Genomic DNA, 72,089 nt, shown 5'->3' on the forward strand with positions numbered 1-72,089 from the left:
ACTGTGTCCTCTTGTTCTGTCAGTTGTTGCCTGGAGAAAGAGACCAACCCCCACCTGGCTACAGCCACCTTTCAGGAGGTTGTAGAGAGTGATAAGGTCACCTCTGAGTCTCCTTTTCTCCAGGCTAAACAACCCCAGCTCCCTCAGCCGTTCCTCACAGGGTTTGTGTTCCAAGCCCCTCACCAGCCTTGTTGCCTCCTCTGGACATGCTCAAGTGTCTCAATGTCCTCCCTAAACTGAGGGGCCAGAACTGAACACAGCACTCAAGGTGTGGCCTCGCCAGTGCCCAGTACAGGGGAGGAATGAGCTCCCTGGACCTGCTGGTCACACTATTCCTTATCCAGGCCAGGATGCCATTGGCCCTCTTGGCCACCAGGGCACACTGCTGGCTCATGCTCAGCTGCTGTCACCAGAACCCCCAGATCCCTTTCTGCCTGGGCACTGTCCAGCCACACCATCCCCAGCCTATAGCATTGCAGAGGGTTATTGTGGCCAAAATGCAGGACTCGGCACCTGGACTTGTTAAACTTCTCCTTATTAGACTCTGCCCACTCATCCAACCATAACCCAAACCTCCCCTGACACAACTTCATACAATTCCCTTGGGTCAGGTCACCAGTGAGATTTCTTGGATCTTCTTAGACTTTACAACTCTCAAAAAAATTGGAGCTTACAATCACAATCCTCTGGAATTCAGAAGTTTGGGACTCAGCACCAAAGGATGGTATTTTCATGTTGATATAGAAGAGTAAAAAGAATACTTGAATGTATAGTTTTCTAATAGCATATAGGCAATTTGTGCATCTAATTTAATTTATCTGGTACTACTTAGCCTTTGGTTTAAACAAATAAGTTTGTATTATTGTATTTCTTTCACTGAACAACTGTCCAGTCTATTAATCCAGGTTTAATTAGCAGAATTAGTACAGTTTGTACATGTCTGAAAGTCATAAGCAAATGAGAAGATATTATATCTATATATATATATTATTATTTTTTTTTTTTTTTGTATCATCAATGCTTCACAGTTCATTGTTAACAGATTCTTATTCTTAGCAATTATACAGCTGTAACCTGACGGGTCTCCTAATTTCATTCTTTTTGACAAGTGTATTTAAAATTTGCATTTAGTTTGTTTAACATTTGAGTATTCTTCCAGGGAAAGAAATGCTTTAAAACTGTGTATATGACAAAAAACTTTTGGAAGTCTTTAGAAAACTCAGATGTGAATTTATGAAATTTGAAGAGAATGTGGTATCAGAGTCAAAAAGTATATAATTTATAAAAAAAGACAGAGATTAGATAAGATGTGGTAACATTTGCTTACTACGAAGCAATAAAAATATTGTCAGTCAGTATTGCTTTGTATTGCTTTGTATTGCTCTGCTTTGTTAAAATCATTTCTGATAAAGCAGCTTATAAGGATTAAAAAGAATCCCAGACAACAAAGAAAAGTTTGAGATGAACACTTAAGAATGAAAAGTCAACTAAATGCTCCTTATTAATTCCTGTATTAATTCAGACTTCTATTGAATTTTTAAGAAGCATCCCCATTGGGATAAACATTCAATGCAAGTAATTAAAACAATTATTGAGCTAAAGGAGCTTTCTTGGGAAGACTTAGGAAGCACAGGACTCCTTGTGACATGCTTGGGAGTATGCTTGTTGTACAGGACTTGAGAAGGGCACATATTCAGTTGGCATTTTTTTCTTTGAATACCCAGACATATGATCTATTATTTTTATAACAAACCTGTCTTACTATTTATTAAAGGAATAATCACAGGAATAATCATAAGATTCAAAGAAACAGGCATAAGCTCTCTATCAATATCAACTTTTTTACATTTTCTTCCTGAAGGTACACAAAAGCAAGATGATTAAAGCAAAACCAAGGATTCACAGAGTAACTTGATTGTATCACCAGCAGCAGAACTCAAAACACAGCCAGCCTGGTTTATACTGCTTAAACAGAATTGAGATTAATATAGATAACAATGGGAAGCTGGTCTGTAAACATACAAATAAATTTGGAAGAAATTATAACACTCTATATGTCAGGAAACAAACTGCTATTAATCATATAAAAAAGTGCATTCAAGAGAAGAAGTGCTAAAGTGCTTCTTACAGGTAAGAAGGTTAGAGTTGAAATAGTCAGAGAAGAAAAAAGAAATAGTGATTAATTAAAAATAAAACCTTCATCCAAAAGCTATAATAGCTGGAAAATAATTGCCTTTTTTTAGTTGAGCAGAATGAAATTTCTTGAAAATCTGTACATTGTACAAACTAAATTTCTTCTCCTATAAAAAAAAAATCATTCTATTAAAATTTTTGTAACATTTATTCCATGAGGATTAAAAAATATATTCCCTTGACATTTTATAATTTATAATATAATTTTCTGTGGAAACCTTTGAATTTACACTTGAATTAGAAACTTAAAAATAAAATTTTGTTGGGGTTTTTTTTTCAAGAGAAATATTTTTTGTTTCTTTTATTTTTTCAGTGAGCAGCTACTTCTCATTAAACTAAATTGAGAAAAGAGAAGGAAATTTCCTATTTTGAAAAAAAATGCATTTTAAACAAAATTAAAGCATAAGCAGGCAAAGACATTTATGACATTAAAGTGATTAATAAAAGTTCAGTATTAAAAAAATAGCTTAATAGAAGCTAAATGGAGATTTGTTGTATCCATGCTAATTTTTATCTGTAATAGTGTAGCTTTTTGAAATCAGAAGAACCTGAATCAGTCTTCCAAAAAAGTAGTAGATGACTGTATGGAATTTATTTGAATGAAATTTCTACCAAGCATTTTAAAAATAATTTCTCCACATACAATACTTTTTGTCTTGTGGAGTGAGGAATGATCCTTTAACAGAATTGCAGAAAAGAATAAGACCATAACTTACCATACAACAGTCTTTTTGAAGGGCATTGTAGCTCTTGACTTAACAGCCCTTTATATGGTGGGATTGAATGTGCAGGTACCAGCATTATTAGGGATGATCATTCTTTTGGTCAAGAAAAGAATGTTAAAAATAAGACAAATTGAAAAAAAAAAAAAAAAAGAGAAAAGGTCATTAGAGAAAATGAAATGGTGAAATAATGAACAGTGAGGTAAAGCTTCCTGTGGTCAGGAATAGCATAACAACTGTGCATTCAGGCTGGATTTTGAAAGTCATGTGCACATGGAAGGTTATAACTGCAGCTGGTGTAAGTTTTTGGCTACTGAGCCACCACTTCTCTGAAAAAAAAACCCAAAACTTCTCCAATCCAAAAGGGGCTGCAAACACTGTAACACAGCAGCAGCAGTGTAACTAAACAGTCCCAGGACTTTACTTCACTGAGTTTCAACCTTTGATGAGATTTTCCGTCTAAATATTTCTGCAGAACACTAAGTAGAAATGAGTGTTGCTTTCTGGCCCTTTCTCTCTTAATGGCCTATCGCTGTCAAGAGTATATGTCTTCTTGTCATAAGATGGGTACTAGGTGACACTTAGACACAGCTCCTTAAGGCAAATTTAAAGATCAGAGTTATGGTCTCACCTGACCTTAGTCTAGAATCAAGGCCAAAACACTCCCCTGTAATAAGCAATTCTTTAAATTTAATAGGTATCCATGACTGAGATAATTACAATTTTAATCCTCACCATAACATAAATTTTCAATTAAAAGTCCATTATGTGTTTAAAATGGTCTTCAGCAACACATTCAAATTAAAGTGAAATTCTCATTTTTCAGACTTTCACATGCTGATTGTGGAAAAAGGAAAAAACCATCAGTTTTCATTTTACTGAGTGAATTTATTACCTTTGGCAGATATTTTAATTTTCGTATATGTATTCTACATATTTTCCTATAAACATAATTCTACTAAATTTCTCCCATTTTATTTACCCTGTAGATGCCAGGGCAGCAAGGAGCTAATGCATTACTTTGTCTCAAAGCACCAATGAGCATTCAACTGTGCAAGTTAGAACAGGATGTGTTCACAAATGGAGGCAGCATGAAAGTTGGACAGCACTTTTCTGGAGCTAGTTTTCCTGTTCAGGTCCATGATGACAGCAAACATCCAGCAGAAACACAGAAGTGGGGTCAAGGAGCAGGCACAACTTGTTGGAGGGGGAAGGGAAACTGAGATGACCTTAAGACCCTCAAAGTCCCCCAGCTCATTTCTGGAAAGCTCCAGAACAGACTTGGCATGCTAACTCATTTCCCTGAAGAACTAGAGATCTCCTTCTCCTTCTCCTTCTCCTTCTCCTTCTCCTTCTCCTTCTCCTTCTCCTTCTCCTTCTCCTTCTCCTTTTCCTTCTTCTCCTTCTCCTTCTCCTTCATCATCATCACCACCATAATGCCAAGTGTGTAATGTGCTAATAAATTTAGTGAGTTTTTATTTTTTAAATCCTTTTGACTTTTACTATTGTTTTCCAAACCTGGGTATTTGCAAATCTTGGCTGCTTTCTGCTATGTAGGAGTGGGCCACTGCATACATCTAACACAATTTTTCTGGCTTTATTGGATTTTTGGCTATCTTAATTGAGCTTCTCAAAACTAGCTGAACCATTTTCATCATATGTATCAGAAATATAGCTGAAATTAAATATACAGAAGTGCAGAATGATTGACAGGTTTAATATGGACTGCTTTCTCCAGGATTTAACAACAGCCCCTTATAGTTTGAAACGTAAATGCTAGTCCAACTTTTGCATCCAAAGATTGGTTTGATCTGACAGATTTTCTGAGATAGCTAAAAGTCTAGAAAAGGAATGAGACATAAATTCACATATCCTGTCTCCTTTAAAACCCTTTTTTTTCCTTGAGTATATAAGAAAGTAAAGAGTACCAGTACATGTAAATAATCTAGAGTTTTGGGAGCAAGGACTACACTCCAGTTCCTGTTACACTGAGGTGTTACTGATTCAGTTTGGTGATAGGTACCTGAGTACGTAGGAAAAGATAAGGAAGGATTACATCATAAGGATCAATTCTCATGGCTGCCATCAGCCTAGGATTTGAAGGTGATGCTAACAGTAAAACGGAGGCTGAACATATTAGAAAAATAATGCATTTGGAAGAAAAAAGATCCAGTGCATTCTTGGCAGTCCACTGCTGGCTAAAACAATGTGGTGATTTGGATGCAGGTTCTGGAAGTCCTAAGTGGCTGAATGAAGAAAACTAGGTGTCACAAAGTCTCATTTCTTATTTCACTAAATATCTGTCATTGATTGCTATAGTCTCCTGAACTGGATAGAAAGAGTCAGGCTGATGAACAAGTTGGGAACAATTTGTTCTGTTTTCATGTGCATCTTCTGTCTGATGTAAATCACCCTTAGTCTTTCTGATCCAGATATGCAGGAGACACTTGCTAACTCTCCTGTGTGGTAGAGGATTGGGCACCATAGATAATAAAAGCAGATAACCTGGAATCTTCTCCATAGTATGTCCATGCAGTTACTCTTTTTAGGATTATCCAATATTATTAAAAAAAAAAAAAATCAAACCAACCTCTTATCCAACTCCTCCTGAAATTACAAGGATATTTAGTTACTTTAGAAACAAAAAAATATTAACAACTAATTTTTCTTATGAAACCTTTCTATGATCTCAAGATTTTCAAGTTGTTATATTGACCCATAGCTTCTTCTGCAGAAAACTGGTAACTTTAAAGCACCTTGTGCCAAATATAGTAGGATTGTGAAGAAACATTTGATAGTTAAATTTTAATGCATTATTTTAATATTAGTCATTTGATGTCGGTATAAAAAATAATGGTAATATAAATAAAACTGGTCTGCTTTGGAAATCCGTGCATATGTCTGTTTGGTTTGAGATAAATGTTACTACTATAGCACTCTTCACCCAGTTTTATATTTACTTTTTATTCATATTTAAATTTATATTTAATTTTTAAGTCCCTATCTAAACAGGGAGGATCTGACTAATAATGTTCTTTTGCTTACTTTCTTCTTCTTTTTTTTTTTTTTTTTTTTCCCTCTCCTCCCATGTTTTAATGAGAAATACCTGAAATTAATTCAGAAGATTCTAACTGTAGTGTATTTTGCTGTGGGAAGGTTAATATTAGGAGGATATTCTGTCTTGCTCAGTTAAGAAAACATCACTTGGCATGAGGGATTAGAAAATTTCATCAAAATAGTCTAAAGAAAAGGGCCATTGTACGTCAGTGATGGATTACTCTTCTGAAGCCAGGCAGAGTTCATTAGTCCTTGTGCCTTCAGGGCCCTGTTCCAGGTTTTAGCTCTCACGTGGCACTACAAATTCGGCATACACAGTGTGCCATATTGTAATGACATATTTAGTCCTTGCTGTGCACAACAGCCATGCATCTGCAGCAAGTGGCAGAACGTTTGTCATTTAGAGGAGGCTTTGTGATGCACAGAAGGCATCCTGTAGCCAAGCCATTTGGCTGAACTAACAGCTACTGGTGACTGTAGTGCTCTAATGCATGTTTGATCCATCCAAACAAACTCTCCCATTAAGATACAAGGCAGTTTTAATTTTTCATTGAAGTGTTTATTAAATACACTTGGCCAAATTCACTGATGATTTACCTGTGCTTTTGCTGCTGCAGTTTATTTATTTGTTGTGTGTTTTTTTCCTGTGGGGTGGGATTTTTTGGGGAGGTTGTTTGTTTTTCTTCTTGGCTTATTTATGCGTGAAGGGAGTTCAGCTTTTTTTGCAGCTTTATTTAAGAAAATCTAAGATACTTGGAAGTCTAATGGTATGTAATATACTTGCTTTTGCTAGGCTTTTTGAGGTTTATGTACGTATTTCCATTAAAGGATTGATTGTAGAGTCACTTTTAACAACCTTTTCATAGGTTATAGCGAGGCGACCTTATAAAAGTAATGCACTGACCCCATTAATTCTTAAAATGCAGCTGGAATACATCGTTGCATTCACTCTATCTTTGTGAGATAGATCTTAAATAATATTTTTTTTTCTCAGATATGCTAATTTAATCCACTGTGGACTTTTATCTCATTTGTAGAAAAATGCAATTTCTTGTTCTGCAACTATGATTCTTCCGAGCTGTATTCATTCAAATATATAAAAAACAAACAAACATAAAACAAGAACCCCAACAACTTTAAAAATAATAAAACCATATTCCAGGACTACTTGCTTTTGAACAACAACTTCATTTTAAAGAATTTAAAAATGTGGTTGATGGAGTTAACTAACATATGAACTATTTCTTAAATCTCCAATACCAACACATTGATTTTGAGGTGAATTGGTACCTATATCATCTCATGAAAGCAAAGTTATTTGGCTCAGAAGTATTTAATCAAATAAATTTACTGTTGCAAAAGTCCATCAAAACCAAATACAAAAATTAGTTATCAGAACTAGGAAGGAAAAACATCAGTTTTCACTGCTCACTGCTCACTTTCATCTATCTTCAAAAAAACCAAAACAACTATAAAAGACTCTTCCTAATTTATATTCCCTGCTTTCAGTCTTGGAGTAAAGTTATATTCCCATGGCTTCCTTTGATATTGTGAAAACTAGAAATATTTCCAAATGAAAAATTATATTTGAAGTTAAAGCACTGGGAAATATATATTTTAGCTGAAAATTTTGAGATTATGTAACAGAAAGGGTAGAATTTTTAAAATAAAGAGCACTGGGCAAAAATTATTGTATAGATGCTAGTAGTAAAATAAGAAACAAATAAATAAAAAAGAGAAACTGTGAAAAGGTGTTATTTTTAAAGAAAATTGCATACTATGTACATATATTATTATGACATGTCTGTCAGAGTATAAAGAATTCAATTGCTTAAAACGTCACTTTCATAATATTAATAATTGGTGTCTCAGTTTATTTGTTGTTTAAACAGTTCATTATTTTTCCTGCATTCCTGGTCATTATATTGTGTAAAAGTACAATTTTCTAAAATCTAAATAATTTCTGTGCTTCAGGGGCTATCCATACGTCTATAAGCAAACTTTTAACATCAACAAATACTAAATCTTCTGTTGTGAGAGTCAAATAATAATCCAAAGCCAACATCAGTGCTTTATAAAAATTAAAAAAAAAAAAAAAAAAAGTCAGGAACACTGCTTCCCTATGATCTTCCTAGATAATTTTTGGTGTGGTCCTAGCCGTTCTCCTTGAAACACTACATTTTAAACAGATATTCTTGTATAAGTTTTCTTCTGGCCCTCATCAATCAAAAACTATCTACAACTTGGAGGTACTGAGTTCCTAAACTTAGCCCTCCAACTCCCATTTCTTACATTAAACTTTAAAAGTTCTTTGTAAATCAACCTCACAGTCTCTGAATGAAGCACTGAAAATGGATATATAAAACTGCAGTTAATGTTGTAGCTGCAACCAATATAATCATTCTGAAACTTTAGCCAGCTGAAAATGATCCCAGCAAAGTATGCAGGAAAATTACCCAGCTACTTAATTGGATTCTTAACTCTGTTTTCAATCACCCAATAGCTTTGATACTGATACAGTTGTAATGAAAAATAAATCGATAAATAAAAGAAATCATTATATCTGCATTAGATACTTTTATTTTTCCTACATTTGTTGGTATAAATTTGAAATCCAAACTTAAAACAGGAAAGAAAGAAAGAAAGAAAGAAAGAAAGAAAGAAAGAAAGAAAGAAAGAAAGAAAGAAAGAAAGAAAGAAAGAAAGAAAGAAAGAAAGAAAGAAAGAAAGAAAGAAAGAAAGAAAGAAAGAAAGGAGAGAAAATCAAGGTGTGTTAGGAAAAGTGCAGTTTGTACCAGAAGAGTGTGACAATGATTCTCTCAGATCGAATTCCATGATTCTTACAGGATATCTATGGCAAAATGTCCTTGCTGCACAAATTGCTAGTTTAACAAAGCCTACTGAGCCAATCTGGCCGACTGTGAACACAAGGGAATATTAGTACTTTCACCGTGTTTCTCTGTGGTGTTGTATTTGTGCTACCTCTTACTGACAGGTTTTTATTGAGTGACAGAAGATTATAAGTAGGATTGCAATAATCGTTTCTTTCTTCCTTACACTTCACCTTTTTTTTTACCTTGAATCTTACTTCATTCTGACTTTGTCTGCCATGACCCATACTTGCTTGAATACAGCATCTGGGACATTCTTACTTCTCACAGGAAAGACACATTCTCTTGTCTTTTATGCTTCTGATGTCTTTTTGAACATTTATTTTTGTATGAATAAAGTGGTGGTGGGGACAGTTAAGAACTTTATTTAAGTTTTCTCAATTACATTTAGTTTTTACCCAGTTCTAAGTAGCTAAAATATTGAACTCTTCTTTTTTTATTTCTTTTTTCTTTTTTTTCTGAAATGAAAAATGAATGGGTTGATTAAAATTCTCATGATCAGGATATTCATCTAGATGAAAATTATAATTACTTTTAATTGTATCTTATTTATGCACAACCAATGTAGTGAAAATATGGACTTGCTTTAAAATCAGGAATATGCCATGATTTCTGCTGCAACTGATGAAAGAAGCAAAATTTCTTAGATGCATGTTCTATATATAAGAGTTATATCCTTAATTACACATACTTCAAAATGAATTAATTTAAAGGGTCTCATTCACACTTCAATCTATTAATTTTTTTGTGCATCACTTCCTAGCCCAGCATCTCTCACTCTACTATCACTTGCTACCATGATAGTATTTCCACCCACAACTTGGGGCTGTAAATGGGCTTGTCTTTTGTGATGTCTCCTAGATACACTGCTGGGAAGAAAAAAAACAGGTTTAAGTTTGTGCTGCTTCATGAAAAATACCAAATCCCATACTACATAGTAAACCATTCTGTAGTGGAATAACTTTGCTTCTGAAATAGTGGCATTTACTTCATTGTTTAGTTCCTGATTTAGCAGATCTCTGAACTCTATGTCTTGCTGGAATTGTCTTGCCAGTGGGAACAGGCAGGAAATTTTACAGACAATCCAAATTTAAGAGTGGGGACATCCGAAAAGAACTATCTCGGACCCTTGATTCCACAGGACCAGAGGTTTTCTTCAAATATTTGCTCTTCAAATTGCACTAGACAGAAACTAACAGGAAGCAAAAGATGATCTTAAACACTTAGTAGTGCTGAGTAAGACTTAAGAACCTAATGTTTGTAGGGGATATTTAATGCTGTGTTTAACCTTACACCCTTTTGTGCCTTTTGATATTCGGCAAATATCACTGGAAAAATAATTTTGTTAAGTAGTATCCTTTCCTGTCTTAAAAGTCAGAAGAGAGAAACTAGTGGCAGAAGATTTTTTTCACTTTGTCTGTTAAGGGTTGTTCCTGCGTCATTGTCAACGTAAAGAAGAATCTGAGCTTCTGTGATCAGCATGCAAGTTTATGAGAATTTCAAGAAAGATCAGGCAGTATTCCTTCAAATTCTTAAAGGCAGTTCTATTTTTCCTTTAAAAAGACAGTATATATTTAAGATAGCACTTCACAGTAGTAGTAGTAGTATTTTCAAGTGATGGAAAACATTTTTCATCTTGCAGAGAATAGCAATATTTTCTCCCATATAAACTGCTGCAATCATAATGGTGCCATGGTGACTCAGCTACAGTAGTATTTCTGCAAGATGGGACTTTCAGGGAATTTTCCTTCATGCCAAGCATTATAAGGTGTGAGAGATGCAGAAGTATCATGCACTGAAGAGCACCACACTGAAGTGCATGCACATACATATATGTGTATATATAAAGGAAAAACAACATAAGAGCGGAGTATGAATTTTGACCGAGAAATTAAAATATGTATTGCTCTAGGGGAAATAAAAGGGAAAATAACATCTTGAACAAAACAGACTTTTAGAAACCAGAAAATGCAAACATGTATACAGGAGGAAAAAAATCTCTTAGAGGAAAATGCAAACTCTTTTGCCCTTACCACTTTAAAATATTTTACTGTTTGATTTGGGAGAAAACTAAGGATTTTTTTTTTAAATTCAATGAATAATATGATAAGGAAATATCTCTGCTGCTACAAAATCATACATGACTGATAAGTTACTGTATTATTAATTCAATGAGTCCTTTTCAAAAAGCCCTACTGTAATAGAAATTGAACTTTTATCTATGATACCCCAAGTGAGTAACCAACAATCGTGTATTATGAACACACAGACTTGAACTGCTGGAACTTTCACAGTTAGTACCAAATGATTAAACTATACATTGGAATAGATAATCACTACAAGGAACATAATTTAGTCTTGAAGTTCTGATATTCAAGAGAATAAAAGAAACTGACTGTTGAGTTGCCCATCAGGCTGTGAGATTAAGACACAGACACTCCACAAAAATGTTGACATTATAGTCAGAGCATAAGGGAAATTCCACTTTAAATTTCTATTTCAAATTTAGTGTCAAAGACAATTTTTAAAGTTACATATTTCTCTTTTTGGGTGAAATTATGGATATATCAAATGGATATTTGAACAGAATATTTTCACAGAAGTTCACGTTGACCCTATATGCTAAGGAAAATGTTTTGCAGTAAGTAGAGTCCCTGTCTGTCTGTACTTTTCCTTACATGTATATATGTACAGAAAACCAGTCCATGAGTGAGATATTGTCCTTAGCAAAGCAGAGAAAGGGCTGTCAGAATAACACAGTATGAAAATATATGAAGGTCCATACATATTTTCTCTAGATTGTCTTTATTCTCTAATGTTGCAGATAAAAGGACAGCAAGCTCACTCTTTACAATAATATGGGTATGACTCCGCCTCTTCTTTTCTGAGAAAAAGAGCAGGTAGTATTCTGATTAATTTTTTTCACTTCAGTGCTCCCCTTTGACTGAGGAAAAAATCCCACAGTCAAGAAAAACTTTTATATGAGCATTGTTTCCACAGATAAGCACAGGACTCCACAAAGGTGAGGTCTGGGACACTGTATTATCTATTGTTGCTCCTTTTTTGATGGTTACAAATTATATTATTTTTGCAGTTCTGACATTGTGTCAAAGAAAATTCCTAAGTAGGTTTTGTGAATTTCTTTGTTTAAAGCTATTAAAAATTATGAGGATTTTTACTTCTATGGTAAAAAAGGGGAGATTAACTTTTAACTACTACTTTCTTGTTCTTTCTTTTGATTTTTCTGGCAGACATTGAAAAAGGAAAATAAAGTTCTGACCATGGGCATAATTTTTTTAAAATAATATTCTATAATAAAATCATCATCATCATTACCATCATCATCACATAATATGCATTATTATTAGAATAATTATTATTACTACTATTGGTGAGAGGAAAAAGGTTGTAATTTCCTACCTGCTTATCCCATTATAAAGCAAACTTTTGTTTTTTAAAACAAAATTATTAGCCCCTTGGTATTTGTATTCACAGCACACATGCTTCCAAGTAAATATAAAGCCATCATTAGCTGTATGATTTAAAATATAATAACAGGAAAACACTGGAACTCAGAGTGTTTTCTGCATGTGTTGCAGAGAAGCAAATGACATTGGATATAGCCCTCAGAATATCACCCTCACAATAATGGAATTGACTGATTGCTTATTGTCACGCTCTTGACTGCACATAGAACGTAATTATCTACACAAAGCTTTTGGAATTTGAAAGTGCAAGCAGAATAAACAATATTTTTATTAGGAACAAGCCATAGAACTGGGTGACAAAAAGTTTTAGCGCTCAGGCTTAACATTCACTTTCTAAAAGAAATGACGTACGATTAACCAAATAACTACACCTTGCTCTCTCACCTGAATAACAGGATAAGAGGAAAGGAAAAGTTTCTGCAAGGAAACCCACCAGACATCTGCTAGCAATACATTACAGCAGAGAGGAAAATATCTATGAGTTTCTTGAAGTGTGTGGAAAATAATTTCATCACACAGCTGGTGAAGAAGCCCACTAGGCAAAATTCCCCTCTGGACCTACTGTTTGTGATCAGAGAAGGAATGATGGGTGATATGAAGGGTTGGAAGCCATCTTGGGCACAGCAGTTATGAAATTATAGTTTTTGATTCTTGTGGCAGCAAGCAGGGATGTCAGCAGAACTGTCACCTTGGACTTGCAGAGGGTGGTCCTTAGGCAAACTGATTGAGAGAGTCCCTTGGGAGGCAGTCCTGAAAGGGAAAGGAGGAACAGAGAGGCTGGATGTGCCTTAAATAAAACTTATTTACAGGGACAGGCCACCTCCTATGCCTGAAGACAAGCCAGTGGAGAAGAAGACAAGCCTGGCTAAACAGATATAAGGTTGGAACAGACTGGTTTAGGTTATAGTGCAGATTATTTTGAAATTATCTTGGAGAAATTGCTAAATATTGAAAACACACATTTGAGGTGCATCCTAAAAGACTCAAATATTGTGATATTCTGAATACTCTTTGAGAAAGCCAACCATTGCCTTCTTTTAGTATTCTACAAATAACTTTTGCTTTTGTTGAGAGATGACTGCTCACTTTTGGGTTTATATCTGAGCAACCTGAAGTCCAAGACACGTTAAACCATATGTTTTTTACTGTCTTTAATAGGATATTCCAAGTAATCAGTATGGCAATATAATAGATGTACACTCATGGCCATATACACAGTGTGGCTGAGATGGCTTGGTCAGTTCCATAAGTTTGGAAAACCATTTTAAAAGCAAAATTTAATTCAAAAATAATTGCATCATACAGACATAACAAAAATATTTATTTCAGCCAATAATCATAATGGAGTTATAGAACAGTTTGGGCAGGAGGAGATGCTAAAGATCACTTAGTTCCAATCACCTGCCATGGGCATGGAAACCTTCCATCAGACCTCATTGCTCAGTGCCCCATTCATGCTGGCCTTGAACACTTCCAGGGAAGGGGGCATCTACAACTTTTCTGGGCAACCTGTTTTTGTGCTTCATCATCCTCACAGAAGACAATTCCTAATATCTAATCTAAGTCTGCTCTCTTTTAGTTTGAAGCCATTCCCCCTTGTCCTGTCATTGCAGTCCCTCTGCAGCTTTCTGTAACCCCCTTTATGTACTGGAAAGCTCTTCTAAGTTCTTCTGGAGCCTTCTCTCCTCCAGACTGAACAACTCCATCTCTATCAGCCTGCGTATGTCAGAACAGTGCTTCAGCCCTCTGATCATCTTTGTGGTCCTCATCTGGACTCACTTCAATAGGTCTGTGTCCTATGCTGAGACCCTCAAAGCTGGAAGCAGCACTCAGGGTGGGATCTCATGAGGGCAGCAAAGAAGGGCAGAGTCACTCCCCCAAACCTGCTGGTTATGCTGCTTTTTATGCAGCCCAAGATACAGCTGGCCTTCTGGGCTGCAAGTATGCACTAATCTCCATGCAAAATAATAATAATAATAATAATAAAAGAACCTCCTGCCTTTTTTTTTCTTTTTAATGAAAAAATATGGGTTTTGCAAAATGTCCTAAAGATGCAGAAATTGAGGAGGCTAATGATTAAGAAAAAAGCAACTCTGAAAAGGAGATTATATGACACAAGCAATATAACAAAAATGGTGATAATTTTAATACTGTATCTTGTGAAAGAGTAATTTCTTTTTAAAAATCATGTTCAATTATTGAAGAAGATATTTCAGAAGGGTCAAGGAACAGACACCTATTTTCTATTGAAAGGTGACAGGTTTGCTAACTCATTTTCATGAATTCAAAAATCTACACTTCTGGGAGAACTGGGTCAAAACCAATTAACTTGTAAAAACTCTGTAGAAACAAAGTTAAATAAGTGTGGATGAAAGATCACAACTATAATCCCCTTAATAAATTACAGCAGCTAATAACTAACTTTTCTGAATTTGAAGATATATATTTTCTAAAAAGCATTTAAATCCACCCTACGTAGATCATTAATCCAGAAATAATGTAGGCAAACACAACTGTAGCTAGACCTATATCATAGAGTAATTTTCATTTCAGATTGGTAAATGAAGGGAAGAATAGAGAGGAAAGGAAAGTAAAAGGGGAGAACACTTGACTATCACCTCTATACAATTTCCCAAACACTAGATGGGAATTTAACCAGTTATCTACATTTAATTTTTAAGCAGATTTGCACATCCTGATTCAGCCATGAGGCCAAAGCATTGATTCTCTTAATATTTTTTTCTCTTCTACTCCCTGTTAGACAACTCTCAAAGAGCTCTAACTATATCAACTTACTAAGCAATGAGTGAGAAGATCAACACCACCAAATAAACCTGATGAAAGACCGAGGCAGTCAATGTTCAACCTTCTCTTTGGAAATGTAATGAAGATGTTGTGACCTAGAACCAAATGAAAGAGGAACAAAGACATGAAGGATTGTTATGGTGGCCATGCAGGACATTTCTGAGTGAAGAAAACCAGCCACCAATTCACATGTCATGGAAACATCTAGCTTTTAAAGTTAATTAGAGCACAATCAAACTTCTGACTAGCGCTTTATGCAGAAATTTAATAAATGAAAATTATTTCCATTGTAATAGGTATTTCTGAATTATCTTGATTGTCAGTTGTAACCTACATGAAAAATAAAAGAATTTTTCTCCATTGGCCAAAACTTCTGACATCTGAGTAGTCATCTGCCATGAATTGTAACAATTCCTGATGTCAGAAGACCAAAATTCAAATGATCATTTAATGTTGTTTGACTTGAAAGAAAACATAATTGAATTTTAAACAAGCAATGTCATATTCTGTGAAATGATTGCTGCCTGGATGACAGCAATAACCCCCCAAAGAGCTGCTTCATTTCACACAGAAAAAAGAGATGGCAAATAGAGTAAATGTATTTTTTGTTTAAATATTGCATTAAAAGAACTCAAAACAACAATTTTATCAAAATTCGCTCACTTTTTTTTTTCTTTCTTTTTCTTTCTTTCCCTTTCCCTTTCCCTTTCCCTTTCCCTTTCCCTTTCCCTTTCCCTTTCCCTTTCCCTTTCCCTTTCCCTTTCCCTTTCCCTTTCCCTTTCCCTTTCCCTTTCCCTTTCCCTTTCCCTTTCCCTTTCCCTTTCCCTTTCCCTTTCCTTTCCTTTCCTTTCCTTTCCTTTCCTTTCCTTTCCTTTCCTTTCCTTTCCTTTCCTTTCCTTTCCTTTCTTTTCCTTCTTTTTTCTTTACCAGACCAAAGCAAAAAAAAAAAGAAAAAAATACAACACAATTAAACTTATGGATTGAAAAACACCCAATTAAATATCTGTACTTACTACCAATTTCCTTGTTAATTGAACTTTGCCACTCCTTCCATATCTCTCCTTGATTTTGTTTTTGTTATCATGGGCAGAAAGGTATTATTCAGGGTTAATGTGATGCAATTATTTAAAGGGTTATGCTTACATTTTTAAACAGATTCTGTAACAGCTTGCATGACAGATTATCCTAAAACCAGAAATTGTTGCGTCATTGTCATGACTTTTCGACCATTGTGGTTCCGTATCAGGATTTCAGTTCAATACATCTTAGTAATGACTTCAGTTAAAATTAATATGTCCTCATTATGCTTAGAACAAAACCATCAGAGACAGTTTCTGTTGTATTGAGACCAAATTAATTTAAGAATTTTTCTTGATCTGAAAACTACTATGTTTGCAAAAAAAAAAAAAAAAAAAAAAAAAAAAAAAAAAAAAAAAAAAAAAAGGATTAGGATTTAGAACCAAATATCACACATTTAAATGGATCATCTTTCTCAGAACATAAAATATTATTGCTGTTACCCCGAAAAGAATCTGGAAAACACATAAATTCATGTGCACTCAAACCAGTTGTAGGAATAAAGAAGTCAAATGCTAAATATAGGTTTTACACCTTGTATCTACTGAGGTGCCCAATCCAAAAGATCATTTGCAGTGCATTATTGCTAAATATGGATTCATGTTGCACTGCATAAGAAGGAAATGTTCCTTTTATATAGCTGTCTATTTATTGAAATATGATGGTGTGGTTTCCACAGAAAAAGAGAAAATATGATGATCTACTCTCTGCTTTCCTGGGTTCTGTCAGGTAAGCAATGGCATAAAATTCCCTCTTGGGAGATTTATCTACTGACCAAATTATACATATAAAAAATTACATGATAATAATTTTACTTAGGAAAACAAGTAAACAGGAAAAAATCCAGAAGAAAATCACAAACTGTGTTACTTTCATGTCTTCAAAACACAGTCTGCAGGTGACTGGGATACATTCAACACATTATTCAAGGTTATAGATCTTCCTCAGCCTAGAGAGCTCATGTATTGATCCACACAGAGTACCCAGTATTTTGCACACGCCCTGCTCCAAATTCTGTGCTGTAGCTGGGTTCAAGCCTGCCTAGGAGTCTGACAAACTCATGGACTATGCTCCGGGATGAAGCTATGTGGGATAATTCTGAAGCATCAATATCACTAATTGACTAATATTAGGGAGATATTTTTGTCCTATATCGAATCCAGATGTTTTCCTAAACCAGGAAAATATTAATATAATAAGATTAATATATTAGGGAATATTGAAATGTCATAAGAAGCCTCCACAGGTAAGCAAAAACATAATGATCTTGCATACTATAGTCATCTTCCTTGACTTAGGCACAACTATTCACTTGTATAAAATTGATCACATTTATAAATGCCTTCAGAGTTTAGCATAGAAATGGTCATACCCTTTCTAAACAAGTTACTAGTGAATATGCCATGGAATATATAACTCAAAGAGCCTCTTCTTTGTAACTCACACTTTCCTTCCTTGAAATATCTATGTCCTCAGATTTTAATAATTTCTCTCTGAGTATTTGCTTAGGATTCATTTCTTTGGAAGTTAATTTTTCATATATATATATATATATATATCCCAACATATTTTTCTCAAAATCCCAGTGTGATATACAAAAAGACTCTCTCCTATATCAAATTCTCCATAAATCAAAGACCAAAGGTACATTTTTATAGAAATGATTTATGCAAAGCAGCTATTTGATCTATAATAATAGTCACATGAGAAAGAAACAATGGAGAAAGAGGCCTGAGAACACATGGCAGGAACACAAATGTAATTACAATCAACTCTTATTTGTCAGACTTAGAAATACAAAATGTGCGTTCACTAAAATAATCATAAAACAAAATGTCCCAGAGTTCTCCTCAATTTTGTTCTATTTGTTTCTGAGGAACACATAGATATGAAGAAAAAACTAATTCAAACCCAGAAAAAAAAAGAAAAATTGTGTAAAATATAATTCATGTATTTGAAACATTCAATTGCTGACCCAGTCAGATTTATTTAAAGCAAAATACCACCTCCTGCATATCCAATTAATGGTTGCCATGGCAAATAAGAGTTCCCACTGCACTTTCTTGTTGCAATATGCATGACAATTGCAAGTATATCACTCAGAATTTCCATAATGATATTAACTGATCTATCCAGCGTCAGACAATTAATTTTGTAAAGCATCAGGCGTTCAATATTTATCCTCATAAAAATTAAATGCAAACATTCACATATCATATGGAAATGGATTCCTTTATAATCACTGTCATGCCTTCTCTCATTAAATATTTTTCTTAAAATTTAGATTAGGATGGGAGACAGATTTTGGTAAGTTTTCTGTATGAAATGGCCATGGTCAGTACAATATTTTAAGCTTTGAATAACAGCAAGTTTTAAAATGAGTTCAGATAAAGAATAGATTTTGTAAAAAATGTTTTGTCAATGAGTCTATACTAGCTTGTAAACATGTTTCTTGGTGAAATACAAGTTCATTCCATCTATTTTCGTAAACATTTTCTTGGATGATAAGGGCTGGATGAGACAGATCCAGCATTTAGCACTGCCAGATTTGTAAGGTCATCCTAGCACTGCCAGATTTTGTAAGAAATGAAACAGAAAGAGTTTGTTGTACCCCAAAATTACATGTTTATAAGGAATACATGAAGCAGAAAAGTAAAGACAAGCCTAAATTCCCTCTACTTGAATATGGGTATCTTTAAACTGTTGTGACCCAGTGCTCAGATCTTCCTTTTCAGAAATTTTGTAATGATTTTATTTTAAGGGACTCCTGGTTTTTTATATAATCGTCATCTGGCTTGTTGTGCAGTCCAGGCTGGAGAGAGATAGCTGCCCCCAGGACATTGCTCTCTTCTCTAGGCTAAAATCTCATATTTTAATGGGACTCATTTTCTATTCCTCTGAAGGTGAGTTTTGTTCTGAAATTAATGCCAGAAGTAATCTACCCCAAAGAGACCCAAAAAATAAGAGCAGTCAAGAAACCCTCCAGTTCAGAGAATTTGGGATGAGGGAGCTCTGGGTTACATCCTTAGGACAGTTTCTGAGTTTCTACACAGTCAGAGTTTGAATCTCTCAGTAATTCTGAGAGAAGGTACTGAATATTTAGGCAATACCTTCTCTTTGAAGAGAGAAGCTTTCCTATGACTTTATGCCTAATAGCATATATAACATAGTGATGCTCCTTCAACGTAACCTTTTGCTAAAAATGTCTCTTCACAAAAAAACCTTCATCTTTGAATGTTCAGCCTCTAACAGGTGAATAAGGAATGTAATTAGAGGGGAAAATATAGAGTGGTGTTGATAAAGAACTAAGCATAGGAATGAATTCTTGCTAAAGGACCAATAATGAAAGTGAAGGACTGGTAAAGCTAGAGTTGACTAAATTATTATTATTATTATTATTATTATTATTATTATTATTATTACCACTGCTGGTAGTAATATTAATACTGCTATTTTGGCAGTTTGTTTTTGACAAATTTCAGGAAACAGCTGTGTGTACCAAACAAACCATGTGGTCTATAAAAATAAACTTCAGGGCTCCTCATTTTTACTCCTTTGACAATGTTTTTTATGTCTAGATTCTGGTTTGGCTTGATTGTTGGCTTTTGTTGTTGTTGTTGTTGTTGTTGTTGTTGTTGTTTTTCCTAATGTGTTGTTGTTGCTGTTGTTTTGGTTTTCTCCCCCTCCTCATCCACAGTATCACTTTGGTAGACAACTTGATGTGTAGTTTTATGTGAGGAAATATGTCCAGAATCTTTTTGGCATATTTAAGGCCATGCTATGAAAATTAAGACAGAAACTTTGAAACAGTTCCCTTGGGTATGAAATGATTATTAATAGTACAAAAACTCTAGAAATAATCATGATTTCTTTTCAGGGAACAAACAAAATGTTAATTAAAGACAGAATATATTGTTTGATTTTTAGATAGGTTTTTGACTACATTTGGCATGTGTAAAAATAAAACAAGTCAGAGAGCAAAATTAAGCTTAATTCCACATATTCAGATTCATAGCACTGACCCCCAACCCCAAAGTCTGAAGCTGGCTATAGGCAACAGAAGTAGCTGGAGTCCTCAGCATTTTTAACACAGAATTTTGCAATGCTTTTGTTTTTAGTCTTTTGGCACACACTGTAACCAATAGTTTCATTTAGTGAATTCAGCAGCTGAATGGATCATATTATTTTTTAAAATGAATTGCATTAATTTTGCTTGCAGTAACTTCTACCACACCAGCTGTTACTGTTATCACTGCTGCCATCGTCATCATCATCATCATCACCATCATTATCAACATAACAATAATTACTTTTAGAAAGATAAATCAAGGAAATGAAGCAATAGAAATACAAAGTGCCAGGACATAGGGTTTCCCTTTGTCTGTGAGTATTAACAGTATTACCTTATTGCAGTCTGCGTTGTGGCAAGTTTACTGCAAGAGATTATTTACTGTCTTTTCATTAGATTTGTTAGAATTAATGGTGATTTCTTCTGTTTCTCTTATGAAAGGTGTAAATAAAAGAAATTTTATTATCAGTTGACATTTACTACATAAAGCAGAAAATCAGTCTTGATTATATGATAAGTAATCTAATTGAATTTGCTTCTTTCATTAAATAGGGAACACCCACAACTCAGCAGATCCTCCTATTATTTCCATCTAATTTATCTAGGTAAATACGTATTAAAAACCAAGCCTAGAAATAGAAAGAGACACACTATTCCACTGAATATTAACCAGGTACCTCTAAATTAATAATATGGTCAGATGTCTATTAGAGTTCAGGTATCAATATAATATGACTAAATTGCATTGGCTTGAGGTGAAACTATAGAAAGGGAAAGGAAGGGAAAAATGTAGTTTGTACCATATTCTGCTGTTTATCTCACATTCAATAACTCTATGCATATAATCAGCTGTCCATTTATAGCTGGGTAATGTGAGAATAGCTGCAAAACAAAAACATCATTAAAATTTACTTTTCTGAACTCCTAGCTTTAAATGTCACTGCAAATATGAATTTAACAGCACTTAAAGTCTGATTCCCTGATTCTTAATATCTCCACAGGTAACACAGACATAAACAAGAGGTTTTGGGTCTGAAAAGGAAAGATCACAAGGCATAAAAACCAGTATCTTGGATTACTTCAAATCTCCCTGCCATTTTATATAATTTAAAAATTAACTTAAAATTAATTTTTAAAAATCAAATCTAATATTCAACTAGTACTTCATAAACACAATGGCCATAGTAGTGTCCGGTCAAACCACCCAAACACTATGGAAGTAAATGTTTTTTAGAGAAAGGACTAAATTTCTCTTTTATGACACCTAAAGATTTAGTGTGCAGTCTTTCATGAGTGTGAAGACCTGATCACCTATTCACACTCATATTGTTTAGACCTCAGGGATAAGAAGGTTGTAAAGAGGCATTCTATATTCTAATGCTTTAATCTTCCCAGATTCAGATAACTAAGACAACTATTTTGAGTAAGTTGTTTTGAGCCTAGAACAATCGATCATTTCCTTCATGATCTCCTAGAGCAATACTTAGGTTGAAGATAAACTTTTTTCCTGGTAAGTGGAGGTATTCTCAAATCTAAACATCCCTCATTACCCTCATTAGTCTTCTCTTTGTGCTAGAATTTTCAGACCAAATACTTTCATTACCTAGCATTCTCTAATTCTATAAAGTGAAACTTGGATGTAAAATTTTTAAGTTTTTTCCCTCTTACATTGCTCTTTAATGCTTACTCACATTTTTCTTAAAAAAGGGCTAAATTTAAAAAGCCTTAATATTACGAGAAGCTCATTTCACTTCATTTAAAATGTAAAATTAATTTCTGTGGGAACAGAATTTGATGATAAACACTGACAGCTATAAATATGCAGAAAGGTTGCCAAAATTATACCAAAGAACATTAATTAGAATCTGAATAGCTTTTAATCTGGTGAATGCTCTGTTTCTACAGATTGACAAAGATGCTGTTTGAATGTTAAACAGTACAATTCCTGATAAAGGACATGCACATCTGATCTTCGTCTGGGGAACAGAAAATATTTCTGAATTAAAGCTGAAAATATTCTGAAATAAAACTTTTATTCAGTAATGCATTTCATATAGATTTAACATATAAAGTCCTCAAGCACTGAGGAGTTTGAATTATATGTTTACATATCTTGTCCAAGAGGAATTAATGTAAGAAGCCATTATGAAATACTTTATTCTTGGCCCTAGTTTTCCAGAAATCATAGATAACAAATGACCTGGTACACTTATTTTTTTTCTCACTTGCAAAAATACCAGCACTAAAAGCTGTCCTAAGTCTGTTCACAATAGGATAGTGAATACAGTGCAAGAGTACATTTGGATCATGGGCCATTGCAGTATGAAAGCAGCAAATTAGAACGATCTATTACTGTAATAATGAAGCAAAAAATGAAAAATGCACAAGGTCTCCCTCATTGACTGGAAGTCCTTCTATTCTTTTAAATTTTTTACTTGCTCTTTTTTTAAATTCTCTTTATAGTCTTTAGGGCTTTTCCCACCATCAAATATTAAAATATACTATTATTTATAGCATGGGAGGGGAAGAAAATGTGAAAGCAACTCCTAGACATAGAAATGTTTTTTTTTTTCCTTTTTCATTTGAGCCTTTACAAGCCATTCCCTAAAATCAAATTTAGCCACATGAGTTAATTAAACTTTATTAATATGAGGCATGTCTTCTACATCACTACAGTGCTTTCACTTTGTGAATTGTCTGGTCTACTGAGAATCTCCTGTCCTACTGTTCTGAGGATCCCTTTTTATTCTGTTAATACGCAGTAGAGAATCACTTAAACATAAATTTTTAAAAAAACCTAGTAAATCTACTGAAAAGAATCAAAAGGTTTCCTTTAAAATTAAAAAAAATAAAATTGATATGAAGGTGACTGGCCTGAGTGGATCATCCATCTATTATCATCTGGATAATACTCCAAATGGGTCCACAAATTGATTTGCCAGCAATGACTTCCCAAAGTAATCTGATGGAATTCAAAGAGGGAAAAATTAAAATGAATGAAGGAAGAAGTGAACTATCTGTGTTTAATCTTCAGTTTCATCAGAAATCGATTAACTAGCTGACTTTGGGTCCAAAAGAATTAATTATGCTCAGTCTCCAGTATAATTAACAACACTATGGCCATGTCCCAAAATATTCATTAAAGAGTCAGGAACAATATGAAATTCAAATTAAAATTGGAAAAGAGATTAAATAGAAGTAGTCATCTCTAAAAAGAATCATACTACATCTGAGATGAAATCATTTAAGCAATACAAAATATGGAAATACATTTTGTGTTACATTCGATTATCATTAATTCCAGCACTGCAAGCTGGCAGCTATTTCAGGCTCATTACAAAGACTAAAATGGGCTGGAATTTTAATAGAAATCAATCCTCATTGGAATAATGGGAATATGATTCAAAGTTACAGGAAGTTAAGTTCTAAAATTCAAGTTTTCTTTTTAATTCTAAGTTCAACTGAGAAAATTTGCATTCTGATGTACGTCAACCACTAATATGAAACACTAAGGAATATGCACATAGAGGGGAATGGAAGGAGAGAGAAGAGAAAGGAGAAAAGATGGAGCTTAAATATATGTTTTGGAATCCCTATTTTTCAAATTTGCCAAACTTAGTGTCAGTAGCCTGTGGATCTGAATAATGCCGCTATGTGCAATATGGAATTTACTTTCAGTTTTCTACATCTGAATTTTTTTCACCCACCATAATTTTACTTTGCCTAATTTGGTACATTATTCTTCTAAAGTTCAATAATTTTTAGCCAGTAAAATCCAGGCTTTTTCACTTTGGGTTTTTTCTTTTTAAATTCAGGTATCACAAATCCTGTTTTTTTAACAATTTCTGTAGAAAGTAATTGCAGCAGAGCAAAAGTAGCTTCATTTAAAGTAAGCCATATTGAGGGGTTTTTATGTTTTACACCAAAGATTCTATAGACAAAAATATTCAGGAGCAAATCAGAAACCAAAAGATCTCTTATTTTTGTCATTACTTATCAAAATTAAATCTTCTATTATTTTATAATTTTATTTTTAGGGGTTTTTTAATCAAAGGCATAGAAAGCACCTGTTTTTTAATTATTGATTGCTTATTCTGATCTCATTTTTGCTTATGACTGACACCTTTACTAAGGCAGTTTAATAAGGCTGTATCAAGAGATTTGCATTTAGAATAAAAAGCTGTTGGATTATTTAATAGTTTGGTATAATGTCATCATTTTGCATGTCAGTTTTTCTCTTCTTCAGTCTTCTAGCTGGCTTGACTAAGGACTGACTGACAGAATTTTGACATTGCATGCAACTTTGATCTTTGTTTCTGTGGTTTGTTGATGCTGGCTGGACATCATATGCCACCAAAGCTGCTCCATCACCCCCCTCCTCAGCTGGACAGGGAGAGAAAATATAATGAAAGGCTCATGGGTCAACATCAGGATAGGGAGAGATCGGTCTACAATCACAGACAAAACAGACCTGAGGAGAAATAACTTAATATATTACCAATCAAGTGAGTGTAAGATGAGAAATAGAACTGAATCTTAAATAGACACCTTCCCTCATGCTCCCCTTCTTCCCAGGCTCAACTTCATTCCTGAATTCGTGACCTTCTTCCTTCCAACAGTGTAGGGAGCTGGGGAATGGAGGTTGCAGTCACGTTTACTCTGCTGCTCCTTCCTCCTCAGTGGGAGGACTAGTCACACTCTTTCCCTGCCCCGGCGTGGGGTCCCTTCCAAGAAGGACAGTCCTTCACATCTTTCCTTCCCATCCTTTCCATGGGCTGCAGTTTTTAACAAGCTTCTTCAGCAGGGTCCTTTTCAAGGAGTGCAGTCCCTCAGGAAAAAAATGTTCCACCTAACTGGAAAAGGTGGAACAACTGGAATGTCTGCTTGAAAAGCAATACAGCTGGTTGGATTGAAAAGCAATCCCAGAGAGTTCGTGGAATGCATCAAGTATAACTTCCTGATCCAAATATTACAAAAGACAACTGAAGAACCTGGTGCTCACTAGTTCACTTGAGCTCATTAAAGAGGTTTAGACAGTGGCAGCCTGGGCTGTAGAAATTGTGCCCTGGTTGAGTTCCTCATGATCTTGCAGAACAGGAACCTGGCAAATAGTAAAGTCAGAGCCCAGAACTTTAGGCCACTTCTTTTGGAGCACAGGAGCTCTTCTTATACATGTTTAGAAAGTAAGACAAGTCAGGCCAGAACTCGGTATAGCTGAGCGAGGACCTACTCCTCACACAGAGAAGCAAGAAGGAAATGCACAGCCAGTGGAAGTGTGGATATGTGACCCGGGAAAAGAACAGGAATACAGTTTGAATGTGTAGGTATGGGATCAGGAAGGCTAAGGCAACATTTGAAAAGGACTTGTTAAGGGATATGAAGAATAATAAGGGATTCTCTAAATGCATAGGTCAGAAACAAAAAGCCCAAGGAAAATCCAAGTAGAATGAAAGAGTGAACATGAACAATGAATGAGAAGGGAGAACCAGAACCAGATATGGAGAAGGCTGAGGTACTTATTGAGCTCTTCACCTCAGTCTTCTCTGGCAGTCGGTTTTCCCCTGTCTCTCAAGTACCTGAACCTTAAGGTGGGAGTTGGGGGGGCAAAGTTCCACTCACTGTAAGCTAACAACAGGTTTGGGATCCCTTGATGAAAGTAACTAGTCACAAATCTATGGGATCTGATGAGATGCATCCCAGGGTTCTGAGGGAGCTGGCTGATGTTGCCATGAAAAGTCGCAGCAGTCAGGAAAAGTCCCATGGCGGTCAGGAAAAATGAAACATCAGTCTGATTCTTAAAAGGGGATAAAGGAAGACCCAGGGAACTACAGAGCAGTAAGTCTCATCTTTTTGCCTGGGAAGTTCATTGAGCAGATCCTCATAGAAAAAGTGTTAAGCCTCACACAAGACAAGGAGATAACCTGAAGCAGCCAGCATGGCTTCGCTAAGGGCAAATTGTTCCTGACTAAACTGGTGGCCTTCTATGACTGACTGCAATGGTCAAAAAGTGAAAACTGACTGATATAATCTACCTGGATTTCTGTAAGGCTTTTGACACAGTCCCACATGACCCAAAGGTGGAAGGAGCAGCAGAGACAATGTGTGACACACAGCCCCCATTTCTGTCCATTGGTGTCACTGATGGGGAGCAGACAGAGAAATTGGGAGTGAAGCTGAACCCTGGAAGAAGGGAGGGCTGCAGGGAAGATATTTATTTAAGATTCTGTTTTATTTCTCATTACCTACCTCTGATTTGATTGGTAATATATTAAATTATCTTGCCCCAAGTTGAGTCTTTTTTTCCCATGACTGTAGATAACTGATGACTGATGTCTTCCTGCTTTTATCTCAACCCATGAGACTGTCCTTATATTTTCTTTCTTCTCTTCCAGCTGAGGAGGGAAGGAATAGAATGACTTACATAAGCACCTGGTATCCAGGCAGGGTCAACGCATCACAAGGCATCAGGAAATTACATCAACAAATCTGCTCTCAAAAAGAAAGTATTCTCACTGCCATTGCAGTGGTTTCGTGCAAGGATTTTCCGTTCAAATCTAATGCATTATTCATTGCAATATTTGAGAAATCTTCCCTGATTAAAGATGGAGCCTGAAACACTAAAGAATAAGACAAACTTACCAGACCTCTGGAAATCTTTTAAAAATGCTTATTTCACAGAAATTTAATTAGATTGATTAGGATTATTGAGCTGTGCATGTGATATCTCCCCAGAGGCCATTCCTTCTTTTGAGTTTTCTGAAATAATTAAGCTATAGTAGGACACTCAAATGTAACTTTTAATGGTTGCCTTTCCAAGTAACTACTAGGAAGGGAAAGTGGAAGAGGTACTTTCTGAAAGCTACACAAGCAGAGAAATGCATTCTTTGAAACAAAGAGATGACCCAGGAAAAGATAAAGGATGCACTGAGTTTTCAAATATCATAATCTTCTTTAACAAACAAGTATGCTCTACAGATGTTAATTAATTATCCAGAATGTCCTCAAGGAAGACTTATTTGAACTTTTTAATAAAAGTAACCAAAAATCCCCCAAATAAACACAGAACTAATCCTTTCTTCATTATGTTTCTCTGTTTTAGTAACTTTAAAAAATTCAAAATCAAATAAAATCATACACAAATCCAGAGGTCTAAAAATGCATCAAGAAATATTTCTGGGATGTCTCAAGACAACTTCAAACCACAAATTTTTAAAAGTTATTTCTGGTTTAGGATTTACAAAGACTGTTGTCTCTTTCATTCAACATTCAACTGTGCTCAGGCCTATATGATTCTAAGAATATACAGCTCTCTTCAGGTATGGTATGGGGTTCACTATTATGCAGTCTTAGACTAACAATTCTTTTCTAAGTGTAAGCTAGATATGCATGTGCTGTGTATAGTTGTTAAAATGACACAACTACCAGATGATTAGTACACTCCATTATTACTGGTCCTATCAGAATTGGTTGCATGGTTTAGGTAATAGTTCCTTCTAATTTCCAAAGGGCATCTTTTCAAGGGAAGTCTAAATAGTGAAAACCTGGCCCCATTCAGTGCGTTAGCAAAACCGACAAGGTAGTTGGTCAGTCTACACTTAGAACTCCTAAATTGGAAGCATTAACCAGTGTTGGGCTTCTTTGCTTTTATATTCTAAAAAGCAAGAAGTATTGCCTAAGTTTACTTACACTGAGATATACAGATTCCGATTAATATTCTTAGAATATTCCTTTGCCTTGACACAAATAGATTTCCCTTTCTTTTTGCAAACATACTTTAACATTAACACATTCTCTCATTATTCTAATTTTACTTTGATATTATTTAAAGAATTGAATAGAATGAAAGAATTATTTTCATTACTTTCTTATTAATCACATTAAATAAATCTATCAATAGAATAAGAAAATTCATTGTTGTCTAATCAACAGTCTAAAGCAGTAAGGCACTAATTTCTTACGTCCTACATATAGATGTTTCAGCAGTGTACATCCCTTTTAATACATGACACTTAATATGCGGCACTTAACCTTCCCATTTTCAGGATTCTTTCAACACTAGGTAAAAGTAGTCATGTTTTCATAGACCTGATTCTTGATGAAGAGAAAATCAAGACATCTCAGATTCTTACTGTGGGGCAGATAGTCACGTATAAGCCAATATGGCCCAGAAAATTATTTTCTAACATTAGATGTAATATTTCCCAAATCCTATTTAACTACAGATTGACTACATTGAATTGTCTTTAAGGCAATGTAACAGAATTTTCAGTGGGTTGTCATTCTGATGCAACAGAGGACTTACAAATGTAGTATGCAGCTCCAGGGTCTGAAGTAATCATGACAAAAATGCTTTGCTGGCTTATTTTCTGTTCATATTGAACAGAAAAGCAGAGATGTTAAATACATTTCAAATACTTTATTTTCACCCCTAATATATTATTTGAGTGGTCATGTTAAAAAGTAAATTGTCAGGTAGATTGAATTTGAAGTATGGTCAGCTTTGTACATTGCAAAGCACATAAGACAATAACAAAGGAAGCATGTAGAAAATATTTTAATTGTACTTGCTTTCTTTCTTTTGAGGAGATAGGTGAATATTTGCTTAATTTCTTTTTCTTTCTCTTTAATAATGTATTTCTATATTTTACAAAATAGTATGTCCACAAGTTCATGTTAATATTGTGGCTATAATCTATAATCGTACCAGCCACATTTACTAGAAGTAGAGATGGAGGCTGAGGAAAATTTCAAGCAGCCTAGATATTAGGAGCCCAGTAGAGTTTTTCACAGTGCAATAGTTGACTGTTTATCCAATGTCAGCCAATTTTTAAAGTCATTTTTAATACTCATAGAACTTGTGTGGACAAGTGTGAACAAGTTTGTTGAAGGGGTATTCAGGTGCTTCAAAGGCTTTAAAATAGGATTCTCTCTGGACCACACCCATATGTAGTTGGGAGAACTTGTAGGTTATGTTCCTGTCCAGCTGGGTAGTGCTATGCACCATTAAAAATTAACTTTTAACATATATGGTGCTTTGAAATAATCTGGTTGTTTTAAAGGGTGAGAAACAGGGAAAGATTGACAAGGAGCCCTACTAGATATGAATCTTGGAGTTCTATACATCCCTGGTAATATCATACCTTCCTTGATGATCCCAGGTGTGCCAATATCCCCAGAGTTTAGCAAGACATTGACTTCCGCATGTGCTGCGTTACGTTTTTCCTGACTATTTATGTGTATTCTGAAATCCTACTATGTTATTATAATTTTCAAAATACATATTGTTAAATTCTACTTGGTGTGGGAGCCAGAGGCATTCTACAACCTCACATTTTCCCTCAATAGGCAATGGGCCCTCCATTTCAAAGGCAGTTTACCTTTTATCCACCAGGGGAAAATGACAAAGGTACAAGGTAATTTCCAAAGCTGGGGTTCACATAAATTAATTGACTGATCTGTGGAAGTTGCAAAAAATCTTAGGCCCTGCTCTGCTGATATAGGGAGAGCCACACAGATCCCCTGATATTTCTGATTCCAAAGATGTGTAAAGCCCAAAACTAATTCCCCTGCAAGGCTTGTAGAATTATGAGTTGCATTCCCTAAAGCTGGCTTTCTGCCCTTGGCAGTGAGCCTACATAGCTGCATGTATAAAAACACACACATACCAAAGCTATGATTATTCCTACAAAAGAAACAATAAAATAATATCATATTAATTATGTGAGCAGTTTCCTCTTCTTCCTTTTTGTTTGAGATTTCCACCTTTAGAAGGTCAGAATAGAAACTATTGAGTGTTTTTACTATTCACTGGCCAGCAACTGTTCAATGGTTTGTTCAATTCAAATGACTCAACAACCTTTGTCTTAATCATGAATATGAGGAATTACACTGCTTCTAAGTTGTTATGGTTGGCCATAATTATCTACAATATACTCACATTAACAAAGATTTCTTGGATTCTTGCTGTTGTTCTCTGTGATTGTCTTAATCCCATAAAGTAACAGTTCCTTCTGCAATTTGATAGTAATTATCTTTATCTTACTGCTGGATTCTGACATTTAAAAGCCCATAGCCTCCTCCCCTCTCACCTCATACTGATTGAACTCAGCAGAGTTCAGTGGAACCTGTCCTTTTCTCCACAAATTCCACTTGATCTATTCACCATCTTTTCAAACTAACACAATACCCTTTTGCCAAAAAATGGGAAAAAAAGACAAAGTTGGCATCCACTGGATCCTGTAGCAATGAGTTTCACATTTAATTAAACAAAAATCCCTTCTGCTTGTTCTGAACCTGTGATCTAACTTTACTAGGTGTCTCTGAGTTTATTATGAGTAAAAGAGTGAAGTGATTGTTTCTTAATAATTTTCATTAAGCTTGTCAAGATTTTTGGATCTCTTTCATATCTCCCCTAAAATCATATCATTTCTATCATATACAGAAACTATTCTGGGTGTTTATTATCTACATTGTCCTTGCCTGTGCTTTGGCATTAAGGGGAAAGTAAAAAGGAAGGAGTTTAGAACTGCATTCATATTCAAGGTGTGAAGGCACGGATTAAACACAAATGAGAGAGAAATAAATTATAATGGCTGATAATTAGGCATACAGTATGCAAAAAAAAATTTTTGTGGGGAAAACCATCAAGGAGCATTTATCTTTTGGACTACTCAAGCATCAAACGTTCTATCCTTAATGCTATGAAAATTCAAATGAATAAACATTTGGAAAATGCAACACATTCTAAAATGAGAATACAATTGCATAAGTAATCATTTCTGGTTTTAGGACATCATCCCCACTTATTTAGATAGCTTAGTTTCCTACCTGCTGTTTGTCTTAACTCTTTTCTTCTTTCTTTTCTCTTCTTTTTATAGAATGAAAAAACCCTCAAAAACTAAATTTAAAAAAAAACAGCAAAAAACTTACATTTTTAACCAGAAACATCCCAGATTTTGCATTTAGTATTATAATACTTTATATCAACATCTGTTTAATGTAAGATGACCTCAGGCATTTATTTTTCCTACTCAGGTTATATCTGAGATGAATTATATGGTTAATCCTTTCTTATATCCAGAATGGTATTCAGTTTTTTGAATGAGAGCAGAGCCAGGTACTGTAAACTATAACCATGAGCTTCGTGATGTGGATTTTGTTATTCTACAGGGCTCAGGACCAAAATTTTTCATTCAACTGTTCTGAATCAACTGCATTTCAATTGAGCTCCGCATATTGTCACTCCCACTGCAACGTTTATGGCCAGACTTAGAAAAAAAACAGCAGCTACTGAAGTGAGGTCTTTCAAAAATCTGGCAAATAGTGACATCCTGAAAAGCTAAAAATTAAAGCTGATGACTTTGCAGTTGTTTTGTTTTAGTTTTTTTATATTTTTTATTTGCGATGAAATGAAAAATATTATTTTCTCCTACATTCTCTTTTTGTTTAGCAAAAGAGGAACTTCTCGTATTGCCCCTTGTTTCTAAAAGGAAGTGATAAGTAGGAGCATACATATGTGTATGTGTGAATAATATCATCAGATCCAGAACTGGTTAGCCTATAAATTTATATTAATAAAGAATAAATGTTCAGATGTATTGTGTGTAAAGCTGTTAATATACATTGTAAATGCTTCCAAGTGCTCCTTTTTGAAGAGTATTTAATTTATGAAATAATTTGCTCAGATTTCATATTTCTTTGATGGTTAAATACTGGGATAAACAGACAGTGATAGACACTCATTCTTCTCTATCCACACTGCAGGAAAAGAAGAGTTATCAGTACTTGGGTTTATAGACCAAGCATGTGATACCTTTAGCAGATATTCTCACAATGAGGATTTCTCTATATACTGATTGTAAACATAGGATAATAATACCTCCATATCTAAAAGTATGATGCTGGGGAAGGGTGTATTAAAGATGTGTTGATGCTCAGACACAGGGTAAATCACTGTCAGAGTCCTTCCATTTCAGGTGGCCACATACTAGGTTTTATATGGAGGTATGTATGGGTTTGGTTATTTACATCTATATACAAAATAAATTAAATGTATCCAAGCTCAATACCAAGTATTAATGCTAACTGAGCACAGAATGGCCCACACTTCTGCCAGCAAATTGTCTTGGGTTTCAATTTCAGGCAGCTGAAGGAACACAGACTATCAGAAATGGTCCATGGACTGCCTCTTGGTACTATCTAAACACAAGCTGTAAATTCAAAAACTTTTGAAAAATTCAAAGATATATCAGATAATTATACAATCTTCAAAAATTAAAGTTATTTAATAACAACAGGATTGTTTAAATGTTGAAGGCTTCACTTACAATTAAAGTGCTCCTACATTATATACACTCCTGATTTGATGCAAAAGAACAAGTAAAATGGCCTGATCTAGGAAAACTTTGTCTGAAGAAAGGAAGATTTACAGAAGGCTTGAAGGCATAATACAAAAAGAGATGAGATCTTATTTATGTCTTGAATTCTCAGCTGTCACTTAGGACATAAGCATTTTTTTTTTTTTTTTAAGTTATATATCCTTCAAACATGGCTTTCATTTCACCTTCCTTCAGATATAAAAATCTGATCATTTTGTACTTCAGCTTTGGCTCTTCGGAGAGCATACATACAGGTTGTGTAATACATATTCCTTATTTCCAATGAGAGCAGTTAGAATTCATAGAGTTAAGGAAGGAGATGTAAATATACACAAGAAAATGAAAGTTTGGCTAAAAAATGACATGTGAATTTACATTCCCATTATATTCATAGTATTTTTGTTATACATACTTTTCTTTCTTTTATACATATTTTTCTTTATTTTCTTTTAAATTAAAAAGAGTTTTAAAAACCCATACAAAACAAAGATGTATTTTATTTTTAATTTTCATTCTTTGGAATTAAAAAAAAGTTATAAATATTCACAAAAACTTGGAATAAATTTTCCAGTCACCAGTATTTCTCAGGATCATGCTGGGGTGTTTTTAAAGCTGTTTTTGATTCCTGCCTGTAGATGATTCAAATATCTGATTCTCCCATACTTTGTCTTTGTAATACTAATATAAATAATATTTTTTAAAAAATATATTTTCAGAACTTTCCACAACAAAAATTATATAATTGTCTTGTAGAGTAATAAAGTTTTGTTCCTCTTTCATATACTTTTTTTTTCTAAATTGGAAATAGTAAATAATTTAGTCTGATCAGCATATCACTGGTCAATAATTACTTCTAGCTGTGTATTAGTAACTTGTTTATTGATACAATTTTTTAAAATAGTTTTTCTAAGCAATTTTTTCCTTTAAAAAAGATTAAGCCTTGTTTTCCTGTTTGTGTGTGTTCACCACAGAGCAAATACAGCTGCAAGCATTGCAACCCTTTATAATCTTCAAAGTTAAATACTTAGGCAGGTGCACAGAAAACACTTTTTTGTGAGATGATTCCATCCCCAATTTCCCATACTTTCCTGTCCCACCATTCATTAAAGCTATTTAGCCTGCTACACATCACTAAACTTCAAATGATCAGAAAATGGCTTAAATCTTCAGGTGTTATAAACATGAAATTCTTTCCTTTATTAGAAAAAAAAGCATCTTATGTTTTACCACAGAAACTTAGAGGAATCCATAATCACATGGATGTTTTCGTTTTCTGAACAGTGGGAGATCAGACTCAAAATCCTTTTTCCAATATTTTTAAACAAATATGGAAATAAGTATTCCATCAGCAACCTCAAGAGGAAAACTTATTTCATGACAGCCTGAAATAAGACAAAGAAAAGGGAAGCTTTCGTTTTGTACTTTACTTTTCCTACTACTACCTGGCCCCTACCTTCTATCAATAGCAGATTGATGATTTCTTTTTCCCAGTCACAAGTATTTCTCACCAGCTTAATTTATTCAACATATCAATTATATTTTTGATTTTTTTTAACGTCTCCAGTGCAAATGCAGAGCTCTGATATATGCTGGTGGCTGGGGGTATTGATTTGCTCTTTTTTAATTTAATCTTTCTAACTATACACCGAAAAACATTCTATGTGAAACAGAAATCTCAAAGAAAATACTTTTGAAGATTCATATCTCGTTTAAATGGTTATTTTTTCTAACAAATATCTGCTGCCAGGACTTAAAACTTTGCCAGCAGAGATATACTCCAAAAACTATAATTAGATTATATTTTTTGTGGGGGTAAGAGAATTCAGAAAGCACCAACTGTTTGAGCTAGACTTTTGTCATCCGTGTTGCCCTTAAATTGAAAAACAAACATGAATACATTTTGATTTTGATGAACCAAGTATTTATCTGTGCTGACAGGCATTGTTACATTCCATCCATAAACCAATAGAATTTACCTTATATGGGCTGAGATGTTAAATATAAATACAAAAAACTCTAGAGTGTTCATAGCAGAAAGCTTGACTGATTGTTAAATACAGAGATTATCAGGCATCGCCATGAAGGAACGGTTCCTATTTTCAAGTCTCAGGATGCATTTCCTTACATTTAATAGATTTATTCATTGTCATTTTGGAACATCTTGAAAATGATTCCATCAACATGATTTTCATGCAGTTATGATCAAAAAATGTATATCAAGGCATGAAATTGCTTCTGACAAAGAAACTTCCACCATCTCATAACATATTATAATACAAGTTCAATATTTGACAAATAAAAGAAGATTGAAGCAACAGCTGTGTTTGAAAATCCAAGTTTCTTTCTTTCCTTCTGCTTATACAGTAAAATAGTAAAGAATTAGAGTTTTGAAAAAACCTGTTTCTTTCTCTTCATTAATTCTAGTAATTCAAAACAAATTAGTAAGGTACCATTGTGCAGAGCCAAATTTAAATAAAAGGTCTAAGATGTTTGGCAAAGTATCTCCCTGGAAAAAGAAGCTACTCTGATATGCTAATATTGTAATGAACTATACACAAGACCTTTGTCACTCAGGACACTAACATAAACACTTGCTGAGTAAATGATTTTTAGCAATTGCAATTTCTTTTTATTTGTTTTTCTTACTAAATTGGGAGTGTGAAAGCAGAGTTCATTATTATGTTTCTTTTTGGCAAGCAAAGACAAAATTTGCATTATCCCAGGTGGACTCTCTATTACTTTAAATTGTTTACTAAAGCAAAAATTGAACTCGTGTTGCAGAAATACTAAGTAGAAGAAATATAACTCTTTTCTGAACCTTGCTTACTACTCCACAGCTTATCCAGTAATACTGAAACTGTATCAATAGATACTGGAAGTAGCTTAATTAAACTTGTCAGTGCACTCTCCTACAACAACAGTACTGCTGTATATCACTGCACTTTTCTTCTATTAGTTATGGTAAGTTTACAGATAAACTATTTTTCCCTGATTTGAGTCTCAATTTGGTATGACGATTCCTAGTGCAAAAGTCTGCTGAGATTGTGTATACTGACTGAACCATAAGGGTGCAAAAGCGGCAAGAAGAACAGATTACAAATTACAGCCTGATAACAGGGAATTCCAGAGGCAAACTATCACCTTACCTATCAAGAATAATGACGTTGCATATCCAAAATACAGCTGTCCTATACCATGTCGAGAGGTGCAGAAGAAATATCAGAAGAATCAGATGTGACTGGAGTAGACAGCTATTCCAGCAAACTTCAGATCTGATGGAGTAACACTGACAAGGAAAATTTATGTAGGATATCCTCCTGCTCCTAATCAGAATTAAACTTGAGCCCAACCGTAGTCTAACATAGGAACTTTTGCATATCTAAGATATGAGCACAGCCAAATGATCCTTATGAACTGGTTGCAAACATAGCTTGGCCACTGTTTTTATTTTTTTTTATTCCAGCCCTTATCCACATATATCAACCCTCATTGTACTGAATCCCAATTCATCTCTGTTCAGAACCACGGTTAACACCAACTCCTTTGTAGGAAGTGCTGCTTAAACCAAATCTGAACATGGACACATGTTATGTGCTGACACCAGACCTGTAGTTGGGGAAATATCATCTTTTGAAGCCTAAAATTGGCTTGCATCACAGATTTCTCACAGTACACCTTTTCAATTATGCAGAGCTTCCTGATTGGTGTAATCTTTGGTGTAATCAAGACATACTAATAAATCATATATGCAGTTCTCATTCTATTAAGGTAAGACATGAGTATCAGCATATTCCTGAATCATTAAGGTTCTAATTGTCCCACTCTAGAAAGATAATCACGAAAGCCTACATCCCCAGGTATAACAGTGAAGATGGCTGTCATGTTAGCTTTATCTAGCTATCATATCTGCATAAAGCAATATCATTTCTAACACACTAACAGAAAACCAAAAATTTTTAAACTATTTTCAAAACATTCTTTTTGTACAAGTTCACCCATAGAAGCAATAAAAGCATATTTTTTTTGATAAGTATATCTTCCAAGGAAAAAAGAGATTTAATCCATGAAGTGGACAGAAGCTAACAAGCAAACTGCCAGTCATGTCTGCCTCAAATTAAAGGTTAGGGCTTGGCATGCTTCAGTGACCTCAGACCTGGGGGAGGAAGTTTACATACCTTGGGAAAAAGGATGTGCCACTGATTAAGGGTAGAATTTATGGACCACAAGGACATCTGGCAGGACTCCCAAGATAAAGAAGAAATTAATAAAAAACAACTCAGCAATTGTGCTGAAATCAGTTCCAGGTGGGTAAAAGACAATTTTGACAGGGGCATCTCTGACCATTGATCTGCAGACCACTGACCCAAGAAACCCACTGACCCAAAAAGAAGGGATAAATTGAGCATGTAGACCAATTAGGATGAGAAGTGAGAGAATCATCAATGACCAGAAGACAGAATACAGATTAGGAGAACTATGTCATTTGTAGCCAATGAACACTAACCTTTATGATTGCTAAAATGTATAAATAGTTAAGAGCTTTATAATTGATGTACACGATAGGTGAAGAGTTCTGCCATGTACCTCAGCACTGAAAAAAAGTAATATTGGCTTTCTAACCTAAGGAACTGCTTGGATAGTATATTTCCTGGGTTTTCAGTGACAGACCTTGGGGAGGGAAGGAAGGAAGGAAGGAAGAGCTGCAGCACATCAGGTTGGGCACTGCTAGCAGTCACCCCATCAACATCTGCCTGGGGCAGACAGAGCTCTCTCACGTGGGACAGACAGACTGCACACATCTCCTGGGCCTCTGGCATGGGAAGACCTGCCCCAGGAATCTTACAGGGTCACAGGGAGCAGGATGGGTCCAGTCAGAGCCACAGCAGCACACATCCTACAGGGGGATCTGCAGGCAGATGTCCAAGCAAAGCCCAATGAGAATGTGCCCATCTGCAACCCACACAGCCTGTGTCTGTGTGCACTTTACTGTGCAGCATTATACCTTTGAGGAAGTAGTTATAAAAGGCTGTTTAGGAATTTGCGGGCATTTATTAACATTTCATAATGACTGGTCTTGTGATTTATCCATTCTGCTAGTGATATTGATCCTGGATGAATCATTCAATGTTTGCAAGTTAATTGTGTGTCATTAGCAAGCCAATAAACCATTTCAGATATGATTTGGTTAAAACTATATGAACTGAGCAGTTTTGCTTTGTGTAGCAGCTGTCTTCATTACCATAAGGCATTCTGAGACAATATCAGAAAAGATTGTGTCTCTAAAATACTGAGTGTTTCTGATGGAGCATTTTAAATCCTCAAGGACAAAAATGAGATTTGCAGCAAAATGACATGTGGATATCTGGGTAGATCTGTAGACACAGTAAACACCACAGTACTCACACCGTCTTGCATAACTTAATCAATCAGTACTTTATTCAGGAGGAGCATATTTATGAAATGCTTTGTTAAAAAAAATATCCTCATAAATATTCTGTGCCATCCTTCATTTTATTTCTACAGCACTGATACTACTTCGGTTACATTACTGCCAAATTAATACGTGACAATACTTTAAATTGATTTCTTCTTGATTGCAAGATTATCCATTATTTACAGTAGGATATCTGAAATTACGGACTCCAAACTGCACCATCTAATGACCTATCTGGTTTAGCATTAAATATTTTTACACTAAGGGTTTGGTTTTTCTTGTTTTTTAAATGGCAGCAGGACAGAAACCTTATTATATTCATTGCAAACAAGGACCCTGGAGCTGTATCCTTTTCCCCCTGGGAGGTAGTTGGCATTTTATTGCAGCAAATAGTTAAAGATACCTTCTATAACATGCATGAATTATATATGGATTTGTGTTTCATATTTTATAAATGTGACTAGGCTTTAAAATTGCTTTACAGGAGTAATCTTCTTTTGGTTGTACCCAAAAATCCTCCTGATAACTTCCTTTGAGTGCTGAGAACAGAGCTATGTTAAATTAGTTACATTCAGAGTAACTGTTCCATGTAAGTAGAAATGTTCCACACAAAAAACTCCACGACGACTGTAAAATAAAGGATTAGTCTACCACTAATGCTGAACTTGTCAGTTTGTTTTTCTTCATAATTCATGATTTCTCATATTTAACTTCTTTTTTTGTACATTTTGTGCCATGGCAAGAAAATAAAAAATAAGACTTTTTCTAATAACCCCAGAGAGAAAAGAAAAAAAACCCAAAAAATTTACTGGCCATATAATAATCAGTGTCTCTCTTGGCATGATATTTCTTTCATCTTCCAGTAAGACAAGCATGATTTTAAATAATTTAAACTGAAAAGATGTCATCTGGAAACCACTACAGGTGGAAAAAGAACCCTTGCAGCAAACATCAAAGAGGTAAAATGGCAGTCAATAGCTAAGTTAGTTTCTAATTCATTCTTTTCTGATAAAGATAGTTAAGACCAAAAATTAAAAAACAAACACCATTTTTATAACATAATATGACACATGTCTAGTATCTTTGGCCAACCAGTGGAAATAATGGATTTTTCAGAAGAAAAAAATTTAAATGCTGTTTTAAATCAGATTTTCACCTAAAAAAAAAAAAAAAAAAGGAGAGAGAGGGAAAGAAAAATACATTATTACAATATCAGAAATCCAAAATTTTAGACAGAAGTTAATTAAAAATATACATTTTAAACTAAGAGCCTCATAATTGCTTTCTCTTTTATTCATTTTCAGACTTTAAAACCGTTTCTCATTTTAAACTGCATTTTTTTTAGTGCACTGAGTGCCAAAAAAGTTCCATTCAATTCTGATTTTTTTGTTTGGATATTCTGTTATAGGAAAAAAAAAAAAAAATGTAGATCCCTGAGAGTGGAGTCAATCAATTAGATTTTACCAATCAGGTAATTCAGAAGGCTGAACAATTTTCAGCTAACAAAATTGTAAAAGTTCATGCTGAACAAAGTGTTAACTGAAAAACAACAGTATTTTTAGTCAACTTTTATCTAACTTGACTCAGGAGGTGCTTTGTTAGGAAAAAGCCCTATTTAACCAGCATAAGAGCAGTTTCAAGTGGTAAGAACTAAAATTCCAACAAAGCCAGCAACCTGTCTCCAGCAATAGCTACAAAGAGATAAAGAAGATGCAAGATATGTAAGAAATTGAAGAGATAGATTACTTTGTTTTTAAGAACTTGCCTATATTTTAAGATTTGTAGCTCTGAAAATTCTTAAGCCTGTCATAATTTCTATGTAATCTTCAGTGGATTCTATTTAATAAGTACATTTCATCTTCTTTTGCCAGCACATGACACTCTAGCAGCTTTGCTCTCTGAGGACAAAGGATTCAAAAAAGTGGCCACAGTTCCTTGTTTTAACAGATTGTGGGTACTAACACTTACAATGAAGTTACTAGTATTAAATTCAAATCAGATGAATATGGTTTTTCAAAACCAAAAGGATCCAGAGTATGGGTACAAATTGAAAGAAGGGGAAATTTAGGCTGAATATTAGAAAGAATTTCTTTACTCTGGGGGTGGTGAGACAGTAGAACGGGTCATCCAGGGAAGTTGTAGATCTCCCATCCCTGGCAGTGTTCAAAACAGGTTGAATGAGGCCTTGAGCAACCTGATCTAATAGGAAGTATCTCTGTTCATATCAGGATGGATTGGGACTAAATGACCTTTAAGGTCTATTCCAACCTCTTAACATTCTATAATTCTGATAATTCACATTCACTCAGACCCACTATAATATTATATATTATAACTATATATATATATATATAAAATAACTATTATATACTGTGACTACATTTATGTGATTTTGCTGTGTATTAAGTTGGTCTCTTGTTACTTTAAACCTACACAGTGTTTCTGTGGTCAGATTTTATCCTTGAATAATCCTACAAATTAGGAAAATGCAAATGGTGAATTAAGCTCAAGAAATTCTGTGATTTGTCCAAATTCTCCTAGTAAGTGGTGGTTACAGTTAGCGATGGGTTTCCTAGGGCTTATCTAATGTTCTTGTTATTGAAATACATTTTTCTGTAAAAGGAAAACAAGAACTTCCATGGCTTTTATTTATTCCAGACTTTTTTAGGATCCTACTATGATGTATTTTTTTTTCTTCAACTCATAAGAGCTATCAGATTTTTGTTGTCCTCATAGGTTTTCTGGCTGAGATTAGGACAGGTTGATGCCTTGAGGATGTTGTCTCTCTGTTTGCAGAGGTACATTCACTCATGTCCTCCCAATTTGTCTTCATAAAGTTATCTTCTCCCAGACATCTTATTCTCTTTCCTATTTTCTAATATTTTATCTCTCCAAAGAATTCTAAAGAAGACAGCATTTGTTCTACCTTTTACCAAAGTCCTCACAATCTGAGTATTTTTCAAATCCATGTCATTTCTCCTCTTGCAGACCGACATAGCACAAGCCATTTGTCTCCTTTGATACTATTTTTTAAAATTAAAAACAAACAAAAGCCCCCATGGTTGCAGTATGAAAAACAAAAGTTACTTGCATGAATGAATAGGCTCCAAGGAACAATTTCACAGCTAAATAAGTCACTTAATTAGGACTTCAGTGGTTATGGCTTTCCTTTTACACAGTTTTATTTGTAAATATCAGAGCTAAGAAAAAGATACCAGTAGACTGAGTCTCTCTCTTATCTCCTTTATGAATGGTTTGATATCTGAGCCCCACTATAGCAGATATTCCTCAAGAATGAACTCCTCTGAGACAGTATAAAGGGTTCCCTTATTCAGCCATTCCTTTGCACAGCATATGCACAGATGCACTTGACACAGGCACTTACAGGGCATGGCACAGATCTAGTAACCATTAGAGTACACACCCTTCACTACAGTTTACCAATACTGGGCCACCTTCTAGGTGTAGCTGCCAGCCTGGGAGAAACTGTAGCACTATTTTGAAAGAGACATTTAAAATATTCATAATGGATGCTACCATTATGGGAGGTGGCTCAAAGAATATAATACAACTGAGAAAAAAGTTTAATTGATCCTAAAGAGAAAGAAAGACAAAAACAAATAATTGCTTTCTCCTGTTGCCAAAGAAGATGTCAATAAAAGATCTCTAAATAGACAATGAAAAAAAAATTTACAGATTTTCTATTTTATGTTCTAAGGAATGTCAAAAGGAACACTGTTGCAGTGTGCATTTTGAGTTTTCTAAAGTTCTGTATGTTTTTGTTCTCAGTTCTGTAATGGTTCATCCCTACCACCCCCCTTTCCCAAATGTCTGTTGTATCCCCTTACAATAGCCTCTCCCAGTTCTTTGTAATCCTTTCCTGATAAAACCCATTGCCACACCCTTAGGCTTGAGTGCTCTGGCAAAAGCTGATGACTCAGCCAGGCTTCAGCTTTCTCCAGTCCCCTTTTGCCCCAAAATAGCCATGCCAATGCCCCCTGTTCCTAAGTCACTCCCCTTCATTCCTAAAGGTAACGCCCTCTGCACTTAAGGGCAGGTAAGCCCCAAAAAACTTCACTTGCACCTGGGCTTCGACCTGAATGAAACCTCCTATATGCCTCAAGTGTGAGTCTGCTCCTTCTTCCAGCTGGGAACATGTCTCTGTCTGGGGTTTGGACCCACAGATAAAACTCATTTATATGGTTATCTAACAGCAGGACTGGCCGGAAGAACAGCTTGGAAGTAACCATAAAGCACATTGTTTTAAGAAATAAATTTAAAATGATGGGGCACAAAGGTAAGCTCAGTTGAAGCAATCATGGCATCAAAATCAGCAGTTTCCAAGAATTGTTTGGGCAAAACTGTCAGGCATATGAAGTGATTCTTGGGGTTGCCCTGGCTTTCAGACTTTGATGATCCTTGTGGTTTCTTCCAATTCAACATGTGTAGTGAATCTATGACTTTCAAAGGGAATTATTGTTGTAGGGTAACTTTATGATGCTTGTATCCCCAGTCGTCTGCTCTGTTTATGTTGGATATCGTGTTCTGTACCTTTAAGACTTGTTCTGAGAGCAAAAGAAGAGAAAGAAGAAGCCCAGTTTGTTTTCAGAAACTGCACTCACTCCTCCACATTTTAGTCTTACACTGTGTTGTCTACGGGCAGACAGCAGGACTGAGATCTCCTTTGCTTTTAGCTAGTTTTTAGCTAGCTGAGGTGAAGTTCCCTAGACTGGCTTTTTTTCATTTTCTTAGAACTGTTCGAACCTGCTCTGCACTAAAAACCCAGGAGAGCACCAGGGGCGCTCACACCTCCAGCCCACCAGATCCCAGGATGTTATTTTCCAGTGCCAGATGGGCTTTTAAGAGACTGAACGAGCTAAGAAACACCCACAGCAAGAGCTTTCTCAATTTTGCAACCTCTCTTCAAAGCAGCAAGAGGTTTTGTTGTTTAATGCTATTCATTTTTTATGCTCGTGGGCACTTTATTTGTTAAATAAATAGTTTTTTCCACTTTTCGCCAAGGAAATTCTTTCCCAGACCAGTTGGGAGAAGAGCTGTTGGGTTTACTTTTCCAGAGAGACTCCATTTAGAAGTTTTCTCCCAAATGTACCCTTAACCAAGACAATTATACAACCACTTGCATATAGGAATTAAAATTTCTGAGTTTATGTACAATACACAGAGGTTTTAAAACTCTTTGGGAAAGTCAAAATTTTGATAAGACTTGAGAATCCTAAAGGTATTAAGCCTACTGAATTTGAATATTGCATAGCTATTCACCTGAGATGATTATATACTTAATATTGGCATTGATTAAAGTCAGTGTCTTAATATATGCAGTTGCAAAAATAAATTTCTTCTTGCCCTTCCACTTTCTGGAGTCCAGTTCTAGTCTAAAAAGGGGTTATATTTTTTTTTCTTTCTTTTATTTTAAAACATGATAAAGGGGACAACTGAAGAGATCTTGTTCACCCACAGTTTTTTGAAGACACATAGGAGTTAACTTGCGGGTTTTCCTCATAAAAGGAATATATCACTACAGATTTATACGAAGTCAGCTTGATTTACTTTCAGAATAACTACACGAAAGTGATAGCTTTAAAATAGATTTTATCATAATGGTTTTCTATTTTCAAAAAAAAAATGCCATTTATCACTATTCATATTGTAGACTTTTGAGGTCAATATTAAGATGCTGGAGGTAATCTAATTAAAAATCATCTTGCATAGCCTTCTTTGCAAATTGGCAGCACCTTCCCTACTGTAAGGCCTGTTATTCTTTTATTGATTTAATAAAGTAGCATGCTTTATTTATACAACCCACTTCCTAAATGTGTGCTCATCTGTAATGGTAATTTGAGGTTAATAGAATCTGTACGTTAGCATTGGTTCAACTCAGCCAATTGCTATTACTCTTTTGAGGCAATAATTTGTTCAGACAAGCAATACCCAGCTCTCCCACTTGAGGAGCTAAAGTACCTCTTCAGACATTGATCCAGGGAATTTTCAAATTTAGCCATTCTAATTTAGAGGGCAGGAAGAACAAATTAGAATTTGAAAGGCTGGCATTGCAAATTTTAGTAAGAGTATAATTTAGACTGAAAAAGGTCTTACTAGAGGACACACATACAGATGTGTGGTATATACTTGCAAGGACTGGAAAAGCAAAGCAAAGTTTGAGATATCATGAGTAAAATACAAAAGATAACAAGAGTTTTCTCTACAATTTCAATCAGTTAACAAGAGACTGGGTAAAGGATAAGTCTGTTGCCCAACAAGAAAAGAATGAAAAAGGGATGGTATCAGGCAATATAGTCATTAGTGCCTTTTCTGTTTCAGTCCCCAGGAACAGATCAGCTGAGACTAAATGACTGCTAGAAAGTTTGTAACTTCAAGTGCTGAGGAAACAAAAAATACTTCTTTGTGACCTTATTTTTTTAGATAAAATTGCAGAGTCAACAAATTACTTATCTCAGCTTTCTCAAAGCTTACAAAGGGAATTCATGACAATCTGATAAACATGGAAAAGAGAAAACTAAAACAGCGTGGATGGAAAACTGGTTTGAAAAGATAATCCCAAAGAGTAATTACCAATAAGTTCTGGTTATAATGGAATGATTTATTGATTGCTATTCCTCATGGCATAGAGGACGAATAAGAATGCATATTTTTGAATTTACTTATAAAAAAGAAAATCTAGGAGGGACTACAGGGACACCAGAGGACAAGATCCAAGTTTTCAATAAGCCCAAATTTGCAAAAGATTTGATAAAGAAAATAAGTAAGGGGGAAAAAAAGTGCTCTGCCTGTGCAACAACTACAGAAATACAAGAGAAGGATGGGCAGAAAAGCAGAATAAGAATGATGGTTTATAATGGATCACTAACTAAATTTATTTAATGATAAATTCACATAGTTACTAAAGAAGGCACGTGCCATATTGGGATATATTAATACCAATTCATGCAACTCTGTTCAGTCTTGGCCATTGTACTTCAGAAAATGTGCAAGTCAGTGTGAGAAAGTCTAGAAGAGAGGAGCAATGTTAAACATAAAGTCTAAAAATATGACTGACCTAAGAAGAAAAGATGAAATAATTAGGTTTGGATTGCCTTTCATTTAGACTTAGAATTACCTGGCAATTCTTGGAGGAATGTCTGTTCTGATGAAATGATGATAAATGGGCCTATATTGCAGGGTAGATGCCAGTTATATTTTAAATATTTTTATGGCAAGGAGCCTGAAACACTTTTTACACCTCTCTTGTGGATAACATATTCATCAAAGCTTTATTGTAGTTGAATTTGATCTCTTTCATTCTGGAAAATTAAATGTTATTTTTTAAATCTCTTCAAGATTATATTTAGCTTTAGTTTAGTCCTGGAAATGGAGCTTGTTATTGAGAAGCTGGAGTCAGCAGCAAAGAAGAGAGACATAAATGCTTGTATCAGGTTGCCACATGAGATGATGAGTGAAAAAAAAGGGGTGAAAACAAAAGATTTACAATTTTAGTGAAACTGGTAAACAGCAATTAAAGAGCTTGAAGAGGTATCAGCAAAAGAGTCAGTGTAGTGGGTTTGCTACTCACAGCTCCTTGAGTTTGGTACTACTGACATGCAAATTATGTCATAGAGATGCCAACTATACTTAGAGGATACAAGACTAAAATATTGAATTTACTGCTCACACACATTACTGGCAAATGAAATGGAAATATAGAAGTACACCAACTTCATATTGTCATGCACAAACAAGGTAGGCAGAAGAACAGGGCCATAATAAATATGCTATATGACTTTGTGTTAATCCAAATATCGGATTATCCTGAAAATTTTAGATCACAGCATAAACCTGGATGTTCAACTTGGGTGGTTTAGATTTGCATCAGACAAAACAGTATTAAAGAAACTCTATTTTCAGATTCTGCTTATTAAGCCTCAGTTTTAAAATGTCTAAGCATCTAAACAATTTAGAAAGGCCTGCATTTTGTCTAAAAAATGTAATGATACTTCTCTTAGGTTACAACAAGAGCGGGGCTTGTAACATCTTCAGAACAATAGATATTTCAGCTTTACCTGAAAAGAGCTGGATTTTATTCTTTACAACTACAGTACATCTTAGAAGGATGTTAACAAAAAAAAAAAAAAAAAAAAAAAAAAAAAAAAAAAAAAAAAAAAAAAAGTGAGAGTTTTTACATGTCAGAAAAAAGATTGTAGAACTGTATATGCCAGACCAGAAAATTGTTTCATTCAGACATCATTCAATAGATGGTTTGAGTTCCCTTTACCTCTCCCCTTCTTTATAAGGGCTGGACAGCTACATTTCAAGCAAAGTGCCTGAAGAATAATTCCAAGGGTGAACCTCAAATCAGAGTGCAATTCTAACTGTGACGCATTTCCTTGCTGCTCTCAGGAATGTGTACATTGTCAGATGTGCATTTAAGTGAAAAAGTAGTCTTGTTCTCTTCAATCTTGATCTATTGATCTCAAAGGACTTTATTCTTTATAAATATTTCTCATTTTTTAGAGTAGCACTACACATGAAAAAGGAAATGGGAATGAAATAAATTTGTTCCACTTACAGTCACCCAATTTCCTGAGATATTATTCCACCTTGGGAAATTCATTCTCAAAATTTAAATAAGTACCTGTAGTACAGGACACAGAACTAGAAGGTTAGTTTTGTATGTTTTCCATAGCCTCATATTTCAAAAGTATTTTTAAAAGATCCTAGACATTTCTGAAAAAAAATTGTGGTTTTTTTTTTTTTTTTAAAAAGGGATAATATCGAACAGCTGGTAGGGACAATAGCGCTCTTTATAAAATCAATCAATCAAACAAACAAACAAACAATGTATCAGTATAGAACGTACTGAACCAGACCTTTTCTTCCTCTGAAGAATAGGTCAGTTTTGTTTTAAAAATGGAAAATTAGGAAATTTCAAATCCTTGTTTTCTTTTCAGAATCATCTTCTCTCATGTATGTCTAATAAACTTAGCCAGTATAAAGACAAGAATCATAAATATATTGTGTTTAAATTTCCTTGTATGTGGGGGTTTAGCCTCTGGTCCTGGACCTTATTAAAGTGGTTGTGATATTTTTGTGTTTGACTTGGATGATACATCTCACCCCATCAGATTCTCTTTTTGGAAATGAAGTTCCTGTTGAAATTGCATTTTTTTTTTACATTCATCATTAATGATAATTGCAGCTTCTGTTACTAAATCAGTCTCCAAAGAGATCAAGTTGTCCTTATTCAGCTTCTTGGAGTTGAGAAAACATTATTTGTTATTAACTCTATCTTGAACCCTTCTATCTTATCCTCCTCTATGGGCAAACTAAATCAGCTTTTATCATGGAACATTTTATGATACAAGCCATTAAATGAAAATATGGCCTTTTTGCTTTATAAATCTGTTAGAGCAAGCACGATATCATGATTCATCGACAATATTTTCTGATTTTACGTGTGGAAAATATGCAGTATCCTAATTTATCAGCCTATGTGATTAGTTTCTTTCTTGAGTTTCTTGGTTAGACCTGACATCACATTAAATTTGGAAGGTATTATGTACTAAATAAATAAATTCCTATAAAAGCTTAGATCTAAGACTTACACGTAAAATCTCTAGTATTTTGTTACAACAGTTTGACTACATTAATTTATCAATATATTTTAATTTTAGTCTGCTCTTATTTAAAATCACACATTGAATATTAATCACAAAATTGAACGCTAAAACCAGAAGTATAGATTTTGCTGGTAAACGTTTGAGAAAAATCCTGTGAAAAAATATTCATACAGAGAATATCAGAAGTTTAACATTCAGGGCAAAAGCAGGGTATAGTTATGGAATCAATTAGGAGGAAATTGCAAAAACTACCTCCAGATTTACAATATTGTATTTTGCTTATTTTGGAATTAGAGAAATTTGAATTCTCATCTGTTTATTTCTTACCATAGTTGTGAAATTCGGTGGTTTCTGGTTTGGGTAGGAAGGGGATTTGACTATTGTTTTATGTAGATGCAGAGCAATCATGGAAATTCCCCATCTCAAGTTCAAGAAAAACTATTTGGAAGGCAAGAGAATTTCCTGCTCTGTGTTGACATACCATGAGCATACTCTGCAAACCCTCCCTTCAGGTTAGTATACCATTTTTCCATGAAAATGTTCAAATATTGAACCAGACATGTTTTGTTCCAGAAATCTTTGTTTCAGTTAGTATTCACTGAAGCTTAAAAGAACTCCAAGAAAGACCATATGGATAGATCTATTTCCTTATTTCCAGAAAGAAAAAAAGAAAGCCCCATGCTGACTTGCAACATGTCCCGCCTCAGGCTTTTGATTCCAGAGCCTCTGTTACCTGCTCCGCATTTTCTCAGTGCTATATGGTACTTCATATAAGCTAGGTTATTCTGCTTATTTCTCAATTTCTCACTATTTGATCTTTGACAATTACTGGATCACAGCCTTTCATTCTCTCTGCCCATTTTCACGGAAACACAAAAAGAGTGAGTGCAAAGGCACAGGAAAAGGATTCCTGCTTTTTGTCCTCATTTTCCAGTGAAACTGTTTAATGTCATAACGCTGCGGAAGAAAATGAAATTTCATCCCTAGAAACCCACAAATTACCAGGATATCTGAAAGTAAAGGATGCAAAAAAGATAAGGGAAGGGGAAGGGTCTCTGTTCCTTTTCCTCACTATAAAAATACCTGCAGAAATGAAGATATCAATAATATTTGCATGTTTATTTAAGTCTTGTGCCTCAAAGTCTGATCACGGAAGTGACCCCTGGATGGCAGATATTATACATGTACCTATTTAATTTCTAGGTATAAAATGAGAGTTTAGAGAAGGTGAATATTTTAAACAGAAAGCACAACATCAACACATCTGCAGAAAAATGGCTACTAGACTGTTCTTTTGACTTCCCAAGAAAAAGAGGTGAAGATTATTATCCACAGGTATAAAAATACCAGAACTCCTTCTTCCATGAGCCAAGAATCATCTGGTTCATTATCAGAACACCAAAAATACTGTTCAAATTACTGTGAGAAAGAAGACATAAAGTCATTGCCCCTTACAGAAAACTGAAGGGATGTTTGTTCATTGGAAAAATATAATTGCCTTAAAAAGATTTAGTACTTTGGGGAAATAATAAAACCCTCTTAGAAAGGATACCACATAGAGTACATTCCTTCCAATTAACACTAAATTAGCCCAAAGCATACCAGAAGTCAGTCTAAGAAGGTGGTGAAACACAAAGGACAACAGTAAGGGAGGAAGAGACAAAACCACCCAAAGAAATTAAGATATTAAAATGCAAGGCAAGTTAAAAAATCCAAACCACCACCAACAAAATCCCAAATGATCAAAACCCCAAAACTCCCAAAGAAAACCACAATGCAGACAAGAAATTCAAAGGATTCATCTCATCCTGTCAACAGAAGATTTTTTTTTTTAAATGTGAATGAGAGAAAGTCCAGGAGTACTTGGTACTTTTATACAAAGAAAGAAAGCATAAATGAAAGGGCAGCTTCTGGGTTCTGATATAATCTGAAGGCTTGCAATGTGGTATCATGCTTTAGGAAAGAATTCTGTAAATAAGCACCAAATATTAATCTGAAATTTAGTTGAAAACCCCCTGTTGAACACCTATACTACCATGTCTGTGGTCTTTTCAATAGATTTCTTAGTATTCTCACAAGCTTCTGTAGTTTCTTGGATGATGACACTGAACTATTCAACCCATTACCATGTGCTTCACTTTTTGCATTTCAGACATGGCAGTCTCTTCCCTCTCTTGATAAATGGGTTAACTGCTTTTGAGCGCAGTGTTATAATAAGTAAAAGCACTTGTCTGACACCCCACTTCAGAAAAGCATTATCCCTCCATCAGAATGGGCTTCCTAGAGATTGGCAGGGGTTAGAAAGTCTCATAGAGCAAACAGAAGACCAATTATTTAAAAACAAATCAAAAACCCTCTCCTTGTCTATCTCTGTCACATCTCATGTAGATTGTCTTTTTATGTCTTTTTATTTTGATTTTATCTTCTGCTGTTGTTGAAGTACAGTTCTGTGTAGCTGTACAGTTGCTAAGGGAACTTCCTAATCTGACCGTTCAAGAGATTCTCTGTCAGCCACACTCTCGAGGCCAGAGAATTTCACTGCTGGGACTGAAACTCTTCCCAGAGGGCAGGTCCAGTGCACCCCTTGACTCTCCACATACCCCATTCTCTCATGATCAGGTCAGGTTTCCTTACCAGATCAACCCCATACTTCCCAGGTCAGAGTCTCAAATGTCTTGTTCCATAAAGCAATTTATTCCCAGTGCAGTAACACAGAAACAGCCACCGCTGGTGCCTCTGAGGAGGGACCCCCAACAACGGAACCCTTGGGCTTTTATAGCCTAAATCTGAGAGCTCCCAAATCTCCTTCTTCCTCTGAGTTTTTTTGCTCCGGCTGTGTCCCTCAGTGTCCATTCACCCAGCTGGCACCACCCTCTTAGTGCCCTTTGTAAACAACAGGGCTGGCAGTTCATAGCCTCTTGTCTCTCTAGGCTTCCCCGAGTGCTCAGCCTGCATCTCAATCTGCATCTCAGTCGGCAGTTGGAAACATGCTATCTGCTCCAGCAGTGTTTTCATGAAGAAGAATGTCCCATGCTAGCCAACTGAAGGAATCAATTATTAGGATAAAGCTGAAATGTATATTATGTCAGAATGGAAATATTACTTCTTAATAAATAACTTCATTGTGACACTTGAATCCCAAGCAAAAATTTGGACAGGAAAATAGTTTCTTCATACCTTCAAACCTCTACACTGAAACTGTTCCTGAAATCAAGAAGTAGCAAACTGAGGTGGTTAGAAAATTAATTTCCATGACCACCAAGGAAGCATGGTGACACCCAGTCCTGGACCACAAGAGAAAAGCAAACAAAAAAATGATCAGGTCTGTCCTGAGACTCTGTCCAGAACTAAGCATGTTACACAGAAGACAAACCTCTTTTAAAATGCAAAGATAACAACATGTTCCGGTCACTGGAGGTGACTGGGTCCATGTCCCTAATATTTATAAAACAATAACTATTGAATTCCACACAAAGATATTCAGAAATATCTCCAATAGAGAAAGGAACAACTTTATAGCAAAATATGAATAGAAATGAGAGGGAGTTTTGACAGAAAAAGGGATAAGTAAGATATGTTTCATCAATTCGAGTATCACTGAAAATATGCTGCCTCCTTCTTGATTTAGGATGAGGTGAATCAACCATCAAATTAGTCAATCTGCTTGTTTTTTTCTAAGGAAGTCATTCCATCAAAGCTTTAGTCAAATAATTTTCAATGTTTCTGTTTTTCAGAATAAAATCAATAGCTGTGAAAAACAGCTTCCTCTTGTATCCTTTTGATACATTTACTTCAGCTCCTTGCAAGACCTGAGATAAAGCTGATTTTAACTGCATTTTAAGACATAATTTCTAAAAATATGTTTTGTAAGTTGTATGTTTTAATAGAAGATTAATACAACTGCCATAACCAAACACAACAACACACATGTTTTTCAACATAGTCAATAATTTTGGTATTTTTTTCTTTACCAGGATATAACATGATTTTTAATAACAAAAATACAAAAGAAAGTGTTGGAATTCTGGAAACTTAGATTTTGGGGTTTTAGTATATAGTAATACATGTGAGTCGAGATGGAAGGCTTTGGTCATTGCCTGAGTCCTTCTTCTTCACCTTCTTCCTTCTTCTTCTTGGGTTTGGGTGATTTTCTGTAATTAGATGTGTTGGGAAAGATGGGACAGGAAAAGCTTACAAATATGATTGCCTGGCAGGAGATACTGAAAATATAAAACCTGTGAGATGTAGGCATGGCAGGCAGGAAGATGGTGATTAACTGGGAGATAGGTTGAGGGACAGAGAATAAAGGGACACTAAAAGACCCAAGGGTGTAGCTCCCACCAAGGTGTCCAGGAAAAGGTAGATAAGAGAGTGGCCTTTAGAGTTTAGAATACAGAGTGATATGGTAATATAACAGTTCTCATAGGCTGCATGCAAAGTCTGTAGGTTGTGTATCTCGTGCCGGTTGGACACTGTAAATTAGAATATTCAACACAAAAGGAGATCTAACGTATTGTAACAAGGTCCTCGCTCTCTTACCCCTGTCACCCCTCTTACCTCTCTTACCTCTTACCCTCTTGCTCTCTCTCTCCCTCTCTCTTTGGGGCATCCCTTCAGCCGAGGCTGGTGGCTGAAAGCAAGGCCCTTTTTACCCATGACCTTTGCAATAAAACCACATATTTTCTGAGTATCTCAGGTTTGCAGAGTTCCTTCCCCCTGCCATCCACAGATGCTCCTACATAGATGAAAAAAGTCTGCATTGCAGGCCTTGGGTGGTCATTATTGGGTCAAAAGTAGAGATAATATAGGTGTCACCTCATTATTGGGTAATTATTGCTTAGATAACCTTAGAAAAAAGGTAGAAGCACTCCATTTTACCTAGTTTCTCTCACTTGCTAGTTAGAGCTCAAGCCTCATGAGTCTTTAAATAGATAAGAAACAGTAAACATCCAAGTCTGAACTCAAAATCTACGTTTCCCATGTATTATTCATCCAGACCTTATCAGAGGAAGAGAAACCATAACTGTAACAAAAAGGAAAAAAAGATGGCAGAGAAAGAGCTCAGTCTTTTTTAATGTAATCGAGGGGTATGAATTTTTTGTTTTGCTTCAGATTCCATCTAAAACATTGGCTTTTTCTTTCCTTCTAAGATAGTGGTCAGCAGAAGGATGTTGACGTGACCACAAATGGGTACATCTGAACACTTTTATTTCACACACAAACATTGTTATACCTTTATTAGTGGGAAGGTGACTATTGGACAAACCTTTACAAATGAGGTGTAAAAAGGCATCCGAATTTTCAATGAGGAGGGGCACATCTTGGGGAGAGAAGGAAGAGATACAGCACATCAGGTTGGGCAGTATCTGCAACCCTCGTAGTGGCCTCCCCACCTCTCCCTGCAGCAGGCAGAGCCCTCTCCTGTAGTAATGAACCCCACACCCTCAGCAGGTGCTTCCAAACAGAGAAAGAGTTTCAGTTTACCTTTAGATATTTTAGGAAGTTTAACTAGAAAGTTCTGTGGTTTTGCCCCAGTAATTGTCTCAGTGCCAGCACATGAGCATAGATTGGGCTCTGAAAGTGTAGCTCAAAACCTGCTGCTAATCTCATTGGACCAAGAGCCAAATTGTCCCTCCTAAAACATTCAGTATTTAGGAAAGAGCTCAAAAGAAGTAAGAGACTTTTTGGAGTGTTTCTAGCAGGGTGTCAGAGGTTTTCTTGGGCACTCTCACGTGTCTTTTCTTTTGTTTTCTGTAGCATTTGTTATTTTGTTATTTTTCTTTATTAAACCTTTTGTTTTACAAAACACCTCTGAAGAGCAGTCTCACTAAAATTATTTTAAGCCAGTCTGCAAGGGCTGGACCCTCAGAAATTGATACATTAACACACAGTTTATAAGACTCTGGCCATATGCTAACCTGTGTCACTTTCCTATGGGATGGATGGGTGCTGCAGGTAGCCAGTGCTACATTATTTGCAGGTGTTGCTTAATAATCTCCAGTCTTTATCTGTTCTACTTTATCTGTTCTGCTCCTAGTATTGATTCCACACACATACTTCACTGACTCTCAATTAACAATGTGCCATTATTAAATCAATAAACTGTTTCAGTTCTGATTTTGTTTCAACTAAGCAAATGGAACAGTTTATCTCCCAGAGCACTTAGTTGTTAAGTTTTGATTTGTGTTTTTTCTATTGTGTCCAGGAATTTCAACCAAAGATACTATTTGGTTGGTCGTTAAAAAAAAGAAGTAGAACAAAAGTTATGACTTTTCAAGTGTTTAAGACTTTCAGGATGTCTTAAATTGCTTTGCAATTTCAAAAATGCTGCTTTATTAGCAGATGTTAAAGACAGAAAGCTTTATTCTCTATACTTATTTAATGTTATTCAGATCATTAACTATGTTTTATCTTATTTTCTATTTTTCAGCTGGGTTTATCAATATTTTATGCATATTAGAATTTCATAAACATTTTTCACAGTAGTTTCTACACAAAAAAAATTAAATTCTTTTTGAACTCTATTGAAGCTCAATAAGCACCTCAATACTTACCTTATTTTTAATGTTACATTTAGAACTTATATCACATACATTTCCTTAAGTCTGCATTATCAATGATTTTCTAGGCTTTTTAATGGAGAAAATAATTTTAATCAAGAGACTAGCCTAGCCAAGATTTACTCATATATATTTAAGAGTAAGTTGGATGACTGCAAGTTCATTCTACAGCATATTTTTGTTTAACAGAATGGTAACAGGGGCAAACATAATTTTACACATTTCCTTGGAGAACAAAATGTAGCCACGTATGCTATTGCTTAACATAATGTAATTTTCCATGTTTTTCTCTATCTATGTGTTCGCACTAAGAAGCCCCTATCAAGCCCATTCCATTTTACTTGACATATTAAAAACACAGAGCTAACACAATGCCTACCTCCAGGACACTTGTCATTTCATTTCTCAGGTCTAAGCAGTCAATGTCTTTGAGAAACAAACATTTAAATCTATTATTCTGAATCATAATTCAGAATTATGTCTTCCTACCACACATACGTTTTGATTATTATCAGTGGATGTGCCTTGAACTCCTTTCATCTCAAATCAAGACTATTAAAACTAAGAAAATTTAATTACATGTAATAATAGGAAAACACTGTATTATTTATAATTCAATTATTGCTTCAAAAGCTTTAATTATAAGTATTCATCCACTAATCTGAACATCTCTCCTATAAATTACATATCACAGCATGCGACAGTTCAACTTAAATAAATGTGTCTTATCTTACACCTTCCTGTCTTGATTTTATGCCTATGAAATTAGAATGGTGGCACTGTCTCACCACTTCCTAGAAAATTATAACATCTGTCCTCCAGGTTACAAATACTGAAGAACAATGATGCAAGAAACAACCCTACACTCAGTTTCTTAGCATTTGGTTAATTCTTAGTCCTTTGGTTCACATATGTTTCCGTGAACTGCAATCAAAAATACCCCACATTTTTTTATCAGCTTCCTCTCTGCATTTGATTTCATAAGGATTTGTTATACCTGCCTCAAAACAAGAACAAGAATATTCAGGTAGCAAAGCCCAAATCTTTTCTTTATTTGTGGGAGTTTTATAAGGTATTTACCACACTAGCACCACAGCTTCACATCCCACCACACTCCCTGTCCCAGCTCCAGATTTTCACATCTACTTCATAATGCCCTCAAATGTACACACAATTGCATAATAAAAATTATATGGATTCAATATTCTTGTCTTGTAGTTGTTCTGCTAAAATGATTTTCACACTAAGACTCATTCTGAAATTATTGGGATGGGATTGACTACACAGTTTTTCCCAAATATTCAAATTCAGGAGAAGGAGAAAAAGATGGTTATTACCTTATCTCCTCCATAGTGAATGTAGAGATTTGTTGATGTTCTAATCATGTTGCCTGAGAAATCAAGACTTGGACTTGAAAGACAGATGTTTCATGATCTGTTTTTCACAGCTGAAGCAATAAAATTTTAAAAAATCAAATAAGTCTCCATACTAACCACAGCCCCATCAACCACAGTCATATTAAACAACAGTATGGAAAACAATCCTCCAGAAATACGAAAGAAAATATAATAATTATAATTTTAAAAAATCCATGGAATTCAGTTTCTCACAGTCATTCTAATAACATCTATTAAAATTGCCTGAAAAAATACCCCACAGATGTACTAACTGTCATTCTTAAGAAATTAAATAACTCTCCAAAAGAATATTTCTCAGAATATGAACTGTACCTCTTTGATACATGAGAAGAACTTTATTAATGTAGAAAGGGAATGAGATTTTATGTTGGTGTGTGCTGGGTACACACTCACATAACGCACACTTTTGGCATTTCAGGACCAAAACTCTTCCTGCCTCTGCTGAACGTAAGTGTTGAGTTATTCACTCACATATTGGCAAAATCTTCCTGATATTCTACATGAAGTGCAGGTGCCCAGTTGCAGGCAGTGGGAGAAACTTTGCCCTCTGTGAGGAGAGTGTTGTGATGCCCCACCCTGGGCACAGCTGTCTCCAGGAGATTCCAGCACCCCCACCTCAGGGCACAGCTGAGCCACACAGCTAAGGGGGGGACACCTCTTGGAAAGAGTATTTAAGAAACATGCCACACAGGCCAGTGTGACAAAGAAAAAAAAATACTCAGAGAAGGGCCCCTGCAGATTATTCAGACCAGAATAGAACAAGGTGGGGCAGATACTTTATGAGCACTACAGAAATTAGCATGCAGATGATGGTGCAGGCAACCTGTCCACCCGCAGTCCATGTAGAATGTGGTGGATCCAATATCCATCTGTAGCCTGTGGAGGACCCTGTTTGGCAGCAAGTGGACATGTAGCCTGTGGAGGGCACAAACAGAGCAGGTTGCTGACAGAGGCTGTGGCCTGCAGACAGGACTGCTATGGACTGACTAGAACCTCCATTCACCTCACTTCTGCACTGTTCAGGGACTGGAAGAGACACAGGAGTCAGAAATGGAAGAGTGAGATTGACCCTTAGAAGAAGGGAGTTGGGGGAGAAGCATTTCCCGTGTTGACATTGTTTCTCACAATCCTACTCTGTTTTTAATTAACAATAAACTACTTTAACAATCTTCTCCAAATCAAGTCTGTTTTTTCTGTGATGGTGATTGGTAACTGATCTTCCTGTCTCTATCTACACCTGCATGTTTTCTGTCTTACCTTCCCTTCTGTCCTGTTCAGGAGAGAGTGAGTGAGCATCTGGATGGGAATTTGGCAGTGAGCATCTGGATGGGAATTTGGCAGTGAGCCATCCTTAACCAACCACATATTCTTATGTCTTTTGTCTGGATAAGGAAACAAAATACCCTCCCTATCTTTTGTGTAGATTTGAAGGCAGAAGCTGTCCTTTCACACAGATACTCCAAGAATATGAGGAGAGATCTCTGTAAATTTCATCTTGCATTCAGCAGAAAAAACCCAGTTAGTATATTTTGCATTTTAAATATTTTAATTGATAAACATTGGGTTTTGTCCCTGTTAGCTAATTTATTAAAACTGTCTGTATTTTGCCTAACATGCACAGGTCATATTTATATTTGATGAGATAAAGAGATGTATGAGTCTTACTCACACATGAACTTTACAAGACAAAAGAAAGAAAATAGCAACATAAGAAGATTGAGGAGAGAGCATCTAGTTTAAGAGAGGAAAAGAAGCAATGTGACTGTGCCTCCATGAACAAACAATGCATATAGAAGCTCAGAAAGAGCTGAAAACTTCTCTACTACACCATGGATATCTCAGAACAGAAAATTTCCATCTCAACAGAAAGCATGAAGCAAATGCCTGTATGACTTTATTTACTTCTTAATATTTAATATAATATTCTGGACAATATAGGTGATGAATAACATAATAGTTTCAAGTTAATGTTGCATTGTGAATCACCTTCCGAGTCACTGAGGCAGAAGGTGTATTTGTTTCAACAGCAGAAATGGATATTAACTGAACGAGAATAAAGGGAAGAATTCATTTGAAACCAAAATGATAAACCAAAATCAATAATAAAATGTGTTCACATATTTTCCTCACTGTGTATTGATTTTAAAATCTAAGCTGTTACTGTTCAGCACAAAATGACTTTAATTTAGAAATGTAAATAAATACAGCAAATAAGGGTAATGAAAAGAAAATTTTCAGTGATAAGTGTGGCTCTAACATAACTTTTGCAAAAGAGTTTGTTAAACCAGCTGCACACTGGATTACAAAATCTGAAATGAAAACTGAGCAAATCCAGGTACACAGGAGTATGGAAACTGAAGAAAACCTGTGAGACAGAGTAACTGCATATTGAAGAATACAGTTTGAATCCCTGGATGACATTGCAGATAAGTATGTAACCATGCCAGGGATTTATCTCCTCTGTCTAAATCATCAAAACTAATTTTTGTTAATTCACTTTCTAGAAATGCTGATACAGAACAATTTCCGGAACAATTTTCAGTCTTTCAGTTAACTGATACTCTTAAGTGTGGTTTAAATTTAAGATGGGGGTTTTTTTTGTGATATTTGAGCCAGTGGCGCTATAGAGATTTCACATATCTCTAATCAAACACCTGAACTGTATAAAGTACAGAACTGCTTTATAGATCACTTGCTGGGTGAAATATTTCATGTTTTTTATTATTGTAATTACACAGATTGTTAAAACAAATATGGGCTAAAATAAGGTGTCTAGAATGAAATCTAAGATCATGATTCATATCATCTACTCTTTAATAGATAAGGAATAAGTATCTAAGGTAGTTATCCTAAGATACCTTCACAGTAAATAGGAAGGGATACTAGCATGCATAAAGCCAGCCTCAAATATCTTGTTCCACTTAACTGTTTACCCAACTTTTAGATGCCTAAGTTAGAGAGGAGAAAGCCTATCAAGAATGAGTTCAAAGAATACAATCTAAAAATTAGGAATTCAGAATAAGACAGAGCTTAAAATAATGCAAAATTAGGTGCGAAAGAATATTAAATATTAAACAAATGGTCCAGTAGAAATCAGTCAGTAGGAAGTAATGCAAATAGACTGAATCAGTGATGGGATTACAATACAGAAATTCTTTCATCAAAAGGCAATAACAGCATTCAGAGTAGCATAATGATGCTCGAAACTGGAAATTAAACACTAATGGCCTGCATACCTAATCTTTGACCTCTCCTGCCACCCAAGCCAAAGCTCATATTTATGTACTCTATTACCATGGGTATTCTGTGGTCAGAGAGACATTGCTTTGATATTGTACACTGCAGTGTATGCTTTCATCTACTCTGTATAATCACAGAGTTCTCCCTAATGATGTATTTACATAAAACATATTTCTAGCCTAATTTCAATAGTGAAGTCAAGGAAAACTCTCAGAGAACCCATGCAAAACCTTAGAAGTTATTTTTGCTGATGATGGTAATGAATGTTTCATAATACAAATCTTGGATATTTTTGATTGTATGCCTTTCTAAAATTGAAATGAATATGTATATGCATCTCTATTTCATGCTGTGTTGTTCTTAGCCTAATTGCATTTCTACTTTGACTTGACTTCTCTTGCTGAAGTACTTAAAAAAAGTGTATATATATATATACATAGGTACATTTTTTCTATGAAAAATTTTAAATAAACCGAGCTCTAACAGGAAAACATGCGTGATCCTTTACTACTGACAATTAAAAAAATACCAACAAAAGCAATCACACAAACCAACAAATGATTATGGCCTATGTCAAACAAAATATGAGCATTCAATCATGTGTATATAAAATAAATATACGGTTGATTTTGCACAGATTTCTAAATTTTGCTACTTGTTTTGAAAGGATTACATTATTTCATTTCCATAGACAGTTCATGAACAAAATATGAAATTCAGAGTTTGATAAGAAATCAGGAAACAGCAGATCTGTTCACAATAAAAATTAAAGAGAGAGAAATATTAATAGCATTTAATAGTTTGATAATAGTAAAGAACTCTATTCCTTAAAAGATATATACATAAAAATTGAAGTTATTAATATTATCGAGTATTTATGATTGCAAAGCTCTTTTGGAATAAAAAAGCAAAACCTAAAGCTTTTTTTTTTTTTTTTCGCATTTCAATTTCAGAATGACTAAAACAGACCTTGGAAATCACATAGTTTAGATAAAAGAGTGAGGAATATAATTAGATTTTGAAAAAGTGAAAGAACAGGATACTCAAGAATACAGGATACTCTTGAAAGACAAGACCTCAAAAGAGAATTAAATAAAGGATAAAATTCCATAAAACATTTTAAATTAATGTTGCTGTTTCTCTTACCTCATTTTTAGAATGTTTTAAAATGGAAAAAAAAATGTAACAAATTAGTTGTATTAAACAAATTCTTTCAAAGATTTCTTAATTTAAAATAGTTTGAACTGTATATTTTCTCTCAATGAATGAGGTTAACTACATATATGCAATCACACAAATCCTATTGGAATTGGAAAATTTATTTTTCCTTCATTTTTCTTCTAGAATCATCAGTTGAAAATCAAGCATTTCAATAACTGTGCAAACCCATCTGTTTTTAAAATAATTTCAGTACTTTACAGAATTAATTGTTTGCTTATCATTCAAAAGATGAAGCAGCTTCAATTTTGTGTGAAATTCTGTGGAGTGCATTTATAACTCCTTAAATTTATAATTTCTGTAGACCATCAATAAACCAGACTCTATGCAACAAGTGTTCTTTGACTGTAAAACAGCATTTATTTAAAAACATTTCTCATTTCAGAGGAAAAAAATGCAATACTGTTAATGAAGCAAACAAGTTTTTTTCTTTTCTACCCTCTTATTTTTCTTCTGACTTGAGTGTCAAAGAAGTGGAAGTAGGTCATCAAAATTAGTAAAAGTTTAAATGTTGGGGATTGATCTTTTCATCATTTCATTAAAATGGGGCAGAAATATTTTTGGGCATGAAGATGCAATAAAAGTCTGTCCATCATAAAATTTTAAAAGTGCATTGAAGAAAAAAAAAAAAAAAAAAAAAAAAAAAGGCTAAAAGAGAATGAGGGAGAATTTCTGTATTTCAGTACATACCTTCAATTAAGATCATGCAGTGGGTATTTTTTTGACAGTGACAGAAAGAAGACTATTCCTAAATATATATGCATTCACATGTGTACACATGTGCACATTGATATCCTCTGTATCTAATATAAGGTGGTTTTAGTGTAATATTCAGGTAAATATATTATAATTTTATGGTTCAAAAATAATTCTTTTTAACAGAAAAATTAAACATCAGATGATGTCAAGAGTCTATTATTTCTTTATACAAATTACCAGGAAAAAGGTATTTTTGAAATGACTCATTATCTCACATCAGAAATGACTACAGGTAACACTGATTCATCAAAACAGTGAAGAACAAGAGAGAAAAAGTGTTGTCATTTTTCTTTCAAAGAATAATAAAATTAAAAAATGCAAAATCATTTTGTACTTAGTTTAATAAAGCAGTTTTTATTTGAGAGACAGAGTACAGCCAGTGGTGTTTATGAGAACAAATTAAATCACTTTTCGTATTTAGAGGGTAGTTAGCCTAGAGAAACAGTCAATACTATTAAAATGAAAAAAATCTTTCTTACTAAAACCACAACTCATTACTAATTATTAGATGCATTATTTCACCTGTGTGAAACTCTCAGTGACCTCAGTGAGATGAGGCTTTTGTGTCTATTTCTACCACAGTTTATAGAGCTTCTGTTTCCAGCTATTCAGGTTCATTTTGCATGATTTGAAATGGGCATTATTAACAATATTGACACATACATGGTAGGAAAGACTGTTGCATCAAACTTATTTCAAGGAGTCCAAAGAAATTTTGCTTGTTATCACTTAACAAATATGAAAAATCTTTTTCTCCCATGTGTGTATTCAGTGATTCAAACCCATTGTTAATTAGTAGATACAATTATATAACTAAACTGTATCTTTAGTTACATCATTCAGTAATGATTCACAATTAAGTAATATTCTAACCAATACCAGCGTTGATGAAGGATCTACAAAACTCAATCATGATCAGAACTCCTTAATACTACTTTTAATCACGAGTTCCTCTCACTTGTCCTTAGACATCTATAAGTATGCTAAAACAAGCTTAAAAGTAGGTCTTCCTTTCTTTTTCCATTGTGTCAGATATATTTAATTTGTTTGAACACATCATCTTTTTCCTCAAGGAAGTAGTCCAGAAGCCCAGATGACTACAGCATACTAGATATTTAGATGGTTAAATGTTGATGAATGAGTTCCTACCTCAAAATGCACTCTTTCCTCAAGAGTTTATATGTAAGTAAATCACATCACTAAATACCAACTGTAGAATGGTCCCAGTAGATATTATGCCTTATTTTGATGACAGCATTTTAGTAGCCACATATATTATAGTAGTCAGAGCTAAGGGAAGTGGTAACTTGAGAGAGTTCCCAGAGCTTCCCCTCCAAAGCTGTCTCCAAATCAGATGGGCACTGTGAGGGAATGTAGAGAAAGGAGTCCTGTGCTTTTCAATCTTTTCAATCCAGCTGCAGCTGCAGCGTTGGATCCTCAAAGAAAAGGAACTTCACGTATTATCACCTTGCAATAGCTGGTCAGCCAGAAACTTAGATAATAAAAACATTACTGTGCTTTATTTCTACCTCGAGCTCTAAATTTAGCTGCAGATATATTTGATCCAACAAACACTCAAGAGACTTACGTAGTTTAGTCTCATATGTTTTAAATCTCTGGGATTCTTCTCTAAGGAAACCATCTGAATAATTTGCTTGTGATATATGTCTCCTATTTTAGGAGCTAAATTTGAAAAGTAGACTTCAATGTGCAATTGGACAACACATAAATACATCGATACAGGAAATCCACATCTGCCAAATATGCACAAAAAAATGAAGTTATACTACAGAGTTAATCTTTGAGCTACTAAAACTTGTAGAAAATAGATTCAATTCACAAATCATTGCTGTACTATATAATAAATAAACAAAAATTCATTTCATGGTATTTCAATTTTTATGGTATTGTACCACACAGACACAGTCTGTAGATTGATATTACTTCTACTATAAAAATTGTAATATTACAATGGTGGCTGGTAGCATGGATCTAGTTAAAGGTCTGCCAGCTTTTCCATTATAAGCCTCTATTTTAAAGGGCTTAGAGCTCCACTATAAAATCTTATTCAGATCAGCATGTTGTAAACAGCTTATGCACACACAGAAACACAGACACACATAATGCACATATCTATGCTTTTCAAAATTAAATCTAAAAATAAATAAATAAAAGTAAGATACTAGAACAGCCACCTGGATGCTCTAGGAAACACATCTTGAAGCAAATTTCAAATCCTGGAAATATGTAGTTAAACTCAAAAAAATTCAGCAAATCAAAATATATTTCTTTTTGTCTCTGTAGGACAGTCCGAACAAGTTGATAGTAACAGCACAAGTTGTCTAACAAACCTTTAGGGACACATCTGTAGAAAGATTATCCCAAAATATTTCTCATCCATCTTTCATCTACTTGATTAGAAAAGAGTTGTGTTGATTTTTCCACAATATTTTTGACTTATCCTAAGTTTCTCAGTCTAGATGCTCATTGCTCTCACACATACATAGTGAGCTAGAGGTGAAGAAGAAATAAATGTTAGAACAATAGTTTTAGCAGTAATGAGATCAGAAACAAAAATTCCTTAGGGAACTCTGAAACTATTTCTTAAAATATGGAATTTTGAACACTATTAAAAAAAAATCACCACTAACAATTGCATTTCCATCAATATAATTCTGACCATCAAGCATACTTATGATTATATATAGAAAATATACATGCTATACATGCAATAAAAATTGTTTTAAGCAACCAATAATATAGTATCGAAAAGGAATATGGCAGCAAAAAATCCTAGAGCAGCAACCAACAACAGCAACGACCAAGTAGGATCACATTATGACACATTACTATGAAGTTACATTGGTGAAGCAAATTATCAACAATTAAAATAGTAGATGTATTTATTATGGACATAGATAAGGATATAATACCTTTATCAAGCATATAGACAGATTTCAGAAAGGACCTATCCATCCCAGAGAATAAACCTGCTCGAAAGAGGGGCCCAGCCGTCCCAAAGGAGACAGGATAAAATGAATCAGCCATGATCCATGGTGCTGAATCTAGTATCAGTCAGGCATCTCCAGGGACAGTCCACCATCTCTTAGAACATTTGTGTGAAGCTCAGCCTTTTTATGTAAGAAAAAAGTATGGGCAATATGGAAATTTCTCAGAGAGAAAAGCTCCATTTTGGATAAAAATTTACTCCTTTTCACATCATAGAGACATAAAGTGACACTCACTTCAAGCAGTCAATCGATGCTGTTAAGTTCTATTTTTAATTTGTAGCATCCAAAAGCCAATTTTCTTTTGTACTTTACTATTCAATATCAACTATATGCTTGGTATTTTCAAAGATACTCAGGAAGGTCATTTAGAAATTGAGACCACTTCCTTATATTTGTATAATTTCAATTTTTTCATATTAACATATATTAATTTATTGCTAAGATTTTTATAAATGTATAGCTATGATTTGTTATTGATTTTAGCTCCTTCATAATCAATATCCTATCTTTTCTTGCACTAGCTATATCACCATTTCACTTGTATTGAAAAAATATAAAATACAAAGTTGAAAAAAATTACTCTCTGATGTGAAATAAATCATTAATCAGTCACACTGATTTATGAAGAAAAATATTTGGCTTTTTAAAGCCAGTAGCTGTACTTAATAAATTAAATATACTTGAACCCATATTCAAGATTTTATGAAAACACCATTGAAAAAGGAAATATTTTAAACATGAATGACAACAAATTTCCTAGTAATCAAAACCAACACATAACATTTATCATAGACAATGTTCCTATGGATGTATTACAAAGATTTGAGTCTTTCTTTGTGAGCCTGTCTTTACCAAGATTATCTGGAAGGACAAAAAAAAGCCGCTGATCTGGTTACAGAGGAATTTACTTCATAATCATATTCATAATTGTAATACTAGTAATGTTAGGATTTTTCAAAAAGTCGCTTTTTCCCTTTTCTCAATTTGAAAGAGCTGAGCAGTCATACATGAGATGCATGTAATTTTATATTAAGAAATGCTTTAACAATCTCTCTCTCCTGCATTCACAAGCTTTGGATGGATTTTGCAAACTGATTCTTCTCAAGGATTTCTCATATGATTGTTTTTTTATTTTTTTTTATTATTATTATTATTTTTTTTTTTTTTCACTTAAATCAGGCAATATTAATGGCCATGGTTGTAGATTGCATTTGATGCAGGTGTGTGTTTGCACAGCATATGTCCATAAAAATATCCACCTGCTCATGAAAAGATGATTTAAATATGTTTTGATATTTGTGTTCAGTTAAACAATGTAATTTGAAAACAGTACTGATACTGTGCCAAGGTGGTCTGAATGAAATACTGAACACATAATAAGAGTCATGTTCTTTCCAGCTGTGTCAACAGAGTTTATTTGTAATCTAGTGATAGCTTTGCCACCTGGGCAACTATTGAACAAAAAGGAGATGCAATTATGCCTGAGAGAAGTTCTTACAAGACAAGATTTTTGTCATGATAATTTTCTTACATAGCTCTGATTGGTGTGCTGCTTCAACCTCTCTTCTGGAGCCACACAGTTTTTCCTTCATAATATTTTGTGGTGCTGTTGGATTTAGTTTTTCCAATCAGCTTTATAAATATATATATCTAAATACATTTAAAACCTTAATCTGCAAATAATACATTGACTACACGTGGCCAGAGTGTAATAAGCCCTGTGAAGAGGTACCAAGTCTGACAGTTGACCTATGATTTCCCAGAGTGGCTTATTAATATTGAGAGACAGCTCCTTGGGTATGTTTTTTAAAGCAAACGTTTTCATAAAATAGAAAATAACAAATTATACAGAAACAAAATAACAAAAGGATAAAAGCCATGTGCAGGTGCCAGAGAAGCATCTGACACCTGACTAGACACCCTAAGAAGCACCTGAGCAGCTCTGTTCTTTTTAAATACTTAACATTTTAGGAGGGCTAATTTTGCTTTCTGCCAACAGCTACAGGTTTTGAGAATAATTCCTAAACCCCAACCAGTGCCCCTGTGCAGGCACTGGGCCGACCACAATGAGGGAAGAACAGAAAGTTCTGGTGCTTCTTTTTTAAAAGTTGAGGTGTAACTGAAACCCCTTTTCCTTATTTGGAAACATCTGTTTGGGTGTGGAAATACACTGCTACAATAATATTTTATTTACAATTAAGCCAATTTCCACTGTAATTTCTAAACATTGTGATTGATAGCAATTGGCTATGGATTTATTTCACGCATATTTCAATGCTCCTCTGTATGGTTTTCAAGGGAAAAAATTACCCTTTAGTTTGGATTTTTTAACTCAAACTGAAAATAAGTATGCTCCGTACAAAGTGCTTTACCACTCCTGTTAACTATGTACAGCTGTAGTGCTGGATGGATGGCAGATCTGCAGTGGTCTGTTTAAGCTAAAATGCTTCACTGTGAGAAGTTCTACTCATATTCACTTTTTCAAGCTGTTCTCTGAACTGGAGAACTGTAGAGAATTTGTGTGTTTTTTCATCTGCAATTTGAATGTCCTCAAATTGTACTTAGATGTTTTTCTGTTGGAAGTTTTGTATAAATTGACTCCTGGAGGTTGTGTCAGAGGAAGGACAGGTTCAAAGGCGATGACTCAAAAAAATTTAAGAGAGAGCTAAATCATACCTCTGCAATTGCTCTTAGCACAGGTCAGAAGAGTGAAAGAAAATTAAATACATTTTAGCATATTTTCATATACATAAAGTAACTTTAATAGTATCTTTTCTTTCAAAAGAAATTTCCTCGAAGCCATGAGGCGATAATGTTCCAAGGCAAGGCCTACATTTATTTCTAATTATAACTTTTCCTACCCCATTAGAAGCTGTCACTTACATGTGTCTTACTGTGCCATTTCTACCAACATTTTACTCCTAAAGCCACCATTCAGCAATGACCTTAAAATGAATAAAAGACACTCCATAGTAAAATGCAGCATTTGTACTTTACAGACAGGTCTTCTGACCTGTTGCTTGGACATCAATAGATAAGGATATTGTCACAACTGTGACAGCAATAGCCACTCACAAAAGCATCTCAAACCACTGTCAAATGTTGTGGTATCCTGTGGCTGGTGGTCAGAACTTGGAGCATGAAACACTATAGTTTATTTTGCTTGCTGCCCGTAAAGAGCCTTGATATTGAATGAAGGGAAAAATGAGACCACATTGCCTGACAATTTTATGGCAAAAGCCTGGAAATGTACACCTTCCAAAAACATTTTTTATTATCAAAATTATTATTTTATTTTTCTGGATAGAGGGAGAGAGAAGCTTCAGCTTTTTTAACATATTGGTAAAATATATCCAGGACCCAGTGTAGTGGCAGATAACTCCAGTTTAGCACTGAGTGATTCCATTTTGTCATGGCAGATATCTGTGTCTCATTTACAGGCATAATTTTTGTGGTCCTGCCCTCTTGTCCTGCCAGTGGCCATTGAACAGAAAAGTCTATCTCTGTCTTGCTTATTTCTTCCAGTCAGTTATTTATGAAAATTGATATTTCCCCTTTAGCCTTCCATTCTCCAGGATAAAAAGTTCTCACTCTTTTAGCTCTTCATATGACAAATACTTGGAGCTCTCAGTCGTCTTTGTGGTTCTTTGTGAGACTCACTTCAACAGGAAGGAAGGATAACTTCCCTCAGACATCTGATGACACTTGTCCAAAACAGCACAAATCACTGATGGCTGCCTTTGCTTGAAGGATATATTTCTGGCTCACAGTCAGCTTTTTGCCTACCAAGATACTGAAGACCTTTTCTCCAAAATGGAAAATCCCTTGGAATCAGTCAAAGTATGATTCAGAGAGACTCTGCTCTAACCAATCTTCATGTCAGTTTGACTTCTTGGGACCCTGGACTTCGATCTGTATTTTCCAGGTCATGGCTTTCCTAACCACATCCTATTGGTTAATTTAGGGTAAGCTTACTTGTGTAAGGAATTACAGATTTTTTTCATCCTAAAAAACTTAATCACTGAATTATCAATTCTTTCTCTGTCTTTTGTCATTGCTGACCAATGATATCTGGTAAATTATGTCATATGAAATTTCAAACTTTTGCTTTCTGTTTCCACACTGGAAAGGAACTCATCCACTACCCTGAAATTCCTTCTGGGCCAACTGTAGTTGTTGGATCTTTTTTGGATCTTTTGGGTCTATTACTTGCCCAGAAATTTCCTCAATTCATTTTGGGAATATATCCTTTAATTAGTAGTGTGGTCTGATTGCAATGCAAGATGGGTTTAAGATGCAACCCTGATAGGTCTAATGACTTCCCATGATTATATTGGTTTGAATGGACAGTAAATCCTGTGCCAGTTCCAATGGAGAATGGATGTGATAAATACTATGGCTGAATTGTGTATATGCCATGTGTCATTTCTCTCTTATATTCTCACTGGGAGAAAAATTTACCCTTGTATAACAAACATATGAGATCTTGCTCTTTGTTTACAACATATCTATCACATAGGTATGAGAAAGAGGATGAAGATATGCCTTTTGCAACAATCCTAGGGTGTCATGTTTCTAAATGGTTTGCATTTCCTACAGAAGTTAATTGCAAAGAATGTCTCTCCTAGATAGTTCTTCCTCTCAAAATTGTCTAATATTTTTCAATTAAGAATTCAAGTAGGGAAAATTTGTTATCTTTTCCTGCATCTGGTATCATCTGTCCGGAGATGCATAGAGTTAATTAACGTTAGTCTTTAAAGTTGCATTTAGGGACTATTTCTCAGGTGTGTAGTCCGTCATACATAAAAGCTAAGAATCAAAGTATAAACATACATTATTTCTTGTTCAGCAGAGGAGGTTAACATTTTGCAGAAGAAAAAAAAAATCTTTTTGGAAACAGTAATTAATTTTGTTATTTTCTTCATGCTGAAAGATAAAGGAAATGCCTCATTTATTATATTGTATCAGTGGATATGTACCTGGCACCAGACATTTTAGCATTAAGGAGAATAGGTAAAATGAAGCAAAAATAATGTCCAGAGAAATAGTAGTGAAAGAAAAAAGGTGGTTTTTTAAACATTTTTATAAGAAATTCTTGTAGGCAAAGTAAAAGAATGGAAAACAAGATGTGATAAACGACACCCAGCAATGCCCTAACATCTCAGTTATTCTGACTTTCTGACATACTAAATGTTTTGTCCTCTGGTATGCCTAATGTCAACATTGCTTTATATCTGTAATTCAGAAACATTCCAAGAATGCTATCCGATTAATGATATATATAAAATTCAGAAAGCAGTTGGATTAGACTATTCTCGAAAGTACTATTGCTGTCATCTTTTAAATAAATCCCATGGAAAATATAACCCACTAGTCAACATAATGAAAAACACATTTCACTATGCACTATCTACAAAAAGTAGAGAAGCTAAAAAAGAATACCTGAAATGTGCAAGGATGTAAATTATTTCTCACAAACCATTAAATTCTAAAAAAGGTCTCTGACGACTGATGTTGAAAATGTAATTTTCAGGCCTTCCTTCCTGATGCTTTCAGGTAGATGATTTATAGGAATAAAAAGCTGGTTTATAAGACCAAAAAAGATAAAATGTTTTCCTTTAGCAGTACTAGCTTTAGACATGTTTTCTTAATAGAGAATCGATTTCCTAAGTGGGAATATTTTCTTATATTTTACCTCTTTAATTCTTTGTGGTATTCAAGTCTGTTGGGTGAATTTATTCTGTTTGTATGATAGTGCATGCTGTGAACATGAGTAGCTTTATATGAGAACAAATTATGTGTAGTCACAATTTAAAATTCACTCTGGTTAAGAAAGGCATTGACTTTTTTGGGGAAAAAAAAGTAAAGCAAGCTCATTTTCATAAAATCAATTTGAAATGAAGAACCTGATAATTGTGATATGACTGGCTGCATATAAGGAAGTCATTAGAAAAATGGTGGATGGTGACATCTCCTTGTACACCTTTTTCCTTTGAAGAAATTATAAATATTGAAGATTGCAAATTGTGAACTATTATTTAAGGTGTTATGTCAGTTAGCAACATCCACGACCAGTAACCAAAATGATAAGATACTGCTGTGATCCCAGTGTGTTGTCCATCACAGCACTGGAATACATTGATCAACACACACTTGAAAGACATTTTCCCTTGTTACTTCACACCAAACAATTTGTTACACTGTAGAGAGTTTTATAGTAAATATATCCAAAATTTCTGATAATTTCTGATAATTTTATGTAATTTATCACAATTTCTGGGAAGGCAAGGGAAAAGGAAGGGAAGGCAAGGCGAGGAGAGGGGGCAGCAGGAGAAGAGGAGAGGAACACAATTTCCGTATTATATCACTATAAGCTTTATACCAGCCTTAAATTTTCTTGACTAAAAGAACTCCCACAAAGCAGACATAAGCTGAACCAAGTAAATCTTTTGCAATTAGTGATTTTGCTGTACCTTCAAATAGATTTTGCTGTTCTTCTCTCAGAATGTCTTTTTTCTCAGAATGTAAACGGGCCTGAAAAGATACAAAGAAGCCTATATATCTCCTTAATATTATAAAATGATTTTTAGGTTAATATATTTTTCAAAATTATATATATACAATTATCCATTACGCTGTCCCACTTAACAAGTCAACATGATCTATGTGTTAGTTTTAATTCTTCAGTGAGTGCCAAAACAAACTAAAAAATAAAAAAAAGGAGAAAACATAAGACCACTGTTTAATATAGAAAAGGAGATAATTTGCATTCTTTAAATAATTGTTTTGAAGTTGTCGAAAGTAAAAAGAAGATACACATAATGGTGTCTTTCTAAAGAAGTCTGTGTGATGTTCCGGAAAAATGATGAGATTATTTCTTCCTATCACAGAATCACTGTGATCAAGAAGATTAAAAGAAATAGGTGATTAAAAGAAATACATACATACATACAGTTCAATGTTGATCTTGAAAAATTGTAACCTGCCAACAAGCTACAGTATTTCATATTCATAATAAGACAGTTAAAGGCAAATATGTCTTTCAAATAGCTTTGGGAAAAAAAAACAGGCTTAATCTATGGTACATGAAGGAGGCAAACCTCAGATATTAAATATTTGCTCTTCAGTTGATTGTTAGCAATTCTTTGTCTATACCTAGGGATTAATAAATTGAACTTGCCAGTTTTACTCCTGGTAAATTAATTTATCTTCCCAGTATTTAATAATGTCATAAGTACAAATCAAAACTGTTATCCTTGAGTGAATGTCAAAACTTAGAGCACGTACTCTGTACAATTATGACAAGTTTGCATTTTAAAATTACAATGATATTTATTAGGACAAACACCACAACAAAAAACAAAACCCAACAAATCTTTCAGTATGTAAGAAACATGAAAAACACTTCTGTTTTGAAAAGTACAATCAATGTAATAAATCTAGAAAGAGTTATAGAGATTAAAGAAAATATTTGATTTCTTAATGTGCCTTTTGAGGGAAGCTTGATCTAGGACTCTACAATAGTCAATGCACTGCTTAGGAAGTGACAAGAATGAAAGAAGGGATGATGAGTTTACAGCACCAATAAACCCGTAAAAAAAGAAGGGAGGGTATCTGGTGGTTGTGGTTTCATTATGATGTCATGGAGGTATTCAGAGAAACAAATTTGCCAAGTGGGTCATGTCTGCATGTTTACATACATCATGGGAATACCCTTCCCCACTGGTTTATAGTCTTCTGTGACAATATCCTAGGCTTGTGGATCAGATTAAATCATATGCTAAATTATTTTGTCCACAAGATAAAGCTATGAAAACAGATTTTCTGGGCTAAGAACTAATATATTTCTATAACAGCCCTATTTATTTACAAAATTGTAGAATGAAAAGGAAGAGAAAGTGGGGCTGGTCTAATATAAGGTACAATCACACTTATAAAGGCAATAAATAGCAATACATAATAGTTGACTCTGATGTATTTATTCCTAAAGTTCTGCTTCTTGTAACTGTTTATTTGAACACTTTAAAAAACAACAGGGTTTAATGATAATGTATTGTGATTTTGAATGAGGATTAGTCTTGCATTCATTCAGAGTTTCACTGACTCAAATGCATAGTTAACATTACAGAACATTCAAT

Source organism: Zosterops lateralis (assembly GCF_965231275.1).
Source record: "Zosterops lateralis genome assembly, chromosome: 1".
Lineage (NCBI taxonomy): Eukaryota > Metazoa > Chordata > Aves > Passeriformes > Zosteropidae > Zosterops > Zosterops lateralis.